The sequence below is a fragment of the Lissotriton helveticus genome, chromosome 5_1 (genome assembly GCF_964261635.1).
Source record: "Lissotriton helveticus chromosome 5_1, aLisHel1.1, whole genome shotgun sequence".
Classification (NCBI taxonomy): domain Eukaryota; kingdom Metazoa; phylum Chordata; class Amphibia; order Caudata; family Salamandridae; genus Lissotriton; species Lissotriton helveticus.
In genome coordinates, this window is record NC_136065.1 from 325,184,697 (window position 1) to 325,256,785 (window position 72,089).

At 42.8% G+C, this 72,089-nt stretch overlaps 1 protein-coding gene across 1 annotated transcript; it reads left to right on the forward strand.

The window, feature by feature from the left end:
• The first annotated feature begins 434 nt into the window (after positions 1-434).
• On the forward strand, positions 435-51,532 carry LOC144752460 (taste receptor type 1 member 3-like). Its single transcript, XM_078640383.1, has 8 exons — positions 435-512; positions 2,258-2,270; positions 3,534-3,738; positions 4,717-5,023; positions 23,020-23,796; positions 36,406-36,624; positions 46,488-46,611; positions 50,595-51,532. The coding sequence occupies exons 1-8, from the start codon at positions 435-437 to the stop codon at positions 51,530-51,532; spliced, it is 2,661 nt and encodes an 886-aa protein (XP_078496509.1).
• The last annotated feature ends 20,557 nt before the right edge of the window (positions 51,533-72,089 follow it).

The window sequence follows — 72,089 nt, forward strand, 5'->3', positions numbered from 1 at the left end:
AACTGTGCTGAACTGGTACCAAGTGGCATCGGGGGATTTCTCAGTAGGCTGTTGTATCTGAAAGGCCTTTGCAGCTGGCACTGTGCCAGCCGCAAGGCAGTGTCTGGAGGCCCCTGTGGGCAGTCGCCCCTGCCCAGGCATGCTGCAGGCTGGCAAAGATGTCATCCCTGTGCAATTGCCTATTAGATGCTGGAGACCTAGCTTGGTGGAGCGAAGAAGCCCGCGGGCCTGGGTAGTGCGAGCAAGAGGCTCCTCGAGGCACTTGTTGTTCATAAAGAGGGTGCTGATTGACAGACCGCCCAGTCAGACCTGGATGAGTATGTTTGTTTCATGGCTCCCCTGAATTAAGAGAGGCTTCTGGTCCTTTTCTCGCCAAGGCTTGTGCGGCGTGGGGCTCTTCCCCACACAACCCTCTACTTTGGAACGCGGACCCTATGGACAGCGGCTCCTATGCGACAGAGGAACAACCATGGGACTCTACAGATGCCGGCAATGCTCAGAAGTTTACACTGGTAAGAATTCCTGTCCAAATGTCAATTTACGTACCCCACAGCAGTACCTTTTTTCTTTACTTATATATTATACAACTTGATAATACAGATTTTGTTAAAGGGATACAACAACTCTACTGAAGCCAATAGACATCCCAGAGGTTGTGGGCAGTCAACAGAACTAGGGACAGACCAATAGGAAGTGGAACTGGGCTGTCCAATGAAGTCCTGGAGATCACTCTCTTATGCTGTCTACTTGGTCGATTGACCCATAGAGACATCGCATGAGTCTTGGACGGGCAATGTCGGAAATATTTGAGAGGGTTGAGATAGTTCATACCAGTTGGAGGGAATTGAGCCCACTTGTTCCATGCAAAAGATAGAGGTGCCTAAAAGGACACACAGCAGCTTCTAGCTGTGCCATGGAGTGCCCTCCGACTGACCCTTCCAAAGCCCAAGTCACTCTATGAATCCATTAAAAGGAATAAGGGGCACAAAATGTGTTATTCCACCACCCACTCTCGCGCAGGAAATCCCTGCTGACTTCAAAGGGAGACCCGGAAGTTGGTTGTTCGCCTGCCAATTATGTCTCGAGGACTAGTCTGTGCTGCGGTGCGTGCGGAGCGTAGGCAATGCCCAATTTCTGTATCACCTACTATGAGTTACGCAACTCCTTATGCCGATGCATCTCTCTAAACACTTTGACCCGCAATAAAAACTAAATAGTATCTTTGCAACCGCAGGATTTCTCCCGCGCTAGCGTGTAAGTTGAAGTAATTTTTAGTATTTTCAGAAATACTCATGTAAAGATTTTCGAAATTTCCAAGTAAGCACACAGGGGCAGATTTACAAGCCCCTTACAACACGTTTACGCACCGTTGCGTCACTTCTGTGATGCAGCTGCGGTGTAAACCATGCGCCACGTTGCGACACATTTACAAGGTGACGCATCTAGGGAGATGCGTCACGTTGTAAAGCCCTACGCCACATTAAACCTGCGTCAGGTTTAATGTATGCAGGGTGGGCGTTCTGTCGGAAAAAGCCCCGTGAAAGTGACGCAGAGAAATCTACAAAATTTCACGAAGTCACTTTTCAGAGGCCACTGCGACGAAAGCTTACGCCGGCTTGAAGCAGGCGTAAGGAGTGGCGCAGCACGTTAGGTATGGGCGGTCCCTGAACATTGCTGGAGTTGCGTTGAGCTTGCGACACGACTCCAGCAATGCGCTGCCCTTACGCCATTAGGTGCAACACGCATCTGTCTATGCCAGCGCCACGGTGTGCCGCATTGCAAATGCGACGCATCCGTAGTGTCGCAAGGGTAGAATTGCATGTCGCATCGGTACTAGCGCATCCCTGCTAATATGCAGGGATGCGCCAGTCCTTGTAAATCTGCCCCACAGAAAAGTAATTCTGCGTGTACAATTACACATAATGAGCAATTGTCATGCTAAAATGCCATCTCATTGCTGCAAGTGGCTGTGTGTATTTTAAATCCTTCCCCTACCCGCGGCCAATTCTGTATGCGTTCTCTGCCCAAAAGTGCCCATTCATAATCAGAAAACAGATTTATTCCTGATTGGAATATATCGCAGGGGGGGCTCATTTACAAGCCGCTTGCGCCACTTTTGCATAATTTTTAACATGGGAAAAGTGACGTACGGGTGGCGCGAGGGGCTTGTAAATAAGACCCAGGGTGTCTTTGGGGTGACAATGGCGCTGTGGAGAAATTTATGAATACCCACGTATTTGTTTTCCTACATTTTCAGGCATCTCCACCTGGTAATCCGTATTCCTCACCCTTGGGAGGAGATTGGCTCATGCTAAATATCGCACTATACGGGGGTAATATTATGTATGAGTAAATCCCTTGATGAGCGAAAAGTAACATTTTGGGAACTTCAAAAGCTCATTTATTCACACAAAAAATGCCTTTGTCAAAAGGGCCTATTGTGCCCCGGAACACGCTCAGGTCTCCTAACACAAACAGGAGCACAGTACCAATTACACAGTGTATATCTATTGGAGTTTCATGAAAATTCTATAAAAAGTTAAAACTTGTGTGTCTTACAGGATTCTGACCCTCCTTTTCTTTCTGGATAATGGGGCGTGACTGTATTATTATGTAATAATATGCAATATGGCATATTTTAACATCTATGTGATTTTCAAGTTGTTGGAAAAGCACCGTTCATAGCATATGCCACATTCTGCAAGTAGAGGACAATGCGGGCATGCTCGAGGGATTCAGGTGTGAATGTTGTCACCGTGGGTGGCCTGCTAAGACATCAGATGCTCTGTTGAGGAGACAAGAGGTACATGTAAAGGAGGGTGGAGCTCTGTGGATCATGTTATAAAACAGGCATGCTTGGGAGGCAAGCTAGAACAATTCCACCAGCTGCTCCATGATCATGTCTTCCAGCACACATGTAAGAAATGTCCTCTGTGTGCGCTCACACTAAAAGCATAGCAAGTCTACATGCAAAGCCCATGGTGAGGGTAAAGCTGGAACATTGGGAGCGGGAAGGCTGGTCATGCAAATAGAGATAACACAGCTTCCTGAGATGATGCAGCCATAGCAGACAAGAGGCAAGTGCTCTGCTTCTTAGCACAGATGATTTAGTGTTTTTTTGGAATAACATCAATTGTGAGCCTTTCAGTTTTGTGTGTCAGGTGGTTTTTGTTGTTATGAACAATCTCTTTTCCCTCTCTAGGCAGCCTATGCAATTTGTAGAGGATAGTCTTCTATATTTATTGTACATCCCATAACATTGAAAATTTTTGGGTTTATGCAAATAGTCCCATCTTTACATTTGATCAGAGTTAGACATTTAATGCATGTTTGAAGCATCTTTTCATTCACTGAATGATAGGATGCTTAGCTGGCGTATTGGCGTAATGGGTCTTCCACGGAAATTTGTGAGCGATCTATAGGAAGCAGACAAAGGTGAGAGGCTGCTACACTTTCTATTGCAATGACTATTGACTTCCCCCAGAATGGTTTACATGCCAATATTCCAAATGACACCGTATTGTTCTCTGCAGGTTCAGTGCTGGCCTGGTGGCAGCTGACAGTCTTCGTCCTTCTGCTCTTCGCCTGGGCCTGTCATGGGGCGGAGACCTCTAACATCCGAAAGGCTACACAGTTCAGCTTGTCTGGGGATTATGTGATTGGTGGATTATTCTCTGTCCACTCCAAAGTCCTGGACCTGCAGGACGAGGCGTGGCAGGGTCCTCCCTCCTGTACCAGGTAGGAGTCACTTTCCTGAAACAAATCAGACCTAGATGCTGGCAGTGACAGAGGTTATGTTAAGGGGTCATTGAGGGTCATAAACCCTTTAAATAATAAGGGGCTGATTTAAAGTTTGCCAGAGAGGGTACTCTGTCGCAATATCGATGGAGTATCCTTGCCGCCGAACTGAAGGTCCGCCCAGCTGATTTATAGATGGGCAGACCATATTAAGGTAGTGTAGGGAAAGTTACTTTACTCATTCTTGTTAAAGAAAATCATCTGATCACATTTAACCTTCATTTCTTTTTCTTGATTACCTGTGTCATTATTTTAGAGCTAGTCATTTGCTTTGTACTATATAGGGCACATCTCTTAAGGAGATTTGGACTTACTTTGATATTGTTGTACTTTTATACCATTTTGCTGAGATTGACCTACATTGATTTGTTTCTCAATTTATAATGAAACCTACTAAACTCAGATCAAAAAGTCAAGTGGATTAATGTTTATCCACACTGGTTGCATTGGGTTGGGAGTGAAACATTTGTGGTTTGTTTCCTTTCTGCTCACTCTACAAGAAAGACTTGTCCCTTTTGGAAATAATTGTGTAAATGGGCCTAGACTTTTACAACATGTATTAAAAAAAAGATCTAAAGCGTGCCTAATCACAGGGACTCACTGTGCAAAGATTAAGGATTCACTACTTGTAAATCGCATAGATTTGAAATAAGTGAATTGGCTGTTTTGCAAGCTTGTTCCAGTGACAATTGTCAAAGTAAGTTGTATAAGTCTGGTCCAGATATTGCACCACACCTAAAGTGATTGGAAGCCCTTATCTACCTTCAAAGTCTCTTGATATACACATTTTTGCAAGCATGTACCAAAAAATGTGAAATTAGCAAGATTACAAGCAGTTGCTCTATAACTATAGCACTGATGTCAGCTTCATAATTTACATAGTGATCTGTTTACTCGTGTCATTCTTTCTGAATATAGCTTTGATGCTGCCAATTACCGCCTCCTCCTAGCTATGCGATTTGCTATTGAACAAATCAACAACTCCAGCCACCTCCTACCGAACATCACCTTGGGCTATGAAATCCACGACATCTGCTCAGACAACCTGGTGGCCATGCGGTCTGCCTTGCTGTTTGCAACTGCCCAACCTAGCGGTGAACTTGGTGTGGAAATACGGTGCAATTACACAGAACACATGCCACGTGTCCTGGCAGTCATTGGGCCTGGGAGCTCGGAGATCTGTATCGTGCTCGCTCGGATCTTTAGTTTCTTTGCCATTCCCCAGGTAATCATGTGCACATCGAGCATAGATGCTGTCTTTGTTCTGGGTACATCAACCCCTTACCGATTATGTGCCTAGTCATGTACTCAATACAAAGTTCTCTGTAAATGAGTAATTTCTTAAGGGCCTATTGACAAAGGTAAATTTGCACAAGTAAATTTACATGTGTAAATGTACTCTTACCTTTTAGAGTAAATGTACTACTTTTGCTATTCACCAATTGTTATGTTATGTTATGTTATGTTACTTTAATTCTTTTATAGCGCACGGCAACTCCAAAGGAGCATCCCGGCGCTTTGGCAAAGAAAGGAACAGCAAAAAGCAACCACACAACAAAAGGAGAAGGAATAAAGGAACTGTTACCTAAAAAGCCATGTCTTCAGGTCCTTTCTAAAAGTAAGAAGACAAGGGGCCAATCTCAAGGACAATGGTAATTCGTTCCATGCCTTGGGTGTCAGATAACGGAAGGATCGACCTCCCTGACGAGCACGGCGAATTACAGGGACAGACAACAGGGACAGACCCGATGACCTGAGAGTCCTACTTGGCACATACCTGGAGAAACGTTTCCCGAGATATTTGGGGCCAATACCATGAAGGGCCTTAAAGGCCACTGTCAGGCATTTAAAAAGGACTCTCTTGGAGATAGGTAGCCAATGAAGGGTGTTCAGTAAGGCAGTGGCACCAGCTCTCCTCGGGAGTCCAAAGATGGCACGGGCTGCCGAATTTTGGACCACTTGCAAACGGGTCATAAGATATTTCGGTAGACCCACAAAGAGAGCGTTTGCGTAGTCCAGTCGCGACCCGATTAGTGCCTGAACGACTGTCTTCCTGTGGTTGAGTGATAGTAGAGGAAGAAATTTCCTCAACATCCGTAAGATGCCGAAGCATTTCCCAACAGTGGACGAGATGTGAGGTCCAAAGGATAAGTCACAGTCTACTATCACCCCCAGATTTTTGGCCTTAACAGCGACTTTGTCAGGAGGAGACATATCCTGAGGCCACCAGGATTTCCAGTCAAGTTCCGGTGCGCAGCCGAAAAAAAGCAACTCTGACTTGTCAGAGTTGCATTTCAAGCCATGACCTCTAAACCACTCAAACACCGCACCAAGGCAGTCCCTGATCTTTATGCCGTCAAATGACCCAGCCCTGTCACAAGTGAACAGGAGTTGGGTGTCATCGGCATAAGACACGATCTGAATTCCATTTTACATTTGCTCCAAGGTGTTGACATATATGTCTCCACCTGATGAAACCAGGGGGTAGAACCAAATTTACCCATGTAAAGTTACTACTTGCATTTTTTCACACTTGGACTAAGATTTCTGTCATCTCATGGCGATCTCTGCCACCATATTGTAGATCTCCACCAACGTGGTGGAGACCTCCCTATGCAAAAGAATATAGACTATGATTAAAGTTTATTCATTTTTTTAAATATTGTTATTTTTTATTGCAAAATATAAATATAAATAAATTGAAATATTGATTTTACCTTTTAACGTTTACATAAAATAAACTGTTAGCACACATTACCCCTTCAAAATAAATATTTACTCTGTCATTAATAATTTGAATATATAATTGTTTTTAATGAATATTAATTTTTAATCAAAATAAAATAAAAAATACCCTAACTAGAAATTTTATTTTTAATTTAATCTTTAGTGAATATAATCCAAAGATGTGTTTTATTAAAGTAAATTACATTTTAATTTTAATTAAAAGTTTTTTAAAGTTTTTAAAAAGTAAAAAAAAATTGCTCTGATGAAATATACACGGAAACAGGAGTGTTGTGCACTCATGATGTCCAGGGACAGCAATAACCTTTATTCAAATAAATGGCTCATAATGTGTTTTAGCCGCAGGAATCGGCCATGCTCACATACATGGAGTGATTCAGGAGGTGCAAATGTGTACAGAATAGAAAAAGCAGAAACTAAATAATTACAGTAACTTCCTTTTGCTTACAGATTTACAACTGAAGTATCAATAGCAAAATTAAAAATATAATGCATGATGGTCATGATGTGTTAGTATAGTGCCCAACTGGGTACGCAAAGTATACACAACTCATGTTGAAAGCTCAAGCCCAATTACCTAATTAGATCATCATCATCGGTTGTCAAAACAGTAAATTACCACAATATGTATCACATATTGTGTATTAAATCCAAACAAAGCCACATTGCTTTTTACCAGGAAGTGAAATACTTAGTTTCTTGAACCAAAATATTCTCATAATGCATATTCAATCAATCCTAGAAATACCGAGCACTACAACCAACGGAAAAAATAAAATAAAATGAAGGATATGAAATTCACTATGTAGCCCTAAAGGATCCCTCTTTATAATTCAGTCACTTAAATACAATCAAATCACCAAGGTCTTATATTTAATATAGAGTGGATCCTTCCAATGCAGATAGTAAAGAAAAGGTTAGACCCACCTATCACTTGAGAAAACAAGTCACTTTTTCTTCTTGTGTGCAAGAAATAAAAAATAAAAAGCCATAAGAGTTAAATACATAATTAGTCTATCCTAAATGACCTGGAGATAGTAGACAATGGGGCAGATTTACTGAGATTTTACGCTGTGTATGCGTCACCAAAGTGATGCAAATCAGAGCAAAATCTTTTTGTCCGGTTTTCTTCCCATCGCTAAACTTGTTTAGCGATTATTTTTCCAGTGATTGTTAGCGCTGGAAATAACATGTAAGTAATGCAATGCAATTACTTAGTGCAATTTACTAAATAAAGTAGACAGGGTTTGACGTCAGAAAATAGTGCACCCTTCAACCAAGCGCTATGAAGGAGAAATGCTTTTTTTCTCCTTTATGTTTTGACTTCACATGTGTGCTGCACTGTACAGCACACATACAAAGTGGGAAAATGTTTCAAATGAGTCTAAGCACTGTATTTTGTACTGGAAGGATATCCTTCCAGTACAAAACCTATGCTTGATTCACAGAGACACCCGCACACTATGGCGCACTATGGCACACAGCAGCTAATTTCAGTGCCAGCGATAGGAAGAGGGGAGGAGAGTGCCATATTTTAGTAAATTTAGCACTCTCCTGCTCTCTCTTTCTCATGCAGCGCTGCATTTTCGATACCATGAGGACAATGTTGCTCTCATTTTATTATTGATACCTACTTCAGTTGTGAGCCTCAAAGCAGAAGGAGTTATTCCAATTATTTAATTTGCTTGTGTTCCAATGGTTGCTATTGTAAAAATATGTCACATGATGGTGACAATGCGGACACTGAGGTTTTTTGCCCTTCGTTTATTTCTATTCTCTACGATTGAATCACGTGATCAAGGCCGAAACATGTTGTGAGATGACCGTTTGAATAAAGACTATTGAGAACCTTGGACACCCTGAGTGCTCACCTTTTCATCCTCTTACTGTATATATATATTCTCAACAAGTTTCCCCGATCCTGGGGATGGGCGGAGTCGCAGACACAAACGGTGACCACTCGCTTTCAATTCAGTTTTAGTGTTTATTTACACAATGGCATTGGGGGGTCAAACAGAAAACAACCAACGCGTTTCGACAGTGTCCGCTGTCTTGTTCACGGTCAGTTTCGTGAATGAAGCTCACAGTTTAAAAGGACAAACCAATGTTTGGGTTACACCTCCATATTTCACTGTACCCGCCCCCATATGCTAAGTATTCTGGGATCAGTAGTTTTTAGTACATTCTAATTTTTTATAAACTAAACCACTAATTATATCTGCAATTTCTACTGAATTACAAAATTCATAAAGGGACTTATGTCATAATTAAGTACATTTTCGAAGGCTTATCTATGTCCCCAATATTATGTCTAGAGTGAATACTGATGGAATACCGCCCTCCAGTGGGCTGTTCACCAAGGTGCCTGTAAATGTTAAGAATTAATATCCATACCGCCCTCCAGTGGGCTTGGTTAACAGGCATTTATGTGACAAAAATTTCCTTTATGTGAGCTATTTACAAGGTGAGAAAAAGTGAGGTAGTGAAAAATAAAGGGGACAATTAATTAAAGTGAGTAATTGGTAAACAGGATACTATTGGAAGGTTCAGTAGTTCATAGTTACGGTTTTCATTCTTTTTACAGTTTTTTTACAGTTTTTACAGGTGAATATATAGTTCTTCTGACTGGTTAAGCCCAAAAGGTGTCATGGTTCTGAAGCTCAGAATATGTTTCGACTCTTTTTGTCGAAGAGATTTTTCATGGTGGCCACCCCTTGCTGATAAGTTCATGGTCTCAATGCCCCAAAAGCGGAGTTGTTTCCAGTCCCCATTGTGGCTCAGTTCCATATGCTTGGCAACTGCATTTGCCCTGTCCTTGTTAACAGTGGCCCGAACATGCTCCAATATACGTTTTTTTAACTCGCAGATTGTACTGCCGATGTATCTGAGTTTACATGGACACTCGATCATGTATATTGTATATTTACTGTTGCATGTGATGCATTGTTTGATTTTCCAAGTTTTGTTATTTGGCATGATTATTTCAGTCGTTGGTTTTGCAATTTCACAACACTTGCAGTTGTAGCATTTGACAAAGCCCTTTGTCTGTAGCCATTGCTTCTTTTTTGAGCCTGATTGAAAATGACTGTGGACCAACTGATCCTGAATGTTTCTGGCCCTCCTGTATGTTATTATGGGGTGGGTTCCCATTCTTTTGCCTATCACCGGGTCCAGTTGTAGTAATTTCCAATTTCTTTTCAAAATTTGATTTACTTGTTTGGTTTCACTACTGTAGTCCGTAATGAATCTGATTGGTTCATCCTCAGTAGGTATATGATTTTCTTTCGGCAACAGGCAGTCCGCCCTTGGGGTTTGGTTGGCTCTTTCCCAGCATTTTTTTGTGGATTGCTGATTGTATTGTCTTTTGTGAAAACGTTGTATAGCCATTTTACTCTGTTTTTGCCATTCTTGTTCCTCACTGCATATCCTTCTTAGGCGTAAGAATTCCCCGTAGGTGATACTCGATATGAGTGATTGCTGATGGAAGCTGGTGGCCTCTAATGTAGCGTTGGTTGCAGTGTTTTTTCGGTGAAGGGTCGTTTCAATCCGGTTGTTCCTGATATAAATTTCTGTATCCAGAAAAATTGCTTTGACCTCACTGATGTTGTAGGTGAATTTTATGCCCGGGGTGCTGCTGTTTAGTATTTGGAAATATTGTAGGAATTTTTCCTCACCACCATTCCACACTATGAACAGATCGTCTATAAATCTTTTCCAGACGATAATATGCTGCGTGAATGTTTGAAGGCTCTCGTTCCATGCCATCATTTCCTCCCACCATCCCATTGCGGTACAGGCATAATTCGGGCTAAAGGAAAAGCCCATGGCAGCTCCATTTTTTTGCTTATACAGCATATCTCCGAACATGAAGGTATTGTTGCATAGCAGGTAATGAATCATTTCAAGTAACATCCAATTGTGATGTTGATAATGAATATTCCGTTCATTGAGGACATGTTTGCATGCATTGAGACCCATATCATTATCAATGTTAGTGTACAATGCGATTATATCCATTGTGATCATGATAAAACCCGGTTGCCACTCAATTTGTTCCAGGTTGCACAGGAAATCGGTAGTATCCTTTATGTAGGATTTTAGACCCTTTACATGAGGACTTAGGAAAAAGTCAATGAAGTTCGACAAAGGTTCCAATAACGAGCCATTGGCCGACACAATTGGCCTCCCTGGTGGTTTGGTGGCATTTTTATGGATCTTAGGTAAGAAATAAACAGTAGCTGTTTTGGGAAAGTCAACTGTTAAATATTTTTTCTCGTCCGAATCCAAGAGTTCATCCTTTTCCCATTGGTTTATTTTCCTGTCCAATTCTCTCTTTATCTTGTCAATGGGATTGCTGTTCAATTTCTCGTAATATTGTGGATTATTCAGTTGGTCCATTGCTTCCATAATATATAATTTACGGTCCCATAGGACTATGTTCCCGCCCTTGTCCGCTGTTTTGATTTCAAAGGTTTCATTGTTGCGTAATAAGGCGAGAGCATCCCTTTCATCTTTGGATAAATTGTCTCTGGTCTTATTTTTTAGATTAATTTTGTATAGGTCGTGGATGACTGCCTCCTGAAACATGTCTACTTTATTTCCCGGTGTTAACTGGGGATAGAACTTGGATTTCGCTTTTAGTCCACTAGTTCCTGCTCCCAATTGCGGTAGTGCTGTCTCCAAATTGATTTATTGGCCCTCTTGAGCATTTAGATTAAGTAATGTCAAATAAGCCTCAGACTCCTTAGCCAACAGGGTGGATGTGGGTTTGGGTTGATTTTTTAGTATTTTAGGTCTGTTTTTTCTTTCAGCAAAGAATTTCGCAAGCTTAATTTTTCGGATGTAGAGATAAAGGTCAATTTGTGTTTGCGCTAGATCTATGCGCGCTGTTGGGCAAAAGTTAATTCCCTTCTTGAGTAATGATGTTTCTGCTGCGGAGATTTCCTTTCCAGAAAGGTTAATTATTTGTAGTTCCTCATTTACTTCCCCCTCTTTTGTTTCATTAACCTTGTCTCTGTGCCAATTTTTTCGCTTGTAACCGTTTCGCCTTGTGCCCCTCCTTGTGTGGGTTTTGTGAATCCTGATTGCCACGATCTCCCCCTTCCTCTTGCTCGACCACGTGCATTTCTTTGCGCCTCGCGGTTTTGTTCCCATTTCTGTTGTGATAGGACCAGGCGCATGTCCCCTAAAAAAACCTTTTGTCGAGGATCTAGGTTGGCATCATCCTCACTTAAATCTGCTGATGTCAAAGATGCCATGCTTGACGATGAACTGGCTGTATTTGTTTTGGGGGCTCTGAAGGGGTCATATTTCCGGGCGAACGTAAATATGCGTCCTTGCGCATAATCATTGGCATCCCTCTCAAATTTTGTTTGCTTTCTGATTCTTACTTCCTCCTCGTGTTTTTCTATTTGTTTGTTTAAATCCTCTTTGAATTTTGTCATTTCGGTATTCAGTTTGAGACCATCTAGTTCTTTTTCCAGTGTTCGCAACTGATCCTTTATTTTATCAAGAGCTATATCGATATGTTTTACCAATATCTTTAATAATCCCAAGGAAGAGTTAATTGTGTATTCGCCCCACTCCTGAAGCAATTCATTCGAAACATCCTGCTGGTTTGGCATTATTAAAATTCGTAAGCCACGAGGCACTCTCTCCACTTCCAAATATTTTTGTAAGGAGATTAATTCCCATGATTTGTTAATCTCTTTTTTGTTTAATTTTTCCCAGAGACGTAATTTGTCCTTGATATCGTTTTTTTCGGCTTCTTTATTGCTTTCAGTGGGCTTATTCATGTCATGTTTGTTGAACATGGTTACCATAAGTTCCTTCCGTTTAGCATCCCGTTTGTCCATTTTGCTTCTCTCCTTAGCGTGACCCCCCTGTGCTGGATATGCACTATTTGGCTTTCAAATAGCAATGCGAGACCGTTTGGATTTCGTTTTCTTTGTATCTGTAGATTGCGTCTTGAATTTATGTGGTATTGCCAATTCCCAGGATCGGGTTTGTATGAATTTCGAAGGGATTTTTGGCAGACTATTAATCACAGTTCAAAGAGTTCTGAAATTCCCAAGCAGCCGGCTGGCATATTATTGCGTGTTTCTGTTTGTTAAAGCATTCAACAGAGGCAACCAGATCACGTTTCTATCAGCGTACTCCAGCAGGCAGCCAATCTTACCTTAGAGTCTCCCTCCTTGGTAGGTGAACGCCCGCTTTCTTCCACCGATAGTCCGTTGCTGGCCGATCCACAATAGTTCCAGGTGATTTGCCAGCGAGCACCTCGAGGAGATAACAATTCACACTGCTTGGCTCTCTTCCCCCTCGTTAGGCGCTCTTTCTCCTGGTCGCGTTGCTCCTGCGGTAGAGCCCACCGCTGTAAATTCTCAACAAGTTTCCCCGATCCTGGGGATGGGCGGAGTCGCAGACACAAACGGTGACCACTCGCTTTCAATTCAGTTTTAGTGTTTATTTACACAATGGCATTGGGGGGTCAAACAGAAAACAACCAACGCGTTTCGACAGCGTCCGCTGTCTTGTTCACGGTCAGTTTCGTGAATGAAGCTCACAGTTTAAAAGGACAAACCAATGTTTGGGTTACACCTCCATATTTCACTGTACCCGCCCCCATATGCTAAGTATTCTGGGATCAGTAGTTTTTAGTACATTCTAATTTTTTATAAACTAAACCACTAATTATATCTGCAATTTCTACTGAATTACAAAATTCATAAAGGGACTTATGTCATAATTAAGTACATTTTCGAAGGCTTATCTATGTCCCCAATATTATGTCTAGAGTGAATACTGATGGAATACCGCCCTCCAGTGGGCTGTTCACCAAGGTGCCTGTAAATGTTAAGAATTAATATCCATACCGCCCTCCAGTGGGCTTGGTTAACAGGCATTTATGTGACAAAAATTTCCTTTATGTGAGCTATTTACAAGGTGAGAAAAAGTGAGGTAGTGAAAAATAAAGGGGACAATTAATTAAAATGAGTAATTGGTAAACAGGATACTATTGGAAGGTTCAGTAGTTCATAGTTACGGTTTTCATTCTTTTTACAGTTTTTTTACAGTTTTTACAGGTGAATATATAGTTCTTCTGACTGGTTAAGCCCAAAAGGTGTCATGGTTCTGAAGCTCAGAATATGTTTCGACTCTTTTTGTCGAAGAGATTTTTCATGGTGGCCACCCCTTGCTGATAAGTTCATGGTCTCAATGCCCCAAAAGCGGAGTTGTTTCCAGTCCCCATTGTGGCTCAGTTCCATATGCTTGGCAACTGCATTTGCCCTGTCCTTGTTAACAGTGGCCCGAACATGCTCCAATATACGTTTTTTAACTCGCAGATTGTACTGCCGATGTATCTGAGTTTACATGGACACTCGATCATGTATATTGTATATTTACTGTTGCATGTGATGCATTGTTTGATTTTCCAAGTTTTGTTATTTGGCATGATTATTTCAGTCGTTGGTTTTGCAATTTCACAACACTTGCAGTTGTAGCATTTGACAAAGCCCTTTGTCTGTAGCCATTGCTTCTTTTTTGAGCCTGATTGAAAATGACTGTGGACCAACTGATCCTGAATGTTTCTGGCCCTCCTGTATGTTATTATGGGGTGGGTTCCCATTCTTTTGCCTATCACCGGGTCCAGTTGTAGTAATTTCCAATTTCTTTTCAAAATTTGATTTACTTGTTTGGTTTCACTACTGTAGTCCGTAATGAATCTGATTGGTTCATCCTCAGTAGGTATATGATTTTCTTTCGGCAACAGGCAGTCCGCCCTTGGGGTTTGGTTGGCTCTTTCCCAGCATTTTTTCGTGGATTGCTGATTGTATTGTCTTTTGTGAAAACGTTGTATAGCCATTTTACTCTGTTTTTGCCATTCTTGTTCCTCACTGCATATCCTTCTTAGGCGTAAGAATTCCCCGTAGGGGATACTCGATATGAGTGATTGCTGATGGAAGCTGGTGGCCTCTAATGTAGCGTTGGTTGCAGTGTTTTTTCGGTGAAGGGTCGTTTCAATCCGGTTGTTCCTGATATAAATTTCTGTATCCAGAAAAATTGCTTTGACCTCACTGATGTTGTAGGTGAATTTTATGCCCGGGGTGCTGCTGTTTAGTATTTGGAAATATTGTAGGAATTTTTCCTCACCACCATTCCACACTATGAACAGATCGTCTATAAATCTTTTCCAGACGATATTATGCTGCGTGAATGTTTGAAGGCTCTCGTTCCATGCCATCATTTCCTCCCACCATCCCATTGCGGTACAGGCATAATTCGGGCTAAAGGAAAAGCCCATGGCAGCTCCATTTTTTTGCTTATACAGCATATCTCCGAACATGAAGGTATTGTTGCATAGCAGGTAATGAATCATTTCAAGTAACATGCAATTGTGATGTTGATAATGAATATTCCGTTCATTGAGGACATGTTTGCATGCATTGAGACCCATATCATTATCAATGTTAGTGTACAATGCGATTATATCCATTGTGATCATGATAAAACCCGGTTGCCACTCAATTTGTTCCAGGTTGCACAGGAAATCGGTAGTATCCTTTATGTAGGATTTTAGACCCTTTACATGAGGACTTAGGAAAAAGTCAATGAAGTTCGACAAAGGTTCCAATAACGAGCCATTGGCCGACACAATTGGCCTCCCTGGTGGTTTGGTGGCATTTTTATGGATCTTAGGTAAGAAATAAACAGTAGCTGTTTTGGGAAAGTCAACTGTTAAATATTTTTTCTCGTCCGAATCCAAGAGTTCATCCTTTTCCCATTGGTTTATTTTCCTGTCCAATTCTCTCTTTATCTTGTCAATGGGATTGCTGTTCAATTTCTCGTAATATTGTGGATTATTCAGTTGGTCCATTGCTTCCATAATATATAATTTACGGTCCCATAGGACTATGTTCCCGCCCTTGTCCGCTGTTTTGATTTCAAAGGTTTCATTGTTGCGTAATAAGGCGAGAGCATCCCTTTCATCTTTGGATAAATTGTCTCTGGTCTTATTTTTTAGATTAATTTTGTATAGGTCGTGGATGACTGCCTCCTGAAACATGTCTACTTTATTTCCCGGTGTTAACTGGGGATAGAACTTGGATTTCGCTTTTAGTCCACTAGTTCCTGCTCCCAATTGCGGTAGTGCTGTCTCCAAATTGATTTCTTGGCCCTCTTGAGCATTTAGATTAAGTAATGTCAAATAAGCCTCAGACTCCTTAGCCAACAGGGTGGATGTGGGTTTGGGTTGATTTTTTAGTATTTTAGGTCTGTTTTTTCTTTCAGCAAAGAATTTCGCAAGCTTAATTTTTCGGATGTAGAGATAAAGGTCAATTCGTGTTTGCGCTAGATCTATGCGCGCTGTTGGGCAAAAGTTAATTCCCTTCTTGAGTAATGATGTTTCTGCTGCGGAGATTTCCTTTCCAGAAAGGTTAATTATTTGTAGTTCCTCATTTACTTCCCCCTCTTTTGTTTCACCGAAAAAACACTGCAACCAACGCTACATTAGAGGCCACCAGCTTCCATCAGCAATCACTCATATCGAGTATCCCCTACGGGGAATTCTTACGCCTAAGAAGGATATGCAGTGAGGAACAAGAATGGCAAAAACAGAGTAAAATGGCTATACAACGTTTTCACAAAAGACAATACAATCAGCAATCCACGAAAAAATGCTGGGAAAGAGCCAACCAAACCCCAAGGGCGGACTGCCTGTTGCCGAAAGAAAATCATATACCTACTGAGGATGAACCAATCAGATTCATTACGGACTACAGGGGGGAAAACATGGCGGCAGTCGGCTGACTGCAGCGAGTGCTCCGCTCCGTCTCGCCCGCAGATGCCTGTTAGAGACTTTTCACCTGACTCGTTTATTTAAACTACATGCTACTTTTTCGCGGCTGGACGCGGCTGGACGGGTAATACCCCCCTTTCTGCTTAATGTGCCGAGTTTACTTGATCTCCGGCAGCAGCGTCCGGCAAGGATGCAGCAGGCTCGGAGACGCTAGCGCCTGCAAGGGAGAACGCGGAGGAGAACGCGGAAGTGTCCGAGGAGAAGGAAACACCCACTCTCTGTGCGGGCTGCGGGCTTCATGCAGGCTGCTCCCGACAGCAAATGTGAGCCTACAGCCTAGGAACACCAGCGGAGATAAACCTGGAAGAATCGGCTCTTTTGCGTGTGGATTTCTCTCGACTCTAAGGCTTCAGCCCTGGGCTCTTGCCGCTTTAGGGTTGAGGAAAGTAAAACGGCTCCAGTGTTTACTCGGCGGGGGAAGCATTAGACACCTATATGGGGCCTCTCATGTGTGCAATCTGAAAATCGGGTTTACCGCTCAAGGAGACGAGGTATATGGTGATTACTCTCCCCTGCACGTGAGTATTACGCCTGTTGTTGCACTAGAAAGGGGGTTTTCGGGGACTTGCGTGACGTCCAAAGTAAGTTCTGTGTGCGTTTTGAGCGCAATAAGGCGGGCAGATAGCAAAGCACGCAGTATTCCTTTCTGCCATAACTTGGCACACATGAGTGCTTCAGACTCTGTTAGGAAGTTAAGGGGCAAGAGTGTACCAAGAAATATAGCGGGAGTTAGTGCGTCTCAAAAAAAGAAAGCAAAGAGTGCACTACAAGCTATTGAGGAGGAGGGAGACAACAAAGTCTCTAAACCGGAAAATAGTCCACAAGTAGATCGCGAAGTCTCTTCATACCTCTCGGTTGAGGTGAAAGCTAAAAGGGGAAGAAAACGCGCTAAAGCAAAAGCAAACCCGGCTACTGCTCTCCCCCCTAGAGTCACCCCCTCATTGCGCTCATATTTTAAAGCGATCCCTCAAATTCTGAGCTTAAGTAAAGAACAAGTCCTAGCATTGACTTTTTCCTAAGTCCTCATGTAAAGGGTCTAAAATCCTACATAAAGGATACTACCGATTTCCTGTGCAACCTGGAACAAATTGAGTGGCAACCGGGTTTTATCATGATCACAATGGATATAATCGCATTGTACACTAACATTGAAAATGATATGGGTCTCAATGCATGCAAACATGTCCTCAATGAACGGAATATTCATTATCAACATCACAATTGCATGTTACTTGAAATGATTCATTACCTGCTATGCAACAATACCTTCATGTTCGGAGATATGCTGTATAAGCAAAAAAATGGAGCTGCCATGGGCTTTTCCTTTAGCCCGAATTATGCCTGTACCGCAATGGGATGGTGGGAGGAAATGATGGCATGGAACGAGAGCCTTCAAACATTCACGCAGCATATTATCGTCTGGAAAAGATTTATAGACGATCTGTTCATAGTGTGGAATGGTGGTGAGGAAAAATTCCTACAATATTTCCAAATACTAAACAGCAGCACCCCGGGCATAAAATTCACCTACAACATCAGTGAGGTCAAAGCAATTTTTCTGGATACAGAAATTTATATCAGGAACAACCGGATTGAAACGACCCTTCACCGAAAAAACACTGCAACCAACGCTACATTAGAAGCCACCAGCTTCCATCAGCAATCACTCATATCGAGTATCCCCTACGGGGAATTCTTACGCCTAAGAAGGATATGCAGTGAGGAACAAGAATGGCAAAAACAGAGTAAAATGGCTATACAACGTTTTCACAAAAGACAATACAATCAGCAATCCACAAAAAAATGCTGGGAAAGAGCCAACCAAACCCCAAGGGCGGACTGCCTGTTGCCGAAAGAAAATCATATACCTACTGAGGATGAACCAATCAGATTCATTACGGACTACAGTAGTGAAACCAAACAAGTAAATCAAATTTTGAAAAGAAATTGGAAATTACTACAACTGGACCCGGTGATAGGCAAAAGAATGGGAACCCACCCCATAATAACATACAGGAGGGCCAGAAACATTCAGGATCAGTTGGTCCACAGTCATTTTCAATCAGGCTCAAAAAAGAAGCAATGGCTACAGACAAAGGGCTTTGTCAAATGCTACAACTGCAAGTGTTGTGAAATTGCAAAACCAACGACTGAAATAATCATGCCAAATAACAAAACTTGGAAAATCAAACAATGCATCACATGCAACAGTAAATATACAATATACATGATCGAGTGTCCATGTAAACTCAGATACATCGGCAGTACAATCTGCGAGTTAAAAAAACGTATATTGGAGCATGTTCGGGCCACTGTTAACAAGGACAGGGCAAATGCAGTTGCCAAGCATATGGAACTGAGCCACAATGGGGACTGGAAACAACTCCGCTTTTGGGGCATTGAGACCATGAACTTATCAGCAAGGGGTGGCCACCATGAAAAATCTCTTCGACAAAAAGAGTCGAAACATATTCTGAGCTTCAGAACCATGACACCTTTTGGGCTTAACCAGTCAGAAGAACTATATATTCACCTGTAAAAACTGTAAAAAAACTGTAAAAAGAATGAAAACCGTAACTATGAACTACTGAACCTTCCAATAGTATCCTGTTTACCAATTACTCAATTTAATTAATTGTCCCCTTTATTTTTCACTACCTCACTTTTTCTCACCTTGTAAATAGCTCACATAAAGGAAATTTTTGTCACATAAATGCCTGTTAACCAAGCCCACTGGAGGGCGGTATGGATATTAATTCTTAACATTTACAGGCACCTTGGTGAACAGCCCACTGGAGGGCGGTATTCCATCAGTATTCACTCTAGACATAATATTGGGGACATAGATAAGCCTTCGAAAATGTACTTAATTATGACATAAGTCCCTTTATGAATTTTGTAATTCAGTAGAAATTGCAGATATAATTAGTGGTTTAGTTTATAAAAAATTAGAATGTACTAAAAACTACTGATCCCAGAATACTTAGCATATGGGGGCGGGTACAGTGAAATATGGAGGTGTAACCCAAACATTGGTTTGTCCTTTTAAACTGTGAGCTTCATTCACGAAACTGACCGTGAACAAGACAGCGGACGCTGTCGAAACGCGTTGGTTGTTTTCTGTTTGACCCCCCAATGCCATTGTGTAAATAAACACTAAAACTGAATTGAAAGCGAGTGGTCACCGTTTGTGTCTGCGACTCCGCCCATCCCCAGGATCGGGGAAACTTGTTGAGAATTTACAGCGGTGGGCTCTACCGCAGGAGCAACGCGACCAGGAGAAAGAGCGCCTAACGAGGGGGAAGAGAGCCAAGCAGTGTGAATATATATATATATATATATATGCAAAAAATAAGCAGAGAACTCTGGGTAGTTCCCAAATTTAGATGGAAAGCAGCTCCTGTATAGATATCCATACCACACTAGCGACACTCTCAATCTGCTTGCCTCAATTGCCTATTTTTCCAGAAAAGTTTTTAAGCATAAGATTACCACAGTGCCATCCATGCCGAGCTAGAAAGGGACAAAGTATTTTGTCATTTCGGCAGCAAAGTCTTTAAGCGTTGGATTAGCACATTGCCATCCATGCCAAGCAGTAAAATTACAAAAGCCTTTTAAAACTCCAGGAACAGTATTACAGCTTTGGATTGGTTAAATACCATCCAAGCAAAACTGGAATTAATAAAAGCAACCCCAACGTGTTTCACTATCATTATAGCTCTTCAGAGATGTTTAGCTTTGTCCAGACACAAGGAAGCCCCTAGTATAGGTCAAAACAATACCCTTTTAGGCTTAGACTGCTGCATAAATTATGCAAAAAGAAACAGAGAACTCTGTGTTTTTCCCAAGTTTAGGTGGAGAGCAGCTCCTGTATAGAGCACCCTACAACACCAGCTACACTCTGAATCTGATCACCTCAAATGTCTGTTTTTCCAGTAAAGTACATATATGTTGATTTGATATTTTTTTCAAGTTGAAATAATTTAATTATTTACACATTATTTCCAGTTGGATGTTATATTAACGTATTACCTCCATTATTTTCTTTCAGTGTGTGTGTAGTAACTGTGAGTATCCTTGTGTGATACTAGACTTGCTCAAGGGCTGGACTGGAGTACATTTACTACTATTTTGACATCTTTAGGGCAGCAGTAACTTTAGATGTGTACTTTGTGAATAGCAATGGTCTTTCTATTTTGTAGGTGTGTATTTGTATTATCATGTCCCTCCCTAAACTCCTCCTTTATTCTCTCAAAACCCCCCTTATCTATCCCTAAACCTCTTCGATTTAGTAGAATATATTTCCCATTTTCTCACCACTCACCATGTCTCCATCACATGTACAACTAAGTAGTAAACTTACATAGAAAATATAAGAAAGCTGGAGGAAGAGATTTCGATTACAAGTTTGTGAATTGCATTTTTCTAGTAAGTAGAGCTACTGAAGTATTACTTTACATACTATAAAAAGCAGTTTGCGAATCAGGTCCTTGGTGAATTTCCAAGTCAACCTTGATGTCCTCAGTAGAAGGAAGAGCCCTAGGAGCAAAGTATTAACTATTGTCATTAACTTTATTATTCTTTTTTATAAATTGTAGAGTTGCTATTCAGAATTTGTCTTATGAAATTACTTCATTCTGTTGAAGTTTAAAACAAAATCACGAATATTTTCGATTTATTAAACATTAAAGAACATATTTAATGCTGACAGATGGAATACTCTGTCAAAACATGGTGGATGATCCTTCCACTGTATCACAAGTACCATAGACCATAATGCACTTGCAATATGGTGGACAGGACATGTGTTACATTTGTGACCGAGTGTCCTGTCCCCCAAACTTTAAATAAGGCCCTAGGTATTGAATTGTTTTTTAAACCAAAATAATTCATGGTGAGCTTTTATGTACATAGTTCTGTAGGGGTGGAGAGTGGAATACAGTAGTAAAAGGAATGCAATTACATCTTCTTCCTCTGGTGTCCATCAGGGAGATGAACGATATGTAAGAACTAAGAGTACAGCTAAAAGAGATGCAAAACAAATATACAAGCTTAGGCTTATGATGTTTAATAACCGTTAAGGGAGAACATTGTTATCATTTGAGCATTTCTTCAGAGATAATTTAAAAATTCTTGGAAAGAAAATTTGCTGCAGAAAACGGATCTCTTCCTTCACGGGAACAGATAATAGGTAGATGAGACCAAACTGTGAAAAAGTAAGTCTTTCAAAATACTGTGAAAAAATAACCACTATTAAGAAGGAAAATGGCCACCTCAATTACTTTTATTAGCTCTCAGTGGATGCTCCATAATTGTTCATCCTGAAGTAGGCCTATATTTTAACATTTCTGAAAAATGCGGCTAACCTTTGTGGCAGTTATTTGCCTAAAGAAATAGAGAGACTGCACAGTCTACAAAAGCAAATCCCCAAGCTAATGCTATGTAGTATTAGACTTGTGCAAAACAATAACATTTCAGCAACATAATCACATTTTATTTATCACTATAAACTATCATACAGTCGGGATAAATACTACAATAAAAATATACCAATAGACACATCTCATGCAATAGTAAAATATTAAAAGCTTTCGTCATAATCTCATTGTGAAAAGAAACTTGTGCAAAGCAGTGAATGTCAATCAAGGCACAGCAGGAGTCATAAAGAAGTAAATGTTCACTAGTTTGTGGGTAAATCCTTGGGACTGGCCAGTGTATTGTAGGGATTAAGAAATGATGGTATTAACAGCATTACCATGGATAAAAACACCTACACTGGTTCACTTTTAAAGGTTGATGATTAAGGGCCTGATTTAGTTCTTGGCGGTTGGAATACTCCATCACAAACGTGGGGGATATCCCGTTGGCCGTAGTACAAGTGTCATGGGATATAATGCATTTGTAATACGGCAGACGGGATATCGTCACATTAGCGATGGAGTATCCTATCCGCCAAGATCTAAATCAGGCCCAAATCTTTTGACATTGGGATTCTGCATAGGCTTTTCACCTATTAATCAGATGAACTTATTTGAACAGATCTGGTTATACAAACACTAGTACTGAAGTTCAGGTGTACTGCACTGGATTAAAAACAACTTACATTGGGGATTAAAATCAATGGTGAAAGCTGTGCACTGCCACGTACCTTAGAAAATAAACATTTATAGTCATCAGCTACACACCACATACCTCACCCACCTCCCTCACCCATCTCAACTGAAATTGTTCAGCATCGGTCACCACTCGGGCTCCTTTATTCTGGGAATAAATCTGTGTGATCACACTGATGACAAGTCCTAGAGAAAGAAAAATGCATCTGTACATGATTAGCAATCACCTCTGCTTCTGCTGTGACATTCTACTGAGGTGTCACTTGGATACCCTGAAGATCGATAGTGGACTTTCTTCAACATCTGCACATGCATGGCTTTTGGGGTCAACTGATATTAAATACAAATTGTTGACATGTCAACTTTGTTCCCTGAACTGACAGGATTCCTTGCTTACTGAACTGAAGAATGGAGTGGATTACTTCATATAAAATGGTTTGTAAATCATATAAATATATTTCGAAAGTGACAAAAATGTATACTTTTTGTTTGTCTACCTCACAGGTTAGCTATTCAGCATCCAATGAAATCCTAAGTGACAGGGCTCGCTTCCCTTCCTTCTTCCGCACCATACCCAGTGATAAAAGCCAAGTGTATGCCATTGTGCAACTTGTGAACCACTTTCGATGGAACTGGGTTGCAGCACTGGGCACAGATGATGAGTATGGCCGCAAAGGCATAGAGAGCTTAACAGAGATGGTGTTGACCACGGACGTTTGCATAGCTTACCAAGCCTTCCTCCCTGTACGCTTGTCAAAAACTGAGAGCCATCAGAGACTGTCAATGATTGTGGATGGACTGCTGCACTCCCGCGTCAATGTCACAGTCGTCTTTGCAAGTGAAACTCATCTTGCTCCATTGATAGAGGCACTGATTGAGAGAAGCGTCACTGAGAAGGTCTGGATCGCCAGTGCAGACTGGTCTACGGCAGCATCTATTGCCAGTATCACCAACATTTCCAGTTTGGGCAATGTGATTGGTTTTGCATTTAAAAGTGGGAAAATCGATGGTTTTGAGGAATATGTGGAACATACTCTTGCAGACCGAGATTCAGAAGTATCTGACGCAAGCCTGTCTGGGGCTACTGATGCACAAAGGTGCTCAGAATGTGACAGCCTCACTTTAACCAACATATCTATCTTCTTAGACAGCAATCTTTTTCGAAAGACATTCAGCACCTACACTGCTGTGTACACCATCGCTTATGCCTTGCACAGGCTCCTTCATTGCAAAACCAACAGCCTCCACTGTGACAAGGAGGCCCAGATCTACCCATGGCAAGTAAGTGAAACTGTCTGAAATCTAGTCCTGCTTGCTGCCACTGGTAATTGTTAATTTTTCCCAACTTTGGTGCCATGCAAATCCAGGAGGTTCTGAGCTGGGCTGTAGTACACATAAGGGACTCTGGGTGCCTGTCAACACACCTAGCTCTAAAACATACATGTTCCTGTAATATGCAAGTCATGTTTCTTTCAGAATACTGGGTCTAGGCATGTTTATCAGCACTTTCAATGCAAAGAACCCACAAACACGGTACTTAAACAACCAGATTCACTAGAATTACAATGAGTTAAAATGGTCAACACAGAATTGGGGTGCTATGTCAGATGAGTAAATAGCTGAAAAAAAGAAATAAAATTGGTATAGCACTTCAATCTTCATAAGCTTACGGTGGGCAACGTGTTAATGAGACTTGTGTAGTGGGCAGACAAAACGCAAGCACACTAATGATAGCATTCAACCATTCTCAAGGGTCTCTGTTAAAGTTATTTTCTTCAAAAATGCCAGATGACCTAGAAACAAATTTACTATAGTTTTGGATGGCCTTTCTGTGTGACACTAAAACCCAGGGAATAAAAGTCACTAACTAACAAAGTAACAATAGAAATTAATACATTGAGATACAATGAGGTCTTTGTTAAGTGTCCAAAATTGGAAAATCCATACATATATTGAATTTTAAACAAGCACATCAATAAAGTGGGTGAACAAACAAAACAGAGGTTACAAAACTTCCAGGCTCAGGCATTTCTCTATGTGACTACCATGAAGGCATAAATGGTCATGTCACAAATATAGTGAAGTATCTATGCTCAAAGGAACAATTATGTACATACAGTTCAAGTCATGGTACTGTGGTCGATGACGTTTTAATCCTCTTAGAGGATGAAGGGATCATCATCAGGACATAAGAGATTATACCCGAGACAAAAATGCCTGTGGAAACCATCACTATGGTTCAAAGGTGTCTGTGTCGGCACCAGGCTGCACAAAGTGTGCCAGAGCATGGAAAGAGCAAAATGTAACCATTTTGGTGAATATATGGTGCGGTAATGGTCTCTCCAGTTTTTGGAACGCAGCACAGCAACATTGCTACCGTAAATTGTGTGAACTCTTAGTACATCTGTTCTTAAGTAGGGCTTTAAAAAAAAAAGTTAATTTGATTTAATGCGATTTTTTATAGCGTGAATCCGAAGGTGTCAGAGCGCTTTACAAAAGAACCAGTTGCGTTACATAAGGATTTTGGATTACAAGAGTTGCATAAGAGATATAAACAGAAAAAAATTGCAAATGTACAAGTTGTAAAGTTACTCAAGGAAGAGATACAAACAGATAAACTCTAAAATCACATAGGAATGGTAGTAAGTACAATTGTCTTCTACATATACTAGTGGTTAGAGTTATATATACAAGTGGAGTAAAAGGAGAAAAAAATTGCAAATGTACAAGTTGTAAAGTCACTCAAGGAAGAAATACAAACAGAACTCTAAAATCACATAGGAGTGGTAGTAAGTACAATTATCTACTACATATACTAGTAGTTAGAGTTTTATATATATATATATATTTCTGTAGTAGGGGATCTCTGTGTATAGTCATAATCTAGTGAATAGTCCCGCCCATGTGCGTGGACCCCGGAGCAATCAAAAATAATCTCTTACAGTGTCAAAAAATGCAGAAATGCATAGACACTTAAGAGAGAATTTAAAGACAGATAATGCAGCCAAAAAGGCTACACTGTCCAGTACTTCAACTAGAAATTCCACCATAAAATCCACAAAACAGCAAAGCCTGTACAGATTTCCCTTGCTTAACAGCAAAATCCCTCAGAAATGATAGAGAGAAGAACCTGGACAGACAAGCCCCATAGGCTGCCATTATGTGGCTTAAATAGGATACTGTGCCTTTAAGGAACCTTCCAGAACCTTCTCCCAGTATCCCAGAATGCATAGCGGGTCCAACTTAGTTTCAGTTCTTTTTTCCGGCTCCTGCAATCAGGACCCTGGAGCATTGAGCTCTCCCTTTTCAAGGGTTTTGTTGGTGTTTTTTCACTAAATTCGATTTTTGTGCTTTTAAAGTACTTTGGTGACTTTCTTCTTGGGTTTCTGCACTCTTTTGCTGTCCATAATGCCTGCATTATTTGACAAATGCCCGGAGTGCTCCAGGAAGAAGGCCAAATCAGACCCCCATGAGGTCTGTATCATCTGCCTTCCCTCTTCCCACATCCCTGAGGATTGTGTGATCTGTAGAGGCTTCTCTGGAAGGACCCTGAAGGACAGGAGAAAAATCAGACTTCAGGGACTGTAAGAAAGAAGATTGAAGGCTCGAGGTGGGTCAGGAGGGGCTCCTTCTGCCCATGCTGAGGCCTCTGGGGGGCTCCCCAGGGGCAGGAAGTCCAGCTCTCGTCCAATATCTCCGTCTGGGTCAGTTGCTATGACCACGACGTCGAGAGGAAGGTCCACGGCCAGTTCCCGGTCTCCCCAGGGCTCTGGGTTGAGAAAACGTCGCCCGTCGACGTCGAGGGATGTTTACAGGCCGCCGTCGAAGCCGGTGTCGATTTCCTCGTCGTCGACGTCGGCGTCGAGTGGACGACATCGGAGGACCCGGCGTCGGCGCTCGCCGTCGAGGCGACACCGCCGTTCGCTGTCGAAGTCATCGGCGTCGAGGGGATCCTCGTCGTCAGGGTCGCCGTCGAGACGGGAGAGGTCTCCGGCGCCGAAGAAGTCGACGTCGAGACGGTCTAAGAGATCGACGTCGAGACGGTCTAAGAGGTCGACGTCGAGACGTTCAAAGAGGTCGAGGTCGCCGTCGAGGCGCCATCGCCCGTCGTCGAGATTTCGAGGTTCATCCATCTGGTCGGGGTCGACGTCGAGGCATAGACACCGGTCGACGTCGAGGAGTGTGGAACGGTCGACGCCGAAGGGCCGATCGCCGTCGAAGGGCTCGCGTTCGATGACTGGGCACCGGTCTTCGGCGTCAGGAGGTCGTAAGGACAGGCCCAGGACTGTGGGGGGCTCCCCACAGTCTGGACATGGTGATGGCTCGCCGGGAACGGCGTATTCCGTGGTGTATACCCCGAAGAAGCCTACTCCGCCTCCTTTGCCTAGGGGTCCGCCTCCGAGGGCTCCGACCCCTCCCCCGTTGCCTCCCCTACCGGCTCCGAAGGTCCCGGTTCCGGTTACGCCTCCTCCACCGGTTCCGCCGAGATCGGTGTCGATGCCCAAGTACCCGACACCCCCGAAGAAGACTCCTAAGTCGAAGGTTCTTCCGAAGCCTAAGGCGTCTGAACCGGGGAGGCCTACGGACAGGCCCAGACCCAAGAGATCTAGGTCTCGCTCGGGTAGACGAGACAGATCTAGGAGTGGACGCAGGTCTTCATCGAGATCCAGGCATCGCCATAGGAGGCATAGGTCCCGGTCCCGTTCTGCCTCGGGGACCCGTTCCTACTCGCCAACGTTATCTGATTCACCGGAGACTAGGGTGTCCCCAATAGATGACATTGGCACGTTTCAGGAGGTTCTCCTGCGTGGGGCGGCGAAGTTGGGGATCAAGGTTACAGCTCCTACGCCTTCAACTTCTGTGATCTTTGAGACATTACATAAGAAACACCTGTCTCGCCCCCTACTACCTTTGGTGCCGGGGCTCCTTGAGCCTGCTGAACAGCTCTTCCTAACACCGGCGGTGGTGAAGTCTGCGCCTTCCAGGCTCATCAAGAAATACAGAGCTCCAGAGTCGGACCCAGCTTTCTTGAGAAAGGACCCGACACCGGATACGGTGATCGTGACAGCGGCTCGGAAGCTCCATGCCACCTCCCCTGCATCCACTGTGCCTCCTGATAAGGAGAGCCGCTGGATTGCCTCTGCTGGACGGAAGGAGTGTGGGACGTCCTCCACAACGATGAAGGCCGCCAGTGACTCGGCTCTGTTGGGACGATATGACCGTTCACTGTGGGACTCGATGGAGCAGTTTGCGGACCTCGTTCCTCGCGACCGCAGAGAGGACTTCATGGAGATCGTCCAGGAGGGGATGCTGGTCTCTAACCAGGCCATCAGTGCCGCGGCAGATATCTCCCTGCTGTCCGCGCATGGATACTGCCACGGTATAAACCAGAGACGCCATGTTTAGCTCAGGTTGACGTCGCTTAAGCCTGAAGCGCAACAACGTGTGGCGAATCTGCCGTTTTCCGGAGATACCCTCTTCGGGAAACACGCGGATGATGAAATGGCCAGGATGAAGACCGAGGCGGAGACCCTGACGGCGGTGGGCTTGGAGAAGCCCAAGGAAAAGAAACCCTACCGCCAGTTCCAACGGCGGTTCGGGTCGCAGGGTCGTGGAAGGGGTCAGTCTTCTGGACAACATCAGCAGTAGCAACAACAGCAGCCATACAGAAGACCCTTCCAGAAGCGTCAGAGGGGTAGAGGTGCTCAGCAGTCCTCTACCGCGACCAAGGGCCCGGCCGGGTCTCGACCCTGAGCGGTTACTTCCCCCTCGTCCGTTACCCGCTCCGGTGGGGGGAAGTGTTCAATTTTTTCTGGCAGAGTGGAGAAAAATTACTCAGGACAAGTGGGTGCTGAATATTGTTTGCAATGGATACAGTCTTCGGTTCATCAGCCCTCCTCCATCGATCCCTCCGGTCAGCTCGCAGTACCAGCTGCGCGAGCTCCAGGCGGAGGCAGACATCCTGCTGAGGAAAAGGGCGATATAGGACGTACCTCTGTCTCAAAGAGGAAGAGGTCTTTACTCTCGGTTCTTTCTCATCCGCAAGAAGGACAAGAACGAGTTCAGGCCCATTCTGGACTTGCGACAGGCAAACAAGTGGATTCGCAGAGAAAAGTTTCGCATGCTGTCGTTGCATCAGATCTATCCTCAGTTGCAACGAGGAGACTGGATGTGTGCCATAGATCTACAGGATGCATACTTCCATGTGCCAATTGCATGCAAACACAGGAAGTTTCTGCGCTTTCAGGTCGGCACCAATCACTATCAGTACACGGTGCTTCCCTTCGGGCTGAAGTCTGCGCCCAGGACATTCTCGAAATGCATGGCAGTAGTGGCGGCACATCTGAGGAAGAACAAGGTGTTTGTCTACCCGTACCTGGACGATTGGTTGATCAAGGCCTCCTCCTTCTCGGACGCTCAAGCGCACTTCCAGAAGACGTGCGTTCTCTTGAACAAGCTGGGGTTGCACATCAACATGTCCAAGTCTGTCCCGACTCCGGTCCAGTGTATCCAGTACTTGGGAGCCTCCATCAATACGCTGTCAGCAAGCGTGTCTCCTTCGGAAGAGCGACGTTTATCACTCCTTCGGAAGGCTCAGGCTCTCATGTCCGCTCCATCCACGACAGTGAGGACGGTGTCTTCTCTGCTGGGATCGATGGCCTCGTGTATCTTCCTGACGCCACATGCGCGGCTGCACATGAGACCGCTGCAGGAGTGTTTGGAGGATCAGTGGGACCAGAGGAGAGGATCCTGGGACGACAAGATACGACTGTCTCTACATGCTCTTCAGTCTCTGAAGTGGTGGTGCTCGAAGGAGAATCTTCTCAGAGGGGTTCCCTTCCAAAAGGACATTCCCACACAGACCATCGTGACGGATGCGTCTCTCCAAGGCTGGGGAGCGCACTCCGGAGACCTGCAGATTCAAGGGATGTGGTCCCAGACGGAGTCCACGTACCACATCAATTTCCTGGAACTCAGAGCTGTTCACTTGGCACTGAAGGCTTTTCATCCGTCCTTTCAGACCGACTCGCTGCTTGTTCAGACGGACAACACGACAACGATGTATTACCTCAACAAGCAGGGGGGCTCAAGATCACGCACTCTGTCGCAGGAGGCGCAGGCGATCTGGCACTGGCTTCTGGCTCGAGGACTGTTGATAACGGCTACCCATCTGCCAGGTGTGCAGAATGTTCAGGCAGACGAACTGAGCAGACTCATTCAGGAAAACCACGAATGGGTCATAAACGACGAAGTTCTAAGAGACGTCTTCGCAAGGTGGGGAACTCCAGACGTCGATCTGTTCGCCACCGCCGAAAACAGCAAATGCCGAGGCTTCGCCTCCAGGTACTACCAGCCGGGGACGCTGGGGAACGCGTTATGGATCAACTGGTCGAACAGCTTTCTGTACGCTTTTCCACCAATTCCCCTGATTCCGGCGGTTCTCATCAAGCTGTCCCACTCCAGGGCGAGAATGATTCTGATTGCCCCGGAATGGCCCAGACAGTGGTGGTTCACGGACCTGCTTCACCGGTCTCTCCTTCCTCACATGAAGCTGCCGTGCAGGCCGGACCTTCTCACGAAGTTCGGGGGGCGGATGGTGCACCCCAACCTCTCGTCTTTGAGTTTGGCGGCATGGCTCCTGAAATAGTGCAATATGGCCATCTGAATCTCCCAGAGGATTGTATGGACATACTGAAGGAGGCTAAGCGACCTTCCACTAGGACTTCTTATGCTTACAAGTGGAAGAGGTTTTGCATCTGGTGCAAGTCTAAGAACTATGACCCTACGACATGCAAGGAAGATGTCATCCTTCCGTATCTGTTGCATCTGGCGCAGTCGGGCCTTAATGTTCATTCCATTAAGGTTCATCTGGCTGCTTTGACTGCCTACAGGGAAAGGCCCTTCACAGACTTCCTTTTTCCAGATCCCTGTGATCAAAGATGTTTTGGAAGGCTTGAAGAAAGTATTCCCTCCTGTCAGGCTTCCTTCGCCTTCGTGGGACCTGAATGTGGTGCTGTCCAGATTGATGAAGGAGCCTTTTGAACCCATTCATAAGGCTTCGTTGCAGCACCTGTCCTGGAAGGCGGCGTTCCTCGTGGCCATTACATCGGCCCGCAGGGTGAGTGAGATTCAGGCATTGTGTTGCCAGGAACCTTATACTGTATTTCATGCTGCTAAGGTTGTTATGCGTACTCACCCTAAGTTTCTTCCCAAGGTTGTTTCTGATTTTCATATCAACCAGACTATCACTTTACCTACGTTCTTTCAGAATCCTTCGTCTCCAGCGGAAAGGTCTTTACATTCCCTGGATGTGAGGAGGGTGCTGAAGTTTTATCTTGATAAGACTAAAGATATTCGTAGGTCAGACCAATTGTTCATCAATTATGGCTCAGTCAGGACTGGTCTTGCTACCTCTAAACAGTCCATCTCGAGGTGGATTGTGTCCTGCATACAATTGTGTTACTGCAAAGCTAATAAGACCTTGGGGGGTAAACCTAAGGCTCATTCCACCAGAGGCAAAGCTGCCACGACAGCTATGCTTCGTAATGTTCCCTTCGCAGAGATCTGCAAGGCGGCCACTTGGAAGTCGGTCCATACCTTTGCTAAGCATTACTGCATGGACACTGATGCCAGGGCAGACGCTCAGGTTGGGCAGGCTGCTCTGCGGAATCTGTTCGCACAATAGTGGCGTAATTTTCTCTTCTCCACCGCCGCTTGGTGTGGGGATGGGCTTGCCATTCTATTCACTAGATTATGACTATACACAGAGATCCCCTACTACAGAAGGAGTAGTTTCTGTCCTGTAACTCCAGTTCTGTAGTAGGGGTATCTCTGTTATAGTCATTAGCGCCCTCCCGCCTCCCCGGTGGAGAGTTATTCATGTACATAATGCTACAGGTCTGGCGTTTTTTACGCCTTCAAAAAGAACTGAAACTAAGTTGGACCTGCTATGCATTCTGGGATACTGGGAGAAGGTTCTGGAAGGTTCCTTAAAGGCACAGTATCCTATTTAAGCCACATAATGGCAGCCTATGGGGCTTGTCTGTCCAGTTTCTTCTCTCTATCATTTCTGAGGGATTTTGCTGTTAAGCAAGGGAAATCTGTACAGGCTTTGCTGTTTTGTGGATTTTATGGTGGAATTTCTAGTTGAAGTACTGGACAGTGTAGCCTTTTTGGCTGCATTATCTGTCTTTAAATTCTCCCTTAAGTGTCTATGCATTTCTGCATTTTTTGACACTGTAAGAGATTATTTTTGATTGCTCCGGGGTCCACGCACATGGGCGGGACTATTCACTAGATTATGACTATACACAGAGATCCCCTACTACAGAAATATATATATATATATAAAACTCTAACTACTAGTATATGTAGTAGATAATTGTACTTACTACCACTCCTATGTGATTTTAGAGTTCTGTTTGTATTTCTTCCTTGAGTGACTTTACAACTTGTACATTTGCAATTTTTTTCTCCTTTTACTCCACTTGTATATATAACTCTAACCACTAGTATATGTAGAAGACAATTGTACTTACTACCATTCCTATGTGATTTTAGAGTTTATCTGTTTGTATCTCTTCCTTGAGTAACTTTACAACTTGTACATTTGCAATTTTTTTCTGTTTATATCTCTTATGCAACTCTTGGGCGGGACTATTCACTAGATTATGACTATAACAGAGATACCCCTATTACAGAACTGGAGTTACAGGACAGAAACTACTCCATATACATATATATATATATATATATATATATATATATATATATATATATATATATATATATATATATATATATATATATATATATATATATATATATATATACACAAATTGCACCTACCCCTGAATGCAAAGCAGCACAAATGGCAGCGTCAAACAAAATTTGTGGGCAAAACCTGTTTTGCTGCAAAACTTGGTACAAGTACCGCGGCTGAAACAGTTTGCATTAAGAAAACACTCATCGGATTCCAGGCAAAGGCAGATCAACTGTAGTAGCATGACCTGGCTTTGCAGGAACTCACAGTCCTTTTAAACAAAGCACAAACAATAGGCAGCCAGAATATCAGGTGATAGTCCCATGCATTACATGTGTAATTTCTAGGACTTTATGCATTTTATGTACCTTATCCTTCAGCGATTGTCAGTGCGCACTGACTTATATTGGAGGGTATAGCGTGAGCAAAATTCTCACATTATGCACATTTTCCCTGGCTCTGCACCCTGGCGCAAAGCTTAGCTTTATACTGAAAAGCAATCTTTGTGAAAACGCAACTGATTGCACCAGTGGTTAATTTGTACAAAAATAAGTGCTGGGGCCCTCGTCAGGAGGCAGCTTCTACTAGCCCATTTTTACTGTTAGCGCCACCTACAACATAAGCCTTGAAACCTTACAAGTGGGGAGAGGGTGTGGTGTGATGGCCAGAGTTGCCGACCTCAGAGCTGGGGAACCAGGTTTGAGTCTCGGCTTGGGCAACATCCTGTGATTCTCGGATAATCCCTTAATCTCCTTGTGCCTACCAACAATAAATGTGTCCTTAACTGGTGCTCAAGTACCGGTGTCTGCAGCGCCAGTGCTCGGCCTCTCTCTCCCGCCAGGATTCTCCCTCGGCTCTGCGCTGTTCCCACCCTGATCCCTGACCCAGCAGCAGAGCGGCGGTGCGAAGTTAGGAATTTTATAATGGTCTTGTTTTGTGTTGCAGGCAGAGACACAGGGCGATCTGGAAGCAGATGGACAGTAAGGGCACCTCTGCGGCAGAAGGGTACAGTAAGGGTACCTCTGCCTGGCACAGTTAGGGTGCCTGAGCCAAGGACCTGGAGCCGAAGGAGGTTCCGGGAAACCACGACGGCGCCCCGTTAGTCCTTCGGGCGGTCGGGGGGCCTGAACCGACCGGGGGTGTGCCCCACCGCTCCGCCCTGACAGGGGGGGGGCGGGAGTATAACGAAATGGTAATGTGCTGCACCGTCAGAGCATCGTCTCGCCGTGCAAGATGGCTCCTTAGGCATGCGGGTCAGCGAGGGGCTGCCTGCTTTGGATCGCCTGTAAGATGACCCACCATAACGTCATACCTGTGTTGTATGAAATAAACCTGCAGCGGTTCTTTCCCACAAATATGTCTCCTGAGTTTCTTTGGGAAGTGTAAGTGTGTAATTGGCAAGCGGGGCGAGCGCATGGCGATGTGGGGACTAGGCCTCAGGAATGGAACAGGCCCAACATGTAGTCGCCAGTGCCACTTGCCAAACTACGATGCAACCACTGTGTAGGAGGTTGGAAAGATGCCTTTTTCCATTGCGGGCAGAAAAGGACCGCAGCGCGAGCCGCAATGTTTGCCGCAATGTTTGCAAACATTGATGCACAGTGTGCCAGGCACCATGTGGTGCCTGGTATACAGTGCATGGTTGTCTGGGGGGGCATCACATGTGCACCCCTGGTCCCATAGCAGAAGGCCATGGGGCCCCAACGTGCTTCTTCAGCCTGTCAGAGGCATCAGGTAAATGCGGCAGTTGAACCACTATCCAGGCTATCGTGCGAACCGCCACTGATGACCTGTCAGTGGTGGTCCGCTTCATAGCCTAATCGGGCCGTATGTTTTGAGAAATTTCTTTTTTGTTGTGCGTGTCAAGTTGTGCACCATTATTGAACCAATTTCCAAGGAATTTTAATTAAGTTAACCTGAGGACAGTGTTTCAAAGCACATCGGATGTGCATAGGTTGTTTAGAATGCGGACCCAAGTCTTAATCTTATTACTGGTATATACCAAGTCTTCTGAATAGTTGTTGACTATTTATTATGATATGAAGATAGAATATGCTATGTCAGTTGTGAATAATGGTATATCACCCACATAGGTCTCCATTTTGTATGCTTTGTTTCTAATTTTAATACATCTAAACGCGTTTGAGACTGGGATAGAAGTTCTTCTACAGCAGCCTAAAATAGGATTGGTCAGAGTGGATAGCCTTTCTCTTTCTCGCCCTAGTTCAAAGAATTCCAAGAGAATGCCATTCACTCTAAGGGTGTCTCTAGGGTGGCCATACAAGACTAGTATGGTAAAGGTATAGTGGCAGAGGTGTGGCGCAGAGGTGTGGCGCAGCGGCGAGAGCAGCTGACTCCGGAGCATGGGGCTCACGGTTCGATGACGGCGGCAGCTCAGCTCAGCATCATGTGACTCTGGGCAATAGCTCACTTAATCTTCCCGACGGCCCCCAGCGCCTTGAGACCCCTAGGGGTGATTAGTTCACGCTTTACAAATAACGGATTTATTTATCACCAACTGCAGATGTTGCTATTACTTAGTGTTCATTGTATCATTCATTAACGTATAACGTATAACAAGCGCTGAGTTGAGTCCAGGTTTGAATATTTTATGCCTATATTGCAGACAGCGGTCCGCAGCTGGTGCATTGACCCACAGAGTTAGCGGACTCATAGCACATTTTCCATTTATAGAATCTAGAAAAAATGATGAGGTTAATTGAGGGTTCAGAGTTTTCGCAGCACTTAAGGATTTGTTCATACCTAAGTTCAAAACTAAAACAATTCCTAAGTGAGGACCCTTAATGGGTGATTTTGTACAAAGATTGGGCGTGGTGATCTCTGTCAGTAGAGGGAGGTGATTGCTATTACCTAAATTACCTTTTTCAACGTATAAGGTGAGCAAGGCTGTTCTTTGTTTTTGAGGGCAAATGGCTTTTTTATGCCAATTTAGAAGTAGGATTTGAAAAGGACAGCAAACTCATCCGATGGAAAGGCTGTGTGCCCTTAAGAAGGCATTCGAAGTAGATTACTGCACTGCAACTGAAACATGTTACTACTCTTCAGTTTCAAACAGAAGAATTCACTGGATTTTTATTCATTTCTTGAAAGTGACAATTTATTGACACCTTTTTGTACTGTTGTGACTCATGTTGAGGCTAGACATACAAATAAGACACAGAGCTGAGGCACAGGGATTAAACACCATGTGAGAAGTGAAGAAGATAACAAACTTTCAGAATACCCATCTTGGTCTAGTTGGTGATTTTAAGAGTTGAAACCTACCACTTTGTCAGACTGATCTAGACTCCTGCCAGGCACGTGGACAAGGGTGAGCCTATGGGATCAGATTTTTTCTACTGGTTTGATAAATTGTGAACATTTGCAAAGGTTCACTTTGCAGGGTGCCTATCTGCAGACCAGAGTCCTTGGTAACAACTCACAAGTCAGAAATTGGGTTGCAGTTTCACTTCAGTATTTAAGGCGCTTTGTCTGTCCACAGCATACACAGCTGCCTGCTCCTCATCTTTTTCACAACATGAGGAGATGGCCCAAATATAACCTCTCATGCAGCTGTGAACATGGCCAAACTGGGGGCCATATTATCAAGAAAGGGCGATAAATTATCGCCGCTCTTATCGGCAGGAAACTGCCGATAAAGCGGCGATAATGGGCTTGATAATATGCCCTTGTGAATTCCCATAGAAGCCCAGGTTCTGGTGTTAACCTGGGCTGCTATGGCAATTTACAAGGGCATATTATCAAGCCCATTATCGCCGCTTTATCAGCAGTTTCCTGCCGATAAAAGCGCCGATAATGTATCGCCCTTTCTTGATAATATGGCCCTGGGAATCCAAAGCAGCCCTTAAATTTTGAAGGACCAGCCCCTGAGAAGAGGAAGTGGGGGAGGTGCAAGTGTGAAGCCCTTCGGCTTTTGTTACTGGGGGCCCATATTGTTTTGCAACCGGCCCCCACCGCTGCAACACTGACCCCTACCCTTCCAGCCTCCCAGGAAAACGCCTGATGCCTGCTACGGCCAGTCGGGCCCTGGCTGTGTACAATGGCACTGCTTGAAAACACAGTATAAGCACTTGTTTGATTATTCCAATATTCCTCTTCTTTTGCAGCTACTAGTGGAGTTGGCAAAGGTGAACATAACAATTGGCTCGCAACCCGTCTACTTCAGCAAGGATGGAGACTTGCCTGTGGGCTATGACCTCATCATGTGGGATTGGAGGGGAAGGAGTCACGTGCCTTCCTTTCGCGTGGTCGGACGATACGACGCAGCGCAAAACTCACTGCAGGTCAACGGAGATGGGATTCGCTGGTTCACAGGAAGTGATGAGGTAAGAAGAAACAGACTAGATTGAGAGGTCATCAATAACTTCTGATGACTGTGATGGGCCAATGTAATGCAAATTGATGTTGTTAGAATAACCAGTACTTGTTTAGTAGGTGCATAAGTTAATCAGTGTAGACATGGACAGCATATCCACCTGAGACTGCTCGGTTCAGTCCAGACAGTTGTTTTTCACTCTGGCACTCTGCATGCACTACACTGAGACAGAGTGCTTGTTAGTTAACTTGGATACACTGCATCAAGGTGAGCTCTCTCTCTCTCTCTCTCTCTCTCTCTCTCTCTCTCTCACCCACAGTCTATCTTTCTCTCTCTCCCTCTCTCTCTCTCTCAGCAAACTAGCCCTCAGGCTCACATTTGACCTGAGGCACACTCACTCTTCCCTATGCAGTTTTCTGAAAAGCTCTGAAGGGCTACTCTGTACTTGCTGATACCAGAGACAAACTTTTAAAGATGATTGCACAGCTGCGGAGGCCATCACAACTGGAAACCAATGCCCACAAATTACCTTGTGCCCAAACTCTTGCTCAGAAGCCAGTGCCAGAGCTACGAATACCGAGTACCAAGGCTGCACAGTCTTGTTTTCATCTCATGCCTCTTTTATCCACCACCAAACCCTAGGTGCCCTTTTACCTTACTCTTGCAGGTTATTTTTTAATCCTGCTTTCTCCGTTTGTGACTGTTTTTCTTCTTTCTATTCCTTTTTCTTTCGCCCTTTGGTGTTTTTTTCTCTCGTGCTGTGATTGAAAGACTGAGAGGGAAAATAAGTCCCCAAAAATGAGTGCCGGTGATCCCCAACTGCAAACACCGGCTCAAATGAAGCACTGTTACCCGATGATCTCATTCAAAGAGACTGCTGTGCACATACAGGCAGTCACAAACTGTACCCAGTGTGTGTTCCTGGTGCTGCCTGCAACTCTCTCATCTTCCCGCCTAGGTTTCAGGTGTCCCTTTGAGAGCCCTCGCTCATTGCAGTAACTCGCGGTGATGGGGTGGAGGATACAGCCACTTGCCTGAACTGAGGAACAGCAGGCACATGTGTTGTGAAGTTCCAAGGCCAAATCACCTGCATGCAGGGTGACTATTTTTTAGGAAGATGGTGCTGGAGGTAAGAGGAGCTCATGAGGCCTGCTGGCATAAGCTTTTTCACCTCCCCCCCCAACCCCCCCCCACACTCTCCCCACATTCTCCCTTTGTTCTCAAGTGGAATCTCTTGCAGCAACATTGAATAACTTTCTACGGGGCATGAAAATGTCGAAGACACCATGAAGAGATCCAGGTTATTTCACTATGTTTTGGAGATGGTTCAAAAGATATTCAAAAGGCTTCCAAAGACAAGTAAAAATTACAACTTAGCAATGGCTGTAACAATGCTCAACGTTCATTTTGATCCACATACAAAAACAGAATATGACTCTTTTCTACTAAGACAAGCCTAAGAAGATGGAAACATTAATGATAAATCTACACTTGTAATTTTACTCACACTAACTCTTACACTTTGTAGTAATAATAATAATAATAAAACCATTTTTAAAGCGCCTGGCTACACAAAGAACAGTGTGTCCCCGCGCTAAATACTGTTAATTCGCCAGAGGCAGAAGAAAAGGTGGCCAGAAGAAGAAAACAGGGCAAAAAGGTTACCCAGGAGGAAAGAGGAGCGTCTTAAGTTTCGCACGGAACCTAGTCTCAGAAGGTTCCATTCAGAGGTCGAGCGGAAGATCATTCCAACACTTGGAAGCCAAGTATCTAAATGAGCAACCACCCATCCTAGCTCTGGTAATTCTGGGGGGTTTGAACAGCATTGCACCAGACGATCGCAGGTTCCTAGTGGGGCGATGCATGATGAGGAGATTTTTCAAGTAGTCTGGGCCTTTGCCCTGGGCAATTCGATGCACAAAACAAAGGGCTTTAAATGTAATTCGCTCCTTGACAGGAAGCCAATGGAGTTTAACCAGAGCGGTCTTCCCAGATGTTCTGCGAGGGAGTCTGAGCACCAGGCGAGCGGCTGCGTTCTGCACGCACTGAAGTTGGTATAGGCCTTTTTTGATCAAGCCGAGAAGCAGAGCATTCCCATAGTCGAGATGAGGAGTCACCAAAGCATGGACAATAGTCTTTCTGGCATCAAAAGGAAGGATATCTAAAATCTTACGCAGAACCTTCAGTATGCTGAAGCACCTGGCTGTCACTTTGCTGACATGAGATTTATAAGAAAGGTCTGAGTCAAGCATTATGCCCAGATTGCGTACCGAATCCACAGGACGAGGTGGGCTACCCAGTTCCGTGGGTCACCACATGTGAGACCATGCGGAAGCTGATTTCCCAACCACCAATAATTCCGTTTTTGCGCCATTAAGGCACAAACAGTTGCTGTTCATCCAAGATGCCACTGATGACAGACAGTTGGAAAAATTAGTGGCATCTTCTCTGTGGTCGGGCGTAAGCTTGAACATCAGTTGGGTGTCGTCAGCATAGCCTACAATACCCACCCCAAATACTTCCACTAGGCGAGCCAGGGGCTCCATGTAGATATTAAACAAAGTGGGGCTCAAACTCGAGCCCTGGGGAACCCCATGGCTTGCCTTTCTGAGGGAAGATTTGAAAGGTGGACAATGCATCTGAAAGCTCCTGCCGCCACTCCCATATCAGAGAGCCGAGACAGCAGCGTTGTGTGCAGCACGGTGTCAAAAGCTGCACTGAGATCTAATAAAAACCAACGCTGCTGTCTCTCCTTCATCTACTATTTGTCTGAGATATTCAGTAGAATAGAGTAAGGCTGACTCCGTAGAGTAGCCAGCTCTAAAACCCGATTGAGTGGGGTGAAGGAGAGATTGTTCCTCCAAATAACTCATCAGCTGCCTATTTACCACCTTTTCCACAACCTTCGCACAGAAGGGAAGAAGGGAAATAGGGTGAAGATTTTGGAATTGGGAAATGTGGATGTTGGATTTCTTTTTTAGAGCAATGACCTGAGCTGTTTTCCACGTGTCCAATACGAGACATTCTTGGAAAGACAGCGACACCATGTGACTAATCTGATCGATGATCATACTCTCCATGACTCCTTTGCAGCGTGCCGGAGGACAGACGTCGCAAGGCGAGCCAGATTGTATACTATTTACAACACTTAATAGTTCCTGTCTCTGTAATGTTACTATATTTACCTATTCACCTCTTCCGAGTGTAAAGTTACTACATGTGCTGGTTCCCACCCCCTGAAACCAGGAGGTGAAGCCAAATTTACGGGCGTAAAGTTATATATTAGTATCTTTTCACCTGTAGGCGGAGGTCTCCCTATGGTAAATTATAGGGACAAGTTAAAAAAAAGAAATGTAAACTTAGGACAAATAAAAAAACATTACAGCACTATTATCTTAATAGTATATTAAACAATAATTAGTTTGAATATTTAATTAATGTATAAGTCTTTTTTTAAATCTTACCTATGGTAAAATGTTTATTTTTATTTAATACATTTCAAAAATTACTAAAGGTTATGTATAGAATTAATTTAAATTAATAATAAACATTTAAAATAATTAAGCTAAATATAGTTTTACATTTTATAAAGGTTAAAAAAAACTATAATAAAAATCTTGCATTTTTAAATTATATATAGTTTTGTTTAACATTAACTAAAATGTATAAATAGTTTAAAAGTTGAAATATTCTATTTAACATTGTTTCCCATGAGTTGTCATTTTGAAGCCCTTTCTTTATTGTTTGTTCTGCGAGTATGTTGCAGGATTTATGAGTAGCCATCAGCCAGTGTCAGACTTACTCCAGGTCTGAGCTGGAACACATTTATGACCGTATAACTGTTGTTCTTTCTTTTTGGCTGTAATCCCTTTAAAATGCAAGATCTAACTAGAAATTGGCTTATCATTTGTGGGTGGGTCTTTGGTTTACCTTAAACCCCTCCTTAACCTTCTCTAAACCCTTTCTTATCCTTCCCTTGATCCATAAAATGTTATGTATGCATTCCCATTTTCTTCCCACACTCCTGTTTACCACTAAAACATAGGCATACGTGTGTGGTGATCTACGCAATCAGGCAGAGATGTCCACAAAGAAAAGACAGGGCACCTCCTCATGTAGTTTGTAAATAGCATTTTATATTATGTGAGTAGTAATTGTTCAGGCCTGCATATTATCCAAATAATCTCTTGAGGGATAAAACAATACCGATAAAGAGCATGAAAAAATGCACAGATCATCCTAAAAGTCTGAACCACCAATATTATAAATTCATTCATAGCAATAAAAGTGAGAGAAGAGCCCACAGACATGGTGAGCTGATATCGGTAATTAACAGCTTCTTGTGGTAGTTTTAAGATTAAGAAGGAGCTATCCCAGATGCCCACTCTTTCCCTCATTATTTGCTTCCTTCATTAAGCACTTAGGCAGGAAAATCTGCACAGATCCTGTAATACACTTTAACCCTACTTTAATAGGGGTTTGAACGGTCCTTTGCAAACAATATTGCTCTTTTTTTAATTTGGACTGAGTCAATCGTTGCACAACATTTAAAACAACAAAAGAATATGCATCTGTACAGTATAAATATAGCAAAAATCAAGCTTATCCTTCTGAATATATGCAATGTGATCTTCTAGCTGCTCTCTAACCAAGGGATTATTCCAAATCCATGAAACGTCTGGAAATCGCAGTTAACAAAATTGTTTTTGTTAAGTACAATTTCGAAATGAAAAGATTTATATTTCATTAGACCAATTGATTAATTTGATTTAAAATATTATTGAGCAAAATGCAAATTTTGTCCATGTCCTCCCGGTACATCTAAAATCCTTATTTCTCTATAAGCTAAATGGTTGGCCCAGGAACGATTTTTTAGGTAAGCAGGAGCTGGTGTATCAGTCTACAAAAGCTTAAAAGGGCAATCATTCTAGTAGGATGGAAACACCAGTTATGAAGAATTACGATATAATGCTTTCAGTTAAATATTTAATTTAGGCTGCTATTTAGTGACGTTTCTGGTCTTTTAATAGTGTCATTATAAAAATGATTGGCTGCAGATGATGTAGCATTGTGAATTTGGCTAGATTTAGATGCTCCAAATTCTTGAAAAATGGGCAAGTTCTGGTGCTTCAATATTTTTGCACATTTACAGAAGGCATTAGGTAGAAACGTTTGAAGGTATTGACTTCCTTTATAAGAAAAGTAATCTCCCTCCGAGATGGCTGTTGTGAATTGGGAAAATAGGGGAATTGTTGAACTCTCCTAGGCACAGGACAGGGTTTTTCGACTTTTTCTGCACTGCAGGAGCATTTCAGTGTGTGGTTTTTTTTCGTTTAATATATGCAGTTCTGGAGTTATTTTGGACTAAACCAGGAAACTGAGCAAAATACAAATATGTACAACCAACTTTTCTGAAAATCAATAAGAGGGCAAAATTTCACAGAACGTTAAGCGCTTAAATCAATTATAAATCTGGAATACAAATAACAGAATAGTCATGGAGCTGAGTCCTCCTGGACACGCACAGGTGCCTAAAAATTAAGGAGAATTCAGAACAAACCCATGTGTCAATTATACTTTACTCCTGAAAGAGTGCACATGAATGGTGGCAAGTTATCTCGATATGCACTTGATGCAGGCAGGCATCTGAGTCTTGGAACACATGCTTTTTTTTGTCCATGATTGGAGAAATGTTGGGACAAAGTTTTCTTCCAAGTTAGCAATAGCATCTGGATTACAATCCCACCATAGAAAAGATTGACTTGAATTAGGGTTGCTGTAGCTCTTCTAGCAATTCAAAGCAAAACAGACTATTTGTTTTTTAAGGGATCCCTAGTAGCAAGTTCCGTAATCGCTTAGGGCCTGATTATGAGTTTGGCGGTCTTGGAGTGGGCCGCCACGCCAGCGCCCCGCTCCAAGACCGCCGAACGCTTATGCAGACCACCCACCGTATTCCGAGTAGAATCCTGGTGGGCGGTCCTGAGGCGGTGGTCTCATGGAGGTGCCTTTCAAAGGCTTGTATGTGAGCCATGCGACCGCCACAGCGCGTTCCAGCACAATATGGCCTGTGAAGTCCCTGCCCTGCTGGAACAAGGGGTGAAAACAGACAGAGGGCACAACACGTGCCCCCATGCATGCACCCCGGTGCAAAGAATCACTCACCATCAGGAAAACTGTGCATGAGGAAATTTATAATATACTTGGCGGTGCCATAGCGGCACCGCCAAGCATATTATGGGCCTCAGACCGCTGCAAGATCCCCGGCGGTATCAGCAGACTTATGGCAGTCCATCCACCCCCAACTCGTAATGTGGCGACCGGTCCGCTGGTGCGGTGGTCGCCGACTGCAACCATGGGTTTGGTGGTCCATCGGACCGCTAAACTCATAATTAGCCGCTTAGTCATTGATATCAACTGAGGTTTCTACTGTAGAAAGACAGAGTGCAACAATGACCGCACCAATACATTGCGGGGAATGTTTTTCTAAAAGGATGGGGCTGTGCAATTTGTTTAGAAATAAGCTTTACAATTTTATAATGAGATGTTTGAGGATGAAATTAGGTTCATAGCAATCTGTAGTAGAATTTAGCACTTTGCACTTTATTTTTTTAGCAAAGCACTACATTGCTATGCTTAGAAACATTTGGCCTCACTGTAGAGATGGGTATAATTCTTATCCTGTACTTTAAAACTCTCTTTCTCTCTCTCTCTCTCTCTCTCTCTCTCTCTCTCTCTCTCTCTCTCTCTCTCTCTCGCTCTCTCTCTCTCTATCTCTCATTTGCAGCCAAGCTTGGTCCCATAGCATACACCTGTAAGTGTTTGTTTAGGATGGGTGAGTGCTGATTGGGTTCACATATGAACAGGATATCCTGGCTCCCCCTACCGCCCTTTTGGGACTTCGAGGTCTTTCCCCCTCTAAAGCACATGGGGGACATCCCACCCCAGAAGGATAACCACCATCTAGGCCATGTGTTTCACGGTGAATTCTCAAAACATGGTTAAAACTATGTTGGAATAAGATTTTTTTTTTGCATTGGTGGTTTGTTATTACATGCTCTCTCTGAAACATCAGTTGGCCATGCATTAGTGCTTAATTTGAGCTGGAGGTTTCCGGTGATCAGCACTGTCACTTAATCATGAACACCGGCGCTTATAGTGCGAACTTGAGCCAGATGTATTGGAGCATGGACACATACATTTTTGGTAGGCACAGGAGTTCTGTTTTAGGCAACGCTAACAGGAGAAATGGGCTGGTACAAGCTGCTTCCTGACGAGGGCCCCTGCACTTTTTATTTTTACAAATTAACCACTGCCATACATACAGTAGAATACGATGGTATATGGTATTCTTTTAAGAGAAAATGCTGGGCGAACTGTTAACTACTGGGCATAGTCACTTTGGTCTGGAATAATTTTGAAACATATTCCCTGGACTGGTAGTTGTTACTCGTGGGGATGTGGTTTGTACGGGGCAAACAGTTAAGGATGGACAAAGTCAGCTCAATGAACAAGCAACGACAAAGCCAACTGGTCTCTACTATGAGAGCTATTGGATTTGGCAATGTTTTGTAGCCATTATGTACAGGAATGTGACTGCTTTGCAGTGTAGCCAAAACTAATTTTAAAAAGCACTATTATGCTGTCAAGGCTAGTGCCCTTTTTTTTAAGCGCATTAGCGCCCGATGCATCATAGCCTCTTTTTTAAGTACTATTTTTAGCCATGCTGCTCAGCAGCCACACTGCTATACAGCATGGCTACAAGTCATTGCCAAAGTCAGCAATGCCCATGCTGTACAACAGGAACAAACGGCAATTGCAGAGCAAGTAGTCTCAAAGGTGAGACCTATTTTCTTTGCCATTTCTTGTTAGGTCTCGGCACAACACCTCTGTAATTCTGAGCAAGCCAGTTAATCTCCCCTTGCATGAAAAAGAAAAATAACCATGTCATTTGGCAAAATATCCCGTAAGAGAAAAATCCTATGATATAAAGAAAGCAATTGCCCCTGAATCCATGTCTTAGTGAAAATACATTTTTAAGCAGATAACATATGTTGTCACAATAAAAACAGATAACATCTTTTGGAACAATAAACACCCATTTCAAAATAGATAACGGCTTCTTTGAAGTGTGTGTGGCATAGTAAAACATACAGAAATATGAATTCACTTAGGTGACTAAAATAATTTGTCAAACATTCATCTCATTCATACCACAAGCCAACCATCTCAATGTTCTGAGGAATCACTTCATCTCTACTTGCAATGCCACAATACAACCACTGGATGTAGTTGGAATGTCACTTATGTTTTATTAAACACAGTTAAAACCATTTAAGAATTATATGTTGTGCATAATTCATAGATCAACACATTGACAAACATATACCATTATTAACTTTCATATTTTGTATAAATATTGTGTTGATTGAAACAGGAGAAAGTGCAAAAAAACTGACTTATGTATTAAAAAATATTAAAACCACATATTGTATCACATATACATCAAATGTACATCATATACAACATATAAAAAACCAGTAAGAAAGGATTCTTATTTTTGTATATCCTTTGTATATCCTCCCAGGAATTATTATTACGATGACTGGTCGGTGTGTGGATTTAGTTTATTCCAAGCGTCAACGCCTTTAGGATACTTGCCACCTTTGATCTGGGCATTTATCTGAAGATTGTAAAAGGAAAAACATTCTAAATTTGTTGTGATAAAGGTGGCCATTACTCCGCATAAACCACCGAAATGCGTTGAAACTTGGGGTAAACTAAATCCAACACACCGACCAGTCATTGTAATAATAATACTTGGAATATATAAATGTCAGGCAATCGAGATTTCTGATCTGAATTAGTCTACAAACTAGGAATATGTGTACTTTTGTTCTTTTGTTTGTTTCTCTCTTATCTTATCTGTATCTTTGGTTGGAAGATATACAAAAATAAGAATCCTTTCTTACTGTTTTTTTATATGTTGGATATGATGTACATTTGCTGTGTATGTGAAGCAATATGTGTTTTTAATACTTTTTGATACATAAGTCAGTTTTTTGCACTTTCTCCTGTTTCAATCAGCACAATATTTATACAAAATCTGAAAGTTAATAATGGTATATGTTTGTAAATGTGTTGATCTATGAATTGTGCACAAAGTATAATTCTTAAATGGTTTTAACGGTTTTTAATAAAACATAAGTGACATTCCAACTACATCCTTCGGTTGACTTGTGGCATTGCAAATACAGATTAAGTGATTCCTCAGAAAATCGAGAGGATTGGCTTGTGGTATGAATGAGATGAATGTTTGACAAATTATTTTAGTCACCAAAGGGAATTCATATTTTTGTTTGTTTAGTACGCCCTGTCCCTTTGGCACGTGGGGCCTCTCTCCTTCTATTTGGCTATAATAAAACATAGCCACAAATGGCAAGGGGTTCAACAAGGACAACAGGGAAGAAGAAAAAATAAAAGTGATACCGCAACCATAACAGGCTCAGAGGAAATACAGCAATCAAGCTGAAGCGATCAGTACATGGTCCATGCTCCAGCGAAAAGGAGACGAAGTAAAGCCAGCACGCACTGGCCAATTAGAATGCAGCAAATAAGAGTGACAGTGAAGCCAACGAATGTTAAGCAGTAGGCGGGCTGCAATCCACTTGTTGTATACAATATCCCCTGCAAGCGAGAGTGCATGCAGTCCATGCGTTGTTTCAGGCGAGACCTAAAAAGAATGTTTAAATAAACATGTGAATTTACTAAAAGATATAAGAATGTTTTGTGCAAAGTATGTTTTTCCATATACTGAGTGTAACCTATTGTGCTTTCTTTGTTGATGATACCATAAATATTCTTTTTTTTTCTGAGGCCCCTCCATCCAACTGTTCTCAAAAGTGTCAGCCAGGCCAGATGAAAAGGGTGAAGGAATACAACTCTTGTTGTTACGAATGTGAGAGTTGTCCAGCTGGATTCTTCCAGAACATCAGTGATGGTAAGCACCGGTAAGAAGTAGCTTCAGATCCTCAGCTACCTTTTAGGGTCAGTGGTCACGGTGTGAAAGGAATAATCTGAATTGCGAGCAAATACAAAATTAATATAAGCACAGGGCACGACTGTTGAACTTTAGATCTAAACTTAGACTTTAGGTCTAAACCTAGACTTCATGTTTAAACTTAGACTTCAGGTCTAAACTTAGACTTCAGATCTAAACCTAAACTTCAAGTCTAACCTTGAACTTCAGCTCTACGTTTACCTTTGTGAATCGGGCCCTAACTTTTTTTTGAATAAACATCAGGGCTGTCTCATGCAAACCTCTATGATACAGGCAAAGAGTCTTCAAACCAATAATTATTTTGACCGGTAGCCAATGTAAAGTCTTTAAATGATCTGATATGCTTCACTCCGGGTATACATTAAGCATCACTCTAACTGCAACATTTTGCATCTGTTGTAGGCTTAGAAACACATTGTTTGGAAGCCCTAAACACAAAGAGTTACAGTAGTCTATGTGGGATAAGAAAACAACACAACTCACTGATCTTCTACTCTCTTCCAGGAGCAGAGTGATCACTTTCTGTAGCATTTTTAGGTGATGAAATCAGGAATCCCTGTTGATAAAAGACAATACTGAGGTCTTCCCATCAAAAATCTTGCAATTTACTCTCTCAAAACAGAATTGGCATAATCTATTGATAGGGTACTGGATGTGAGCCATCAATATATTACATCTAGTATTCTTTTTGGAGTATTCAATATGATGTTGGACAGTAACACTGACCAATCCACAACACATGTGGGATACCCCACCTGGGTGGAGGGCGTCCTCCTTCAGTTGATGGTGATGTTCGATCTAGAAAACGTGTGACGCCCACATAATGGGGAAGAACATCTGGGCTCTTCTAGACATCGATCCATGATTCATTTTCTAGGATACATGTGTGGCTCTTGGCAGAACAGTTATCTCCATGGGTGGATGGCGTGTCTTATCTACCACATACACTCTCGGATCACTCTCCAGTCTTACTGTACCAGGTAATAACTGTAGGGATCCTACCTGCTGGAGGTTTAGTTTCCATCAGAGGCAGAGGGTCTGCTAGATATAGCAAGGTACATATTCTCAGACTATCTCTGCCAATGCGACCGGAATGCTTCACTCTATTAGGGATCAGCTGAATTGTGAAGACAAGCCCGTATCTAATCTTCAGAAATGATATGAAAAAATGTGGCAGGTCCACCATTGCTGAAATTAGTCCGGCCAATCTGTCCTTTTGAGGGACAGCTGATGGCTGGACTGTTCCCATAAGGCACAGGGTCAGACTGATTTGCATATGGCCATTTCTGAACTAAGGTGGTGGAGTGAGCTAAAGAATGATGATGGATTAAACCCAGATCAGTTGACTGGGGGTGAGTGCTTGCAATGTTCAACACTCAGTCCATCATCCCCTTTGGTTTCGCCTAGCATTATGCACATAGAGACTAGGAAGTGATTTAATCAGGCAGTTATGGCCCTGCAGTGGAAAAATTCACATACCAAGTAGGATCACTCTCCCGCTTTCCCTAGCAAGGCGAATCTCTATCTTTAAGGCGGAAGAAATAGTGCCTTTTTCAAAACACTATAGGCCATATGTATAAAGCAAATTAGCATTCGCAAATGCCGAAATTCGCAGAATTTCGGCCTTTGCGAATGCTAATTTGATAAATGGTATGTATGAAACATTTTTGCAGCAAAATAAGGAATCGCAAAATTTGCCATTCCTTATTTTGCGATTGCACTTAAGGAATCGCAAATATTGTGATTCCTTAAATACAATGTATCAGAAAAAAATCAATGCAAAAATGCCCATAAGGATTCGCAAATTACCACCAACTTCTAGTTGGTGGTAAGTTGCGAATTCTTTTCAAAAAGCAATTTATTAAAAATGCAAAGGTGCCATATGACGCTCATACATGCCCTTAGGGCATGAATGTGCGCCATATGCCCACACATGTCATTTTCAGGGGTGCAGCAGGGTGTTCTTGTGACACCCCTGCACCCTTGAAAATATTCGCAATTTGCGATTAGCAAATTGCTAATCGCAAATTTCCCATTCATTCCTATGGGCCTCCTGGCCCATAGAAATGAATGGGAAAATTGCGATTAGCAATTTGCTAATCGCAATTTAGGAATGTTAAGGAATCGCTAAAAAGAAGCGATTTCCTACATACATACCATTTTGCGATTTCTAAATAGCGATTCCTTAAAAATCGCTATTTAGGAATCGCAAAACTGTATGTTGATACATATGGCCCTATGGGCCAGATGTATCAAACATACATTTTGCGGTTCTGAAATGGTGATTTTTACCAAATCGCTATTTTGGAATCGCAAAATGCAATGTATGTAGGAATCGCAAAATATTTTGCAATTCCTTAATATTATCTAATAGCTATTCTGTAAATAGGGAATTGCTATTAGGCGATATGACTCCATTTATTTTATTCCTATGGGCCTAAAGACCCATAGGAATGCATGGTTTTGCATTTGCTAATTTGCGATTACTAAATTGGTAATCGCAGTTAGCAAATGGAAAGCCAAGGGTGCCTGGGGGCCTAAGCCCCCCGGAATCACCCCCAAGAATGAAAGTGTGCACATGTAAAGCACACACATGCCCCAGGAGCATGTGTGCATTACATGGCACTCTGAAAAATGCATTTTTCAAAGTATGCACATGGTTACCATGAACTTGAAGTTAATTGTAATTAGCGTTTCCTAAATGCACAGTTTGCATTTAGGAAAGGCTTCTTGCATGTGCAATAGGGATTGACAAAATGCGATTCCATATTTGTATTTGCAATTTAGTGAATCACGAAAAATTGGGATTACCTAAATTGCAAATTTGCAAATCAAAAAAACCTTTCATGCATTAGAAAATGCCATTTTGCAATTGCAAACGGCTAATTTTAGCGAATCCCGCTGTTTGCAAGCACAAATAGCTTGATGCATGGGCCCCTAAGCTCCTTCTTATCAAGGTTGAAATGAGCAGTTAAACAACCATGCCTTAAATGGGCCAGCTTATTGCTTCCGTTCAAATTATTATGGGATGAAATTTTGAGGACTCCCAGACTGAATGCATCTCTTTGAATTACAGACATAAATTATTGCATTACAAAGTTCTGACACACGTGTTCTATGACTGATGCGAATGACAGGATCAATCTTGCGACGAGTCCTCTTGTTTCAGATGAATGCTTCAGCAAGCTGATTTTCTACATCTGCAGTGAAGTTGTTCTGGTGTTCAAGACTATTGTATTAATATTTTTGACACTTTGTCCATAATTGCTCAAGTCACCATCACTCCCCTGGTTGCATCACTGGACTTTCTAGCTGACGTACCAAGGCCAGTGAGAAAGCTGATGGCTCTGGTGCTTCTTCTGGACAATTTTATGGTAGAAATGTCATGGTCTCCCCAATACTATAAGACTGGACTTGACATGCAGCTTTCTGCAACAATGTTCCTCAATCCAACTTGTTAATATTCAACCTTGGGCTATATATATAACGTATCTTTCCGCATCAGATCCCTATCACTAACTGTATGGTGTATAGTGCATACATACTTGAGGACCTATCCGGATTAGGTAGAGAAATCTGACTACTATAAGGTCGTTGTGGGACACTTAATACATTACACTGACATCTGCAGATGCCATGATATAGAGAGAGACTGATTGCTGCCATTTGCAAGCTGTATGTAATGTGACCCTTTTAATACGCAATGTCCATGAATGACCTGCTAACTTTTCTCTGTATATGAGATTGCCATGTATCTGGCATTTCATTTGAAGTTGGCATTGGTTCTATGAAAATTATATATAAAATAATGTTTTAAAAAGCAGCTTGATTGGTTTGCATTTTTCCAGGTAGTGTTGCCTTAACTTGACAGTGCATGAGATGCTCTACAGTATTTAAATTCCTTCTGTTTGTGTCTTTCCTAGATCCTCATAGGTGTACTACTTGCCCCACCCACCAGTGGTCTGATGAGAAGAGCACCGAATGCCGGGATCGGACCCTTGAGTATCCAAGCTGGGCGGATGCGGCCAGCATCCTGGTGGCCATCCTGACATCCCTTGGTCTTCTGCTCACTGCAGCCATCGCAGTCATCTTCATCTGGAACCGCCACACACCAGCTGTCCACAGCGCAGGATGCCTCCCATCACTCCTGATGCTCTTCTCTTTAACATGTGTCTGCTGCAGCTTCTACTTCTTCATTGGTGAACCAAGTCTTCTCCAGTGTCGAATACGGCAGCCACTGTTTTCCGGAAGCTTTGCCATCTGTCTCTCAGTGCTTCTCTCCAAATCACTGAAGGTGTCCAGCATGAGTTTACCCAGAACCTGCCTTTGTGGCACTTCTTACATGTATGTCTCTGTTCTTATGAACCTGTGCATCCAGGTGGGACTTTGCTTCTCCTGGTACTTCTGGAATCCACCCGTCGTGGTTCAAAACCCCAACATTTCAGCATCCACTCTTCTAGTTGAGTGCCAAGAGGGTTCCTTAACCGGGTTTGGCCTTCTGATCGTCCACAATGGTCTTCTGGCCATCACCTGCTTCATGCTGAACTTCATGGGACGCAGCCCAGGTAAAACCTACCCCACGACCAGGAATATCACCTTCTCCATGCTCATATACTTCATTGCATGGGCATTTTTCATCCCTGTCCATGTGACATCCAACGGGAAGAATGTCCCATTCTTCCAAGTCGGCTCGGGTTTAATAAGTGTCTTTGGTGTCCTTGTGGCCTACTTCACGCCGCGATGTTACATCATAATGTGCAGACCAGAACTTAATGTGCACCTCTACTTTCAGAGCTTCAGACAGGAGACCTTGTCTCATCCAGGTGATACATCTTCTGCTGACCCGGGTCCAAAAGAATGACAGAAAAAATATGAAAACTCTTGGTGCCAGGGTTAGTAGTACCACGAGGTCAAAACCACCCAGGCCACCCATGTCCAGTGATTTATCAAATATTGTCAGTATATGAATAGGAACAAATGGTTTGTATTATATTTTCACCCTCTGAAATAATTTAGAGAATTAGAGAATATCACTGTTTACCCTGGAGTTAGCTGCTTCAGTTACTTATGTAAAATTGAATAAAATATATTTACTTCGTCATATCTTTTTAAGCATCAAAAGGAGACACAATTGATGTTTTCATCGATTTCCAGGGACTCTTTTTTCTAAAACATGGATCGGTTACTTGATTGAGTGCAGGTGGGTCCAAATGGGTGTTTACTCTTTCCCTAAAGCAATATGCTGTAGTAGGATAGGAAGGTTTTGTCTCTAATTCAATGGAACTCCACCACTGTGCTCCATCGGTCTCCTCCTCTGCCTCTCTGCGCTCGGTAGTAATCGCAAGGCTGCATATCCAGTCCTTTATCAAACTCCTAAATAAATAAAAAAGTAAGTATTCACTTGCATCCTATCTCTCAACTTCCCACCATCCTAATCCACTCTTCTGGATGAAATCACTCCCTTAAACAACTCAAAAACGTTCAGTTTGTAGAAGGCTGAGTGAATCACTTGGCTTTTGTAAAACGCAGTGTATCAGACCTATCATTTGGCATAAAAACATTGTGGTCTATTTTTTTTTTTAAAGGTAAAATAGCATGTACCATTTTAGATCATTGGATGGAAGTTTGCCATATGGGAAACACCAAGTGCATGGAATACAGGAACATTCACAGAGGCATGTTAGAGGTTTTTCTGGGATCCAAACCAACAAATACAGGGCAGCCTCTCATACAAAGAGCACCTCTTTCTAAGATTAAAAACAGGCTCTGCATGGAAAGGTAGGACACACAGACACAACATCTGGTGCTATCTTGTAGCTTTAACTGCATCTTCATTGTTAAACTGGGGCGGTTTAATCTAGAATCTCTAAATAAATGTTCCGGCTTGGGACTGATGCATTTTATAAACCTTCCTCTGGCCCTGTATTCACCGTCCAAAGTTAGAAGGGCCAAACAAAACTCAAACTCAATTTCAGAGGTAACTTACTAGATGGAGAGGAACAAAGAGGGGGAAGGTGGGGGTGGAGAGATCGAGAGAAATAAGGAGGGAGGATAAGAAAGAGAGCAAGGGAAGAGAGAACGCGGCAATGGTAGCAAAGACTGTGGCAATATAATGGACGATAAGAAAAGTGGAGCTGAGAAGAGGTCAAAGAAATGACCATGCAGAATAAGAGAGATCTAAGAGCAAAGCTCTGCGCCTGTTTAGCAACAGAAAGGACACTCCTTTGTGTGATGGTTTGTCCTGCTATTTACTGTTCCAGCACACGGTCTAGTTAGCCTCCTGATGCTAATCGCGCGGATCAGTTTCATTCTGTAATCATTCGCCCAGCTCTGAGCACAACTCTGGTCGGAAAACGTGCATGCTTCTAATGCCACCCCTATTCACAGAAGGACTGCTGCTGTGGTCAGATCAAGCTGAGGCCTGCATTTAAACACTGATAGCCTTGGTCAGAAGCCTCAGGCTGAATATGAACATCCACTGGACCCTGGTATGATGCACATAGCTCCTCCTTTACACTCTGACGTAGGCCCTGATCACTGCTCCACCCAATTATAACTGGGTGCAGTGTTCCCATACGCAGATTTCTCATACTAGAAGACACCGTGCCCGAGGCTCAAGCTGCAATATCAGCATAGCTCAGCCCCTTCAGACCCCACCTATGCATTGGGAAAGCACAGGATGCTTCCCACTAACTGTCAGAGTGTTTCTTGCCCCTGCCCGCTCACCATTCTGGCACTTGCCCTCTGCCCCACACAAGATGCTCGGTTTCCATTTCCAAACTTGCTCATAGTAGGCAGTAAATATTAGCACATGTATTCTCAGTTAGGAAACTGCATTAGTTGGGACTCAGAATGTATGGATCTGCATTTTATTCCCTATTCCGGGGACAAAACTCAGAATAGCCTCATTTAATCCCAAAATCATGGTATCCCTGCATCAAAATCTGCCTGTCTCGGAAATGAGCACAAAGCGAGATGGGCTTTCTTCTCACTTTTCATCATCAAAGCTTCCTTTTCCAAGAGTTACTCTTTCACTATTCCATCTCACCTCCTGACTTTAAATGCCGGAAGACTTTGGGCCTGATTTACAGTTCGGCAGATGGGTTATTCTTTACACATTTGACGGATATCCTGCCTACCATATGACAATTGCGTTATGTTCACTCCACCTGTCATATGGCGGACCAGTTTCCATCACATTTGAGATGGAGTAACCTGTCTGACGGACTCTAAATCAGGTCCATTATCTCTATCCTGAGACTTCACACCAACACAAACGAGCTTGAAGATTCTATAATGAAACCACGGTATGCATTTCTGGATTATCCTTGATAGTGTGATTTAAACTAGGGGTGGGCAGAACTCATGAAGCTTCTGTCTCCTGAATCCCACTGTGTTACATAAAAACTCTGCGCGATTCTACAGAGTTCCGCCAATGGGTGAAAAATATGCACGTCGTGCTTCTATTTAGGATCAGTAGCATGAGCAGTGTTGAAAAATCTGCGCAAACTGCACCCTGCGCTGTGCAAGAGTCCACGGCTCTTCAAGTTTATTTTGCTGTTGCTTAAGTAGAAAATCTACTCGAGAAATGGCAAATCTACTCGAGAAGCAGGCTTTTGACTGCCACCTCTCATGACCACCTGTGTTAAAAATCGGGTTGGGCGGTGCCAAATCTCGCTCGCATTTTTAGCGGCTTGCAGGAAAAAATTCCGCCATGCCGCGAATTGGAATTTGACTGGAACTCCGCTTTACAAGTGTAACATGGAGTCACCAAATTCCGCGAGTGCAATGAAAAATTCCGCCCACCCCTTTTAGACTACTTTTCAAGAGGCATGCGTTGTAAAGCGTTACTATTGGGACAGATGGTGTACCTAATTGATGTATGTATGTATGATGATACAAATATTCAACCATCTTAAACACATTTATTTGAAAAATGTATTTAATAAAGCCTTCGAACTGAAAATCAGGCTTCCTGCTACGGCCTTCATTACCAGAGGCCAGTAGTATAGGGTGCATACGATCCATCACCATTCATTTTTTGACAGGTGGGAACGCCCCCTGGAAGTGACGTAGAAGCCGGAAGTCCCGCCCCGGAAGTCCCTCCCTGGAAGTCCCTCCCAGGAAGTCCAGGGCAGGAAGTCCCTCCCAGGAAGTCCAGGGCAGGAAGTCCAGGGTCTGAGGGCTCCCCCCAGAGGGGCAGTGGTGGAAGTGGGGCAGGTGTAGGGTGCGAGTGCCCTTCACACAGGAATTAATGGATGTGTGTCAATGGATGTAGAGTGATGGTGTGGGGGTAGCTAGGGCTAGCGGCAAGGCAGGCAGTAGGGCCTACAGGAGTGTTTAGGGTTGTGGGAGCAGGGACTTACCGGTGTGCGCCATGTTGATCGGGTCAGCAGGGACATGTCTGGGCATGCAGAGAGACATGTCTGGGCATGTCCGTTGGCTAGTTGAGGCTGCAGGCTGATGTTGCATGAGCAGCGTCGTGGCCCATCTGTGGACTGGGATCACTAGAGTGTTGCAGGGTCTTTTTTGGGGGATAGGCCAGCCCCTAGGAGGCGTGTCTGATGGCGATGGTGTTCCTGAGTGGTGGCCTGCTGTGTAGGGGGGCGTAGCCATAGCCAGCAGAGGGCTGGAAATCCATTGGCCGCAGAAGAGGCGGGAACCTAGACCTTTTGTTTGCTGGGGCAGTAATTTTGCCGCCTAATTTTAAAAAGGCTCTGATGGAAAATTACAGCAGTTATGAAAATAAAATAAAAAATAATAAAGACAAGTGTGCAACTATGGCTTCTTTCTGCGTGGGAGTAATGTATTAGGGATGATAAACATGGACAGTATGTAATCCAGCAGCTGGGGGCCGTGTAACATGCCAGGGCACTGCATTGTAACATGGTGGAGTGTGCTGCAGCAAGCCTAAACATGTAGTTTTCCATTGCTATATTTTGCACAGCCTAATAGTAAAGTCTCTGGTGTAAAATGATGCCTATTATGAAATGGAAAATAAATAAAATAAAAAATAAAATGAAGACAAGTTTTATGCAACTGTGGCTCTTTCTACGGGGGAGTAATGCGTTAGGGCTGATAAACCGGGGACCCGTATGTAAGGCAGCTGGGGGCCGTGTAACATGCCATGGCATTGTTCTGTAACATGGAGGACGGTCCTGCATCAGCCCCAGACTGCTATTTTGCCAGTGCAATATTTTGCACAGCCTAAATTTTAAAGTGTCTGGTGTAAAATGACACTAATTATGAAAAGAAAAATAAATATTTTAAGGTCTCTGATGTACAAGGATGCCTGTCATGGAAGCCATAATAAAGGAAATTTTAAAATAAATACATAAATAAAGACATTTGTTGTGCAATTGTGATTTCTTTCCTACGGGTGTGTAATGTATTAGGGATGATAAACAGGGGGGCAAGTATGTAATGCAGTTGTGTAGGCTATGTAACAGGCCTGTGCAGGGTTCTTTAACAGGGTAATGGGATGTACAGACCTAAACTGTAAGGTTGCTGGTGCAGCACCATGCACAGCCAATGTTGAAAGCCTCTGCTGTAAGTGCCATTAATTATGAAGGAAAAGTAAATAAATATTTTAAAGGCTCTGATGTAAAATGATGCCTATTATGAAAAGGAAATTTTAAAATAAATACATAAATAAAGACATTTGTTGTGCAATTGTGATTTCTTTCTAAGTGGGAGTAATGTGGTAGGATTGATAAACAGAGGTTAGTATGTAAGGCAACTGGGGGCTGAGTAACAGACACTTGCAGGGTTCTTTAACAGGGTAATGTGTTGTCACAAACCTAGACTGTAAGTTTCCTGGTGCAACACTATGTACAGCCTATTTGAAAGTCTCCTATGTAAATGACACTAAGTATGAAAAGAAAAAATAAATAAAGACCTGTGCTATGCAACTGAGGCTTTGGCTCTACGTGTGAGTGTGGGGACATGGCTGAGAAACATGGCACTCTTATACAGCATGCATTAGGGTTCAGCAACATGTACAGGCATATTTTTGCAATGGTAAAATAGGCTGCTGCAGCCCAGAAGTGGGATGGACGGAGCAAGTTCCACAAAAGGCGGCAAACCAACCAGCCTGGAGATGTAACCTGGTGAAGAAAAAATGCTTTTTCAGCCCCAAAAAGAGCGGGACGGACCAAAGTTTCATAAGAGCGGCAAAACCAAAAATGTAAGTGTGCTGATGTAACATTTTCAGCGCCTAATTTTAAACCGCCTAAAAGACTGCTAAGACACGAAGAGTCTTCTACGTGGGGAGAGAGCTGGCATGAACTGATAAGCATGGAGTCTTGCAAAGGGTGGAGCCGAGGGTCTGGAAATATGCACAGTCATGATGTTCTTAGGCAGGGAGAGGCCGGTGAAAGTATGACTTTTTTAAGGCACGCTTTTAACACCTTGGGAGTGTGCAGAGAAAAAATTGAAATAGGGACGTAACTACACTTGCACTCTGAAATTTGTTGGAGCACCTAATTATATCTTTGCGGGTAAACAGGCTTTGCAGAAGACTACAGAGTTAACATGGCGCAGAGGGGAAACAGCCACGCTGATGAAACACACTCTATACTTAATGTAAGTAGCTATGGATTTTGTTTTTATTCTATAAGGCAGTTCTAGTATTTGTTAAAAACTTTAGACAAGGAATAACTGTAAAATAAGCATGCATATAGGTATTATTGTAGTACTATGTCATAGAGACCTAACAGCTTTAAGAGGGTAAAAATTACAAATAAAACAACGCCTTTTATACACATACCTTAAGTGTTGGTGGTCTCCGGCATCTGATGTATTACAATGGGCCAGTTGTGGTAGGTGCACTGGCTGCTGCTCTGCGCCCTAGTTCTACCCCAGACACAACATTTTATTGACTGCTTGCCTTCTCCTGCTGCATCTTCTGGGAGCACACTCCTCAGCATACTGATACACGATCTTTACTAAACACAGCCAGCATTCCAGTACTTGTAGTGCTGGCTATTCTCAGTCTCATACTGTTTAGGGGCAGTACAGTAATGTTATTGGGAAATCGACAATGACAATACTTCCTATCAACATTCTATGCATGTTTGCATTCATTTGAGAAACCTATTGATGTTTTCAGGGTGAGTGTGAAAACATCAGTTGATGCTGTTAGTCTAGTACATTTGTATTTACAGCAGCCAGGATACAAAGTGCACAGCCCAGGGCTCAGACAACACCATTGCATTTAACAATTACAGACGTGGCATTACAAACCTCAGCACCCTGCCATTGTATCCCCTTATTTGGCACCGCTGCTATCCTCCTCGTGATTGTCTTCTATTCAATCCACTGCAGTATTGACAACACTTGTTTATTGTAGCTTTACTGCTTTGAGTCCATGTCTCATGGATACACAGGTTTTGGCTCTCTTGATCTCAGTTGCAAAAATGGTACGCTGTCGACCATTCTTTGCAGTGGTTAATTTGTAAAAAATAAGGGCTGGGGTTCTTATCAGGAGGCAGCCTGCACCAGCCCATTTCTCCTGTTAGCACAGCCTAAAACAGAACCAACTACCAACCACGAAAGTGGGGAGAGGATGTGGCGTAATGGCCAGAGTTGCTGACTTCAGCACATGGGAACCTGGTTTTAGCCACGGTATCGGCTCAACATCCTGAGATTCCGGACAAATCATTTAATCTCCCTATGCATAAATGAATGTGTCCTTAACTGGGGCTAATGAAAAGCACTGGTGTTGATGATTAAGCGCCGGCTGAGCACTGGAAAACACCAGCTCAAATTAAGCACTGATTCCTATGCTTCTTTGTGCTAGAGCTAAAACATACATGAACCTGTCAATCTGTGGAAACTATTCCTAAATGAAAGTGCCTTGAAGTACATGTGCTGATGCAGGAGTACAGATCCATACTCCCATACACAGAGTATACTCCTTGTGTTGTACATTCCCAAAGGTACCATCCGGTGTAGATAGAAAAACACAAACTTCTTTTTGTCCACACCTATATCACTCGCAATTTCAACAACTGGCGCCCCCCGGGTGTTGGAACTAGGGGTGCAGCAGGTGATACAGCACCACCAGACCTGGAAGGAGTTAAGAAAGGTGATGGAAAACAGTGAAGCCTTTCAATCTGTGAAATTTTCAAACAGCATTAGCTGCGTGCTCAAAAGCAGTGAAAGATCAACGTAAATTAAGGAGAGCCCAGAGAACAAAGGTATGCCGCTCTTGTGAGAGTGTGATATCAGATTACAAGAACGAGGCACATAAAAGGCACTAATGTAACCAATAGCTCATTTTTAAAGTTTGCCAACATCGCAAACAAGAATCATTTGAGTCTTTTAATTGGGAAAAGTGGAGACAGACATGTGTTAAAGTAGGGTGCGAAAACAAACCAATCCACAAATTATTTTACCCTTGCGTGCATGCATGGCTAAAACCACTCCGATTTATTAATGGTCTCTTCTAAGTAACTCATTTCTTTAATATTTGTTTTAAAAATAAATTGACACAATGTATTCAAATGTTTCATAATATCGCACCATAATGCAAACTGAACCACATTTTCACTAAAAAAGGTCTCAGAATATCATTCACCCGATTCCATCCCTTCAACTCCCCACTTAAAACTTTTTGTCATGCTCATTTGATACACTTGCTTGTTCAGTAACAGAAGGATGCTCTTAGAACACCTACAGTTTTAGTGTGCTGAAGCCCCTGGCCAGCATTCTGAATGAGAAATGTGTTCTAGCATAACTGATGGCTTTTCAGAGCTCATGTGACATTGTTCACCAGATGACCCCTTTCAAGCTCCCTGGGAAGCAGATCCCACGTTGGTTTATGCTGTAGAGCACTTCTGCGGATGAGTCTAGACCTTCCATAATCTAGATGACAGAAGATTTTTGTTTTCCAAATCCTCGTGCAATTAAAAGTGTCTCAGACCACGGTAGACATCCCTCCATTGCCATAACGACCTTTAAAATCTACATACTTAGTGTGTCAAAATAGGACTTTCTGTGGTGTATTGAGCCGAAGACGAAAATGGACTTGGATATCCAGAAAGCGAGGAAGTAAACCTGATACGGTGTTAGTAGCAACTGTGCAAATAGGAAAGAACTCTTTGTTATGTTATGGTAGGTGTTTTTATTTAGCCACCCTACACTGTTTACATGGTCTGTTAACACCCTTAAGTGTTATGGCAGTTTGCTCTCCAACAGAAGGTTCATTTATTGTGGAAAATCAGACTTGTGTATTCCTGATTTGTTGTCAGTGTATTTGTGGTGGCTTTGCTCAATTTGCACTGTGGTGGTGTGTCTCTATCCCTGAGCCTCGAGGTTATTGTTTGTCCATTTGTGGATGTAAGCAAGCAGATGCCTCTGGGTAAGGGCTGAATGGTTTGCATTATATTTTTATATTATACTACAGCTCTGTTTGGCCCAGCAGGGTGAGGTTTTGCTGGAAGAGTTTTGCTATAATAGATGGTTTATACTAGATGTTGAACACCCTCATTTTCTGGGTAAGACTTGTGTCTTGCTGTAACTTGTGTAAAGAAGCAGGTTGGTATGGTTTAGACTGATGTGGTGTTGCAGTGGGTGGTGTAGGGTGGTGTGGGGAGTCAAGTGTGTTTTTGGCTATTGTACTACAATGAATTGTATAGTAATTACATTGCAATTTAGTGTGGTAAGGTATGGTGCTATGAAGCATTTGGTGATGTGGTACACAGACCTTTAAGGTGAGATGTAATGATATGTTGTGCCAAAGTCTGAGAAAGTGTGGCATGGTGTGGTATTGAGTGTGTTGAGAGTGGTGTGGTACTGAGAGATGTGGTGTTGAAAATTGATGATGATGTGACATGATGGCATATGTTAGTGTATGAGCTGTAGTGAGGTAGACTGAAGTGGAGTGGTGCAATATGAGATTATCTTGTGTGGGATGTTGGTGTTCGCTGGTGCAGTGTGGTGATATGTACTGATTGAACTTCGTTGTTGTATAGTTCTGCTGTGATGTGCAATGTAAGGGCTCTTATATGGATAGTTGTGGTATTGAAGGGCCCGTTTACTGCATGGTGTGGTGTAGTCGGATGTGGAAGAATAGGGAACGATGGGAGGGGTTGATAGAGGGGTGGGGTGCAATATGATAGACTGTGATGTGGCTTGGTATAAAGTGTGGGATGTTGTAATCTGGTATAAGTATACTTGTATCCGGTGGTGCAATGTGTAGGATTTTGCATTTTGGTGTGGTGTAGATTGGTGTGGGTACATTAGTGTGGTGTTAGATTTTGTGGTGCTATGTGGCATATGTGGTATGGTGAACAGGGAGGTGTGTTGTGGTACAGTAGGGTGTGTTGTATACCATAGAATGTATGGTCCTGTGTGGAGGTTTTAAGTCAAGGAGGATGCTGTGAGGTGCGGTGGCGTGACAGGAAGAGTTTTGTCATAATAGATAGATGGTTTATACTAGATGTTGAACAACCTCATTTTCTGTGTCTGACTTGTGTCTTGCTGTAACCTGTGTAAAGAAGCAGTATGGTATGGTTTAGACTGATGTGGTGTTGCAGTGGGTGGTGTAGGGTGGTGTGGGGAATCAACTGTGGTTTTGGCTATTGTACTACATTGGTTGTATAGTAATTACATTGCAATTTAGTGTGGTATGGTATGGTGTTATGTGGCATTTGGTGATGTGGTACACAGACCTTTAAGGTGAGACGTAATTAAATGGTGTGCCAAAGTCTGAGAAAGTGTGGCATGGAGTAGTATTGTGTGTGTGTGTGTGTTGAGAGTTGTGTGGTACTGAGAGATGTGGTGTTGAAAATTGATGATGTGACATGATGGAATATGTTGGTGCAGGATATAATGTGCTGTAGTGAGGTAGGCTCAAGTGGAGTGGTGCAATATGAGATTGTCTTGTGTGGTATGTTGGTGTGTTCGGGGGTGCGGTGTTGTAATATGTACTAAATTAACTTTGTTGTTGTATAGTTCTGCTGTGCTGTGATGTGCAATGTAATTGCTCGTATATGGATAGTTGTGGTATTGAATGGCATGTATACTGCATGGTGTGGTGTAGTCTGATATGGAACCATAGGGAGCTGTGGGAGGGGCTGATGGATGTGTGTGGTGCAATATGATAGCATGTGATGTGGCTTGGTATAAAGTGTGGGATGTTGTAATCTGGTATAACTATACTTGTGTCCGATGGTGCAATGTGTAGGATGTTGCGTTTTGGTGTGGTGTTGATTGGTGTGGTGTACATTAGTGTGGTGTTAGATTTTGTGTTGCTATGTGGCATATGTGGTATGATGAACAGGGAGGGGGGTTGTGGTACAGTAGGGTGTGTTGTGTTGTACACCATAGAATGTATGGTCCTGTGTGGAGTTATGAAGTCAAGGAGGATGCTGTGAGATGCGGCAAAGTGATGGGAAGAGTTTTGCCATAATACATAGATGATTTATACTAGATGTTGAACACCCTCATTTTCGGTGTCAGACTTGTGTATTATGTAAAGAAGCAGGTTGGTATGGTTTAGGCTGATGTGGTGTTGCAGTGGGCGTTGAGGGTGGTGTGGGGAGTCAAGTGTGGTCTTGGCTAATGTACTGCATTGGGTTGTATAGTAATTACATTGCAATTTAGAGTGGTAAGGTGAGGTATGGTGTTATGTGGCATTTGGTGATGTGGTACACGGACCTTTAAGGTGAGACGTAATGAAATGATGTGCCAAAGTGTGAGAAAGTGTGGCATGGTGTGGTATTGTGTGTGTTGAGAGGGTATGGTACTGAGAGATGTGGTCTTGAAAATTGATGATGCGACATGATGGAATATGTTGGTGTATGATATAATGTGCTGTAGTGAGATAGACTGAAGTGGAGTAGTGTGATATGATATTGGCTTGTGTGGTATGTTGGTGTGTTGGGTGGTGCCGTGTGGTGATATATGTACTAAGTGACCTTTGTTGTTGTATAGTCCTGCTGTGATCGTGCATGTAATTGCTCTTATATGGATAGTTGTGATATTGAATGACCTGCATACTGCATGGTGTGGTGTAGTATGATGTGGAACCATAGGGAACTATGGGAGGGGTTGATGGATGGCTGTGGTGCAATATGATAGCATGTGATGTGGCCTGGTGTAAAGTGTGGGATGTTGTAATCTGGTATAAGTATACTTGTATCCGGTGGTGCACTGTGTAGGATGTTGCGATTCGGGGTGGTGTAGATTGGTGCGGTGTACATTAGTGTGGTGTTAGGTTTTGTGTTGCTATGTGGCATATGTGGTATGGTGAACAGGGAGGTGTGTTGTGTTGTACACCATAGAATGTATGGTCCTGTGTGGAGGTATGAAGTCAGCGAGGGTGATGTGAGGTACGGCAACGTGACGGGTTATATGGTCGTAGTGAGTTGTTGTGTGAGATAAAGGGTGGGGGTCTCATTTAGGATTTCCACCCTTGTTCCACAGCCTCTGGGTGCTATCCGGTAAGGTGTGAATTGATCTGGACTAACGTCTTGTGATGCGAGTTGCATTGTGCTGAACACATTATAGTGTGGTGTTAAGCTTACTGATTATATTGTATGCCAAGTGTAGTGATGATGTAGTATGGTACGGAATTGGTTGGGGGTGGTGATGTTTTGTGGGAGGCAGGTTGATATTGTATAGTCTGGAGGTGTTTTGGAGTGTGCTGTGGCGAATGCTGTTATCATATAGCAGAACAACAAAAACCCTTTAACTTATTTTAGGAGCCAGGAAAACATAGCAGTCTGAGTCGAAGACCAAGTTATACTGGAAACAGAGTTAATTAATTATATAATTACATTTACAATTGGTGTGTTACCACTTCTACGCATGTGCAGGTAGTGGTAGAAGTGGGATTGAGGATGCTTCAGTTGTAGACACAACAGTGTACCAAGTGGCAGTAGGTCAAAGACATTTTCAATAGCTCTTAAATAGTATTCTCAAAAGGCCCTACAAGAAAGCAAGCTTTTTCACATAGCCTTCACGGCCAAACTGCTAGATAAGCACAAAATGGCAGTGCAAAAAATATTGCCTTAGGTAGTCTAGCAGTTGCTAAATCCAAAGTACACCCTAAAGTACCATCTGCCATCTTACAAAAATAGGTTCCAAGGAAGTACTCTACTTATGTATTCATTCATTTTGAAGGTGTGACTAAAAATGCAGCCTCTTAGGCAATATTGTTGGGCCAGTATACCTCCTTTATCAGCAGAAGTCCAAGCTGCAAGTCAGGATGCTAAGCCTGTGAGTGCCACACCTTATGAAGATCTTAAATAAGCCATTATAGCGAAAATTGGGCTCAATGAAGAGAATTACTGAGTTGTGCTCAGAGAGAAATGTGGGTGTATAAGGAAATCCCTAGGCATTATTTTTTAGAGTCAAAGACTGAGGAGAAATATGGTACTGATGGGTTTGGCTAGTGAAGGTTATAGATAACATATATATGGAGTCATTCATAGATATTTTACCTTCTAGTACTGTAAGATGAGCAAAGCAACGTACAAGGTTAGGCCTACAGGAAGCCATTAATATAGCTTTCGACAATCCTTGTGCTCAAGATTGGAAATTGGGAAATATCTGAAGTTAACACCAACTCCTAATGTCTGTAAAGGCCCACTTATTTCTCCAAGAATATATTTTTCTTCTAATGGCTCATTATTTCCATAATGGAGCAGAGAAGATCACCTCCAAAAATAGGCCATCTTTAATGTTAATATCTCAAGGACCACAATGCTTTAACTGTGGTGAATGGGTCATCTTGGGTGAGTGTGTCTTAGGAAAACACTAGCAGGAAGGCACGCCAAGGAAGCTTAGTGTGCTTATGAATGTTTATGCTAGTGTACAAAGACACACTCAACCAAGATGACCCATTCACCACAGTTAAGGCATTGTGGTCCTTGAGAGATTAACATTAAAGGTGGCCTATTTTTGGAGGTGATCTTCTCTGCTCCATTATGGAAATAATGAGCCATTAGAAGAAAAATATATTCTTGGAGAAATAAGTGGGCCTTTACAGACATTAGGAGTTGGTGTTAACTTCAGATATTTCCCAATTTCCAATCTTGAGCACAAGGATTGTCGAAAGCTATATTAATGGCTTCCTGTAGGCCTAACCTTGTACGTTGCTTTGCTCATCTTACAGTACTAGAAGGTAAAATATCTATGAATGACTCCATATATATGTTATCTATAACCTTCACTAGCCAAACCCATCAGTACCATATTTCTCCTCAGTCTTTGACTCTAAAAAATAATGCCTAGGGATTTCCTTATACACCCACATTTCTCTCTGAGCACAACTCAGTAATTCTCTTCATTGAGCCCAATTTTCGCTATAATGGCTTATTTAAGATCTTCATAAGGTGTGGCACTCACAGGCTTAGCATCCTGACTTGCAGCTTGGACTTCTGCTGATAAAGGAGGTATACTGGCCCAACAATATTGCCTAAGAGGCTGCATTTTTAGTCACACCTTCAAAATGAATGAATACATAAGTAGAGTACTTCCTTGGAACCTATTTTTGTAAGATGGCAGATGGTACTTTAGGGTGTACTTTGGATTTAGCAACTGCTAGACTACCTAAGGCAATATTTTTTGCACTGCCATTTTGTGCTTATCTAGCAGTTTGGCCGTGAAGGCTATGTGAAAAAGCTTGCTTTCTTGTAGGGCCTTTTGAGAATACTATTTAAGAGCTATTGAAAATGTCTTTGACCTACTGCCACTTGGGACACTGTTGTGTCTACAACTGAAGCATCCTCAATCCCACTTCTACCACTACCTGCACATGCGTAGAAGTGGTAACACACCAATTGTAAATGTAATTATATAATTAATTAACTCTGTTTCCAGTATAACTTGGTCTTCGACTCAGACTGCTATGTTTTCCTGGCTCCTAAAATAAGTTAAAGGGTTTTTGTTGTTCTGCTATATGATAACAGCATTCGCCACAGCACACTCCAAAACACCTCCAGACTATACAATATCAACCTGCCTCCCACAAAACATCACCACCCCCAACCAATTCCGTACCATACTACATCATCACTACACTTGGCACACAATATAATCAGTAAGCTTAACACCACACTATAATGTGTTCAGCACAATGCAACTCGCATCACAAGACGTTAGTCCAGATCAATTCACACCTTACCGGATAGCACCCAGAGGCTGTGGAACAAGGGTGGAAATCCTAAATGAGACCCCCACCCTTTATCTCACACAACAACTCACTACGACCATATAACCCGTCACGTTGCCGTACCTCACATCACCCTCGCTGACTTCATACCTCCACACAGGACCATACATTCTATGGTGTACAACACAACACACCTCCCTGTTCACCATACCACATATGCCACATAGCAACACAAAACCTAACACCACACTAATGTACACCGCACCAATCTACACCACCCCGAATCGCAACATCCTACACAGTGCACCACCGGATACAAGTATACTTATACCAGATTACAACATCCCACACTTTACACCAGGCCACATCACATGCTATCATATTGCACCACAGCCATCCATCAACCCCTCCCATAGTTCCCTATGGTTCCACATCATACTACACCACACCATGCAGTATGCAGGTCATTCAATATCACAACTATCCATATAAGAGCAATTACATGCACGATCACAGCAGGACTATACAACAACAAAGGTCACTTAGTACATATATCACCACACGGCACCACCCAACACACCAACATACCACACAAGCCAATATCATATCACACTACTCCACTTCAGTCTATCTCACTACAGCACATTATATCATACACCAACATATTCCATCATGTCGCATCATCAATTTTCAAGACCACATCTCTCAGTACCATACCCTCTCAACACACACAATACCACACCATGCCACACTTTCTCACACTTTGGCACATCATTTCATTACGTCTCACCTTAAAGGTCCGTGTACCACATCACCAAATGCCACATAACACCATACCTCACCTTACCACTCTAAATTGCAATGTAATTACTATACAACCCAATGCAGTACATTAGCCAAGACCACACTTGACTCCCCACACCACCCTCAACGCCCACTGCAACACCACATCAGCCTAAACCATACCAACCTGCTTCTTTACATAATACACAAGTCTGACACCGAAAATGAGGGTGTTCAACATCTAGTATAAATCATCTATGTATTATGGCAAAACTCTTCCCATCACTTTGCCGCATCTCACAGCATCCTCCTTGACTTCATAACTCCACACAGGACCATACATTCTATGGTGTACAACACAACACACCCTACTGTACCACAACCCCCCTCCCTGTTCATCATACCACATATGCCACATAGCAACACAAAATCTAACACCACACTAATGTACACCACACCAATCAACACCACACCAAAACGCAACATCCTACACATTGCACCATCGGACACAAGTATAGTTATACCAGATTACAACATCCCACACTTTATACCAAGCCACATCACATGCTATCATATTGCACCACACACATCCATCAGCCCCTCCCACAGCTCCCTATGGTTCCATATCAGACTACACCACACCATGCAGTATACATGCCATTCAATACCACAACTATCCATATACGAGCAATTACATTGCACATCACAGCACAGCAGAACTATACAACAACAAAGTTAATTTAGTACATATTACAACACCGCACCCCCGAACACACCAACATACCACACAAGACAATCTCATATTGCACCACTCCACTTGAGCCTACCTCACTACAGCACATTATATCCTGCACCAACATATTCCATCATGTCACATCATCAATTTTCAACACCACATCTCTCAGTACCACACAACTCTCAACACACACACACACACACAATACTACTCCATGCCACACTTTCTCAGACTTTGGCACACCATTTAATTACGTCTCACCTTAAAGGTCTGTGTACCACATCACCAAATGCCACATAACACCATACCATACCACACTAAATTGCAATGTAATTACTATACAACCAATGTAGTACAATAGCCAAAACCACAGTTGATTCCCCACACCACCCTACACCACCCACTGCAACACCACATCAGTCTAAACCATACCATACTGCTTCTTTACACAGGTTACAGCAAGACACAAGTCAGACACAGAAAATGAGGTTGTTCAACATCTAGTATAAACCATCTATCTATTATGACAAAACTCTTCCTGTCACGCCACCGCACCTCACAGCATCCTCCTTGACTTAAAACCTCCACACAGGACCATACATTCTATGGTATACAACACACCCTACTGTACCACAACACACCTCCCTGTTCACCATACCACATATGCCACATAGCACCACAAAATCTAACACCACACTAATGTACCCACACCAATCTACACCACACCAAAATGCAAAATCCTACACATTGCACCACCGGATACAAGTATACTTATACCAGATTACAACATCCCACACTTTATACCAAGCCACATCACAGTCTATCATATTGCACCCCACCCCTCTATCAACCCCTCCCATCGTTCCCTATTCTTCCACATCCGACTACACCACACCATGCAGTAAACGGGCCCTTCAATACCACAACTATCCATATAAGAGCCCTTACATTGCACATCACAGCAGAACTATACAACAACGAAGTTCAATCAGTACATATCACCACACTGCACCAGCGAACACCAACATCCCACACAAGATAATCTCATATTGCACCACTCCACTTCAGTCTACCTCACTACAGCTCATACACTAACATATGCCATCATGTCACATCATCATCAATTTTCAACACCACATCTCTCAGTACCACACCACTCTCAACACACTCAATACCACACCATGCCACACTTTCTCAGACTTTGGCACAACATATCATTACATCTCACCTTAAAGGTCTGTGTACCACATCACCAAATGCTTCATAGCACCATACCTTACCACACTAAATTGCAATGTAATTACTATACAATTCATTGTAGTACAATAGCCAAAAACACACTTGACTCCCCACACCACCCTACACCACCCACTGCAACACCACATCAGTCTAAACCATACCAACCTGCTTCTTTACACAAGTTACAGCAAGACACAAGTCTTACCCAGAAAATGAGGGTGTTCAACATCTAGTATAAACCATCTATTATAGCAAAACTCTTCCAGCAAAACCTCACCCTGCTGGGCCAAACAGAGCTGTAGTATAATATAAAAATATAATGCAAACCATTCAGCCCTTACCCAGAGGCATCTGCTTGCTTACATCCACAAATGGACAAACAATAACCTCGAGGCTCAGGGATAGAGACACACCACCACAGTGCAAATTGAGCAAAGCCACCACAAATACACTGACAACAAATCAGGAATACACAAGTCTGATTTTCCACAATAAATGAACCTTCTGTTGGAGAGCAAACTGCCATAACACTTAAGGGTGTTAACAGACCATGTAAACAGTGTAGGGTGGCTAAATAAAAACACCTACCATAACATAACAAAGAGTTCTTTCCTATTTGCACAGTTGCTACTAACACCGTATCAGGTTTACTTCCTCGCTTTCTGGATATCCAAGTCCATTTTCGTCTTCGGCTCAATACACCACAGAAAGTCCTATTTTGACACACTAAGTATGTAGATTTTAAAGGTCGTTATGGCAATGGAGGGATGTCTACCGTGGTCTGAGACACTTTTAATTGCACGAGGATTTGGAAAACAAAAATCTTCTGTCATCTAGATTATGGAAGGTCTAGACTCATCCGCAGAAGTGCTCTACAGCATAAACCAACGTGGGATCTGCTTCCCAGGGAGCTTGAAAGGGGTCATCTGGTGAACAATGTCACATGAGCTCTGAAAAGCCATCAGTTATGCTAGAACACATTTCTCATTCAGAATGCTGGCCAGGGGCTTCAGCACACTAAAACTGTAGGTGTTCTAAGAGCATCCTTCTGTTACTGAACAAGCAAGTGTATCAAATGAGCATGACAAAAAGTTTTAAGTGGGGAGTTGAAGGGATGGAATCGGGTGAATGATATTCTGAGACCTTTTTTAGTGAAAATGTGGTTCAGTTTGCATTATGGTGCGATATTATGAAACATTTGAATACATTGTGTCAATTTATTTTTAAAACAAATATTAAAGAAATGAGTTACTTAGAAGAGACCATTAATAAATCGGAGTGGTTTTAGCCATGCATGCACGCAAGGGTAAAATAATTTGTGGATTGGTTTGTTTTCGCACCCTACTTTAACACATGTCTGTCTCCACTTTTCCCAATTAAAAGACTCAAATGATTCTTGTTTGCGATGTTGGCAAACTTTAAAAATGAGCTATTGGTTACATTAGTGCCTTTTATGTGCCTCGTTCTTGTAATCTGATATCACACTCTCACAAGAGCGGCATACCTTTGTTCTCTGGGCTCTCCTTAATTTACGTTGATCTTTCACTGCTTTTGAGCACGCAGCTAATGCTGTTTGAAAATTTCACAGATTGAAAGGCTTCACTGTTTTCCATCACCTTTCTTAACTCCTTCCAGGTCTGGTGGTGCTGTATCACCTGCTGCACCCCTAGTTCCAACACCCGGGGGGCGCCAGTTGTTGAAATTGCGAGTGATATAGGTGTGGACAAAAAGAAGTTTGTGTTTTTCTATCTACACCGGATGGTACCTTTGGGAATGTACAACACAAGGAGTATACTCTGTGTATGGGAGTATGGATCTGTACTCCTGCATCAGCACATGTACTTCAAGGCACTTTCATTTAGGAATAGTTTCCACAGATTGACAGGTTCATGTATGTTTTAGCTCTAGCACAAAGAAGCATAGGAATCAGTGCTTAATTTGAGCTGGTGTTTTCCAGTGCTCAGCCGGCGCTTAATCATCAACACCAGTGCTTTTCATTAGCCCCAGTTAAGGACACATTCATTTATGCATAGGGAGATTAAATGATTTGTCCGGAATCTCAGGATGTTGAGCCGATACCGTGGCTAAAACCAGGTTCCCATGTGCTGAAGTCAGCAACTCTGGCCATTACGCCACATCCTCTCCCCACTTTCGTGGTTGGTAGTTGGTTCTGTTTTAGGCTGTGCTAACAGGAGAAATGGGCTGGTGCAGGCTGCCTCCTGATAAGAACCCCAGCCCTTATTTTTTACAAATTAACCACTGCAAAGAATGGTCGACAGCGTACCATTTTTGCAACTGAGATCAAGAGAGCCAAAACCTGTGTATCCATGAGACATGGACTCAAAGCAGTAAAGCTACAATAAACAAGTGTTGTCAATACTGCAGTGGATTGAATAGAAGACAATCACGAGGAGGATAGCAGCGGTGCCAAATAAGGGGATACAATGGCAGGGTGCTGAGGTTTGTAATGCCACGTCTGTAATTGTTAAATGCAATGGTGTTGTCTGAGCCCTGGGCTGTGCACTTTGTATCCTGGCTGCTGTAAATACAAATGTACTAGACTAACAGCATCAACTGATGTTTTCACACTCACCCTGAAAACATCAATAGGTTTCTCAAATGAATGCAAACATGCATAGAATGTTGATAGGAAGTATTGTCATTGTCGATTTCCCAATAACATTACTGTACTGCCCCTAAACAGTATGAGACTGAGAATAGCCAGCACTACAAGTACTGGAATGCTGGCTGTGTTTAGTAAAGATCGTGTATCAGTATGCTGAGGAGTGTGCTCCCAGAAGATGCAGCAGGAGAAGGCAAGCAGTCAATAAAATGTTGTGTCTGGGGTAGAACTAGGGCGCAGAGCAGCAGCCAGTGCACCTACCACAACTGGCCCATTGTAATACATCAGATGCCGGAGACCACCAACACTTAAGGTATGTGTATAAAAGGCGTTGTTTTATTTGTAATTTTTACCCTCTTAAAGCTGTTAGGTCTCTATGACATAGTACTACAATAATACCTATATGCATGCTTATTTTACAGTTATTCCTTGTCTAAAGTTTTTAACAAATACTAGAACTGCCTTATAGAATAAAAACAAAATCCATAGCTACTTACATTAAGTATAGAGTGTGTTTCATCAGCGTGGCTGTTTCCCCTCTGCGCCATGTTAACTCTGTAGTCTTCTGCAAAGCCTGTTTACCCGCAAAGATATAATTAGGTGCTCCAACAAATTTCAGAGTGCAAGTGTAGTTACGTCCCTATTTCAATTTTTTCTCTGCACACTCCCAAGGTGTTAAAAGCGTGCCTTAAAAAAGTCATACTTTCACCGGCCTCTCCCTGCCTAAGAACATCATGACTGTGCATATTTCCAGACCCTCGGCTCCACCCTTTGCAAGACTCCATGCTTATCAGTTCATGCCAGCTCTCTCCCCACGTAGAAGACTCTTCGTGTCTTAGCAGTCTTTTAGGCGGTTTAAAATTAGGCGCTGAAAATGTTACATCAGCACACTTACATTTTTGGTTTTGCCGCTC

Excerpts from the sequence above, each read along its gene's own strand:
- LOC144752460 (XM_078640383.1), top strand. The coding sequence starts at position 435 with ATGGACAGCGGCTCCTATGCGACAGAGGAACAACCATGGGACTCTACA. Across the intron at positions 36,625-46,487 it reads GGTTCACAGGAAGTGATGAG|GCCCCTCCATCCAACTGTTC; the intron begins GTAAGAAGAAAC and ends TTTTTTTCTGAG. Across the intron at positions 46,612-50,594 it reads CTTCCAGAACATCAGTGATG|ATCCTCATAGGTGTACTACT; the intron begins GTAAGCACCGGT and ends TGTCTTTCCTAG.